This window comes from Leptosomus discolor, unplaced genomic scaffold (assembly GCF_034619465.1).
Source record: "Leptosomus discolor isolate bLepDis1 unplaced genomic scaffold, bLepDis1.hap2 HAP2_SCAFFOLD_40, whole genome shotgun sequence".
Taxonomy (NCBI): Eukaryota; Metazoa; Chordata; class Aves; order Leptosomiformes; family Leptosomidae; genus Leptosomus; species Leptosomus discolor.
Window position 1 is genome coordinate 1,563,394 of NW_028237745.1, and position 69,335 is coordinate 1,632,728.

At 51.3% G+C, this 69,335-nt stretch overlaps 4 protein-coding genes and 1 non-coding gene across 8 annotated transcripts in view; 1 reads left to right on the plus strand and 4 right to left on the minus strand.

The window, feature by feature from the left end:
- Positions 1 to 5,532: 5,532 nt before the first annotated feature.
- On the plus strand, positions 5,533 to 7,327 carry LOC147413085 (uncharacterized). Its single transcript, XM_086480627.1, is given in 2 exon segments — positions 5,533 to 7,287; positions 7,289 to 7,327. Coding segments are annotated over 2 exon segments (1,794 nt in total).
- A 32,326-nt stretch (positions 7,328 to 39,653) lies between these two features.
- On the minus strand, positions 39,654 to 42,453 carry LOC147413086 (medium-chain specific acyl-CoA dehydrogenase, mitochondrial-like). The gene is made up of 4 exons (XM_086480628.1): positions 41,438 to 42,453; positions 41,268 to 41,363; positions 40,352 to 40,600; positions 39,654 to 39,722 (listed from the first exon to the last, which is right to left on the minus strand). Exons 1-4 carry the CDS (start codon positions 41,573 to 41,575, stop codon positions 39,654 to 39,656), a joined length of 552 nt encoding a protein of 183 aa, XP_086336754.1. The 5' UTR covers positions 41,576 to 42,453.
- Positions 42,454 to 44,120: 1,667 nt separating this feature from the next.
- Positions 44,121 to 57,831, minus strand: LOC147413087 (maestro heat-like repeat-containing protein family member 7). Of its 4 annotated transcripts, none has more exons than XM_086480676.1 (13): positions 57,804 to 57,831; positions 55,982 to 57,326; positions 53,447 to 53,562; positions 52,823 to 52,958; positions 51,747 to 51,835; positions 48,268 to 48,350; positions 47,893 to 47,990; positions 47,126 to 47,302; positions 46,676 to 46,837; positions 45,452 to 45,553; positions 44,951 to 45,053; positions 44,625 to 44,684; positions 44,121 to 44,335 (listed from the first exon to the last, which is right to left on the minus strand). In XM_086480676.1, the coding sequence occupies exons 6-13, from the start codon at positions 48,347 to 48,349 to the stop codon at positions 44,199 to 44,201; spliced, it is 921 nt and encodes a 306-aa protein (XP_086336802.1). In that variant the 5' UTR covers position 48,350; positions 51,747 to 51,835; positions 52,823 to 52,958; positions 53,447 to 53,562; positions 55,982 to 57,326; positions 57,804 to 57,831; the 3' UTR covers positions 44,121 to 44,198. The 4 variants fall into 4 exon arrangements, with proteins under 4 accessions (XP_086336802.1, XP_086336804.1, XP_086336805.1 ...); XM_086480678.1 differs by lacking the exon at positions 57,804 to 57,831 and having other exon boundaries at positions 55,982 to 56,048; positions 57,184 to 57,370; XM_086480679.1 differs by lacking the exons at positions 53,447 to 53,562; positions 57,804 to 57,831 and having other exon boundaries at positions 55,982 to 57,370.
- Positions 54,581 to 54,665, minus strand: LOC147413088 (small nucleolar RNA SNORD45). The gene has a single exon (XR_015184113.1). It is a non-coding gene; the product is annotated as a small nucleolar RNA SNORD45 (small nucleolar RNA).
- A 10,228-nt stretch (positions 57,832 to 68,059) lies between the features above and the next one.
- Positions 68,060 to 69,335, minus strand: part of LOC147413089 (medium-chain specific acyl-CoA dehydrogenase, mitochondrial-like) — a 2,800-nt gene continuing 1,524 nt past the window's right edge. Inside the window, exons 4-5 of the mRNA XM_086480630.1 lie at positions 68,758 to 69,006; positions 68,060 to 68,128 (exon numbers count right to left, since the gene is read on the minus strand). Of these exons, the coding sequence (XP_086336756.1) occupies positions 68,060 to 68,128; positions 68,758 to 69,006 (318 nt within the window). The remainder of the gene's footprint in view (positions 68,129 to 68,757; positions 69,007 to 69,335) is intronic.

The following is a 69,335-nucleotide window of genomic DNA, read 5'->3' on the forward strand; positions in this document are numbered from 1 at the left end:
ATGGAGCTGCCGTTGGACATTTGCTGTGTCTTGGCATGGCACCACTGCTCAAAAAAAAAAAAAGGAAAGATTAAATCTAAGACAGACTCCTCTGAGCAAAGCCACTCCACCTTTTACAGAAACACCCCCAACTGAGACGTATTTCCTTCCTCAGCTTTGTGCTGGATAAGGGTGGGGTGAGGAGTCAGCTTTGCTCTGCTGCACTGGGGACATGGAGCTGGTTTGTGACAGCCCCGACGTTCGCAAGGGCTGTCAGATGTAATCCACCTGTCATGTAAAACTTCAGAACCTGCATTCATGCCTCTCAAGAGCCTGGGCTGCAGAGCAGAGGCTTAGCATGGCCTTATAACAATTGTGTCTGATTTTTATTTTCCACCGTCACAGCTGGGGAGTGTTCTTTTTCACGGTGGAAATCCTCATTTTTATGACTGATAATGTGAAGTCTTGAGATGGGAGAGGCAAAAGGGCTGAGATCTCTGTGCCTTAGTGCAGAGGCAGGAAAGCATCAGGGCCTGTCAGCCTCTTTCCCACCTGCCCCGCGCTTTTGCTTGTGCTGCCCTGAAGATGACTTCATGCACTAACTCCCCTTTAAAAAGCCCCACACGATTGCACTGGTACAGGATCAGGGGAGCCCTGTGGGAAAGGGCAGCTCTGTGAAATCTTGTGTGCCCCAGCCCAGAGGTAGTGTTGTGACGGGGAGAGAAGGACACGACCTCCCCCAGAGAGAAGCAAAGGACTGTGAGAGGGGAGCGCCGACTCCCATGGAAAGGCTTAGCACTGCCCAGGATCCTGTGGAAGAGCTGGGCATTTCTGGGGACAGCTCACAAGCCCAGCAGAACAGGCACAGCAGACAGTTGGGGCTCCCACAGAGGAGATGCTCCAAGGAGAGGGGCAGCTCCTTGCCCAGCAGGCAGCATCCTATCTCTGCTCTCTCTGGGCTCCCTCCACGTGTCCCTGGGGCTCCAGGGGAACCTGCTCTCAAACAGGCTGAAATCAGCACTGATGTTCCCTCCCTCAGCTCGGCAGAAATATTTTCTGTCAGTGTCATTGCCCTGCTGAGAGACAGACTTAGGTCTAAATATCAACTTTTCATTGAATCATAGAATCATTTAGGTAGGAAAAGACCCTTGACATCATCAAGTCCAATCGTTAACGTACAACTAGCAAGCCCACCAATAAACCATGCCTTTTAAGTACCTCCAGGGATAGTGATGCAAGCACTTCCTTGGGTACCTGTTTCCTGCCCCATCCTTAGGCAGGACACCCAGACAGCCACAGGGTATCCCTGCTGAGGGAAGGGATTCAGCTGAGTCGGTTGAGGCATCTCATCCCAGGAGCGCAGTCCTGGGGCTGGAAGGGGACTCAGCTCCCTCCCACGCACACCAGAAACCCGCAGGAGGTGGATTCCCCTGGCCTCTCTTCAGGTCTGCATGAAAGAGGCACCTGCATGGGAGCTCCTGGTCTCAGCTCCTATGGTAATTAATGCCGATGAGGCCAGGAAGGAGGTGTTCAGATGCAAATGTCTGGTGACACTTGAGGTGACAGAGGTGGTCAAAGGTATGGGCAGGTAATAGAGACAGATGGGAGATATGTGCAGGCTGATGCAGGGACAGGACGACATCTGGGGCATCTTCTTGCAGGCTCTTGGCACTTTCCTTTGGCCAACTGCAATGGCAGCTGATGCCCCAATTAAGGGCAACTGAACCTGCCCCTGCCATGATATTCAGGGTGGCCTGTAGAGGCGTTCGTCTGATGGGATGGAGTCATGTGCCACAGGGAGAGCTCAGTGTCTCTCTTCCTCCTCTCCATCTGTTGGATTTACTAGATCTTCACTGACTGCATTGGCAGTTGTCTCATGATCAGCCCTGCGTCGTGTTACACAATTCAGAGCAGCTACTCAAGTCAATGTTCCAGTCCAGGCCCACAGAGCTACCTGAGATGCCAGGGCTGGCACAGGAGTCACAGGTCCTACAGGAAAAGCAATTTTCATTCAGGGAAGGTGTGTGAGGGACACCCCTGATGGCACCTCAGAGAGTGGGATTTGGTGTTTTGTGCCATCAATGGTTGCCATCAGTCAGAGGCATCAATCAGCAGATGCCACCAAAGAGGCAAGTTCTGTCCCTTCTTCTGTCTAATAGCCGCCGACATTTGGTGAACACAAAGCACATCACAGCGGGGTCTTTACTCACCCTCTGACCATTCAACCAAGGAAGAGCCCAAGCATTTTAACAGTATGCCTGGAGACATCTTGCCTTCAAAGACAGCATCCCCCAGGCACAGCAATGGCCCATATCAAAACTCAATTGCAACCCAAAAGGGAATTCAAAGGCACCAAGGCGAGCTGTTGCTACATCAGGAACAGTTGAAAAAGAAACAGAGATCCTACACGACTACTCCTAAGGTAAGTAAGAATACGTATAGATAGATCTGGGATAGTCTATGTCCTCTTTGCCGCAGTTACCACCAGCAAGGTCTCCCAGGCCTTTGAGCTGTGAGGCAGGACTCTGGAGGAGAACAACCAGCGGCATCCAGGCTACGGGTCCTGAGCACGGCAGGCAGCTGCTGGCAGGGGTCACCTCAGAGCCGAGACAGGCACTTCGGGCCTGGCCCCTGCCAGCTGAGCAAAGGCCTTCCGGAAGGCAGCCCTTAGGCACCTTGGCTCCTGCTGCCACCTCCGTGCTGCACGTGGTGATGTTCCGTCCTTCCATCTGGTCCACCGGGCTGGATCCAGGGCTGGATCCAGGGCACACACCAGACTTGGAGGGACTCTCGGGGGTGAGGATGAGTGGGTAACAGCCTGCATTTGCTGCGCTAATCAGGCAGTGGACAGGAAATCCTCAGCAGCAAGGTGCTGACAGCTGTGGTTAAGGAAGACACAGTATCGGTGAGCCAAAGTCACAGGCAAGCATGCCAGCGTCACCCCAACAGTCCCACCAGACCTGTTAAGACTCCCCCAGACCCCAGCTCCTTTGGTGCCGCAGTCCATTTCTCTGCTTGGGCTGGGTCACACACCGCCTGTCCCAGGGACAGGGAGGGACAGGGACAGGACAGTTGCTGGGACAGAAATGGGGACGTGGCACATCACATACAGGGATGACACTTGGGCGAGGGATAGGGTCAGGGATGGGGACAGGACACCTGTGGGAACAGTGACAGGACACTGACCAGGACAGGGACAGGCAGGGGCTGACCTGTCACCTGCATGACCTCCATGGGGTCCAGCCGGTCCCCAGCTGCCCGTAGCAGCTCCTCCCTTGCACGTAGACTCGCCCCTGGTCATCCACCAGCCCCAGGTGGTTGTAGCCCACAGAGCAGGCACCACCCTGGGGACAGGGGGACAGCGAGGGACCTTGATGGGCAGCAGCAGAGGGATGGGCATGGGGTGGGCAGGGGCTCAAGAGTATCCCTGGGCTGCAAGGGTTGGGGTCGGTCCCTGCCTTGGGTGTAGAAATTTTCACAACAGACAAAAGGCTGAAGCAGCCTGGGCGCCAGGGGGGCCTGGGGGCTGCGTGATGGGAGCCACAATGCTGGCTGCGCCATGCTCCGTTCTGGCTGCTGGCTGCTAAAGTGACTCTCTGGGGTTGCCAGCTCTGACTGCTGCTGCTTGGGGGTCTCCCAGGAGGGAATGTGGGGGTCCTTGTGTCCCACCTCATTCCCAACGGCCTCCCCAGCTCCTCACGGGGAGGGAAAGGGTTAGCAACAGAAGAGCAGTCAGTGGTTCAATGCCCAATGTTGGAAACCAGCAAGGAGCGGTGTCCCTCATGGCTCCGGACAGGGACCAATACGGTTTAATAAGCTTAAGAGAAGGGATGCCATCCAGAGCGACTTGCCTGCTTTTCTCCAAAACACAGGCGTTTCACATCCTAGAGGGGGGAAAAGACACTTAAAAGGAAAAAAAAAAAAAAAATGGTTTTGTAAGAACGATCCAAAATGGAGCAGAAGGTACAGAGTAAAACAGACCTTTCCAGAGGAAGAATGTCAGGGACAGTCTTGTTCTCACAAAGCCCAAGAGACCCTGGGAAGAAAACTGCTCCTGACTACAGCCTCTAAAGTCCCTTTTTCCCCTCCTCTGCTCGTACTCGGGTTTGCGCCCAAGGCTTGACCGTCCAGGCTGTGCAGCAGCTGAACATCCTTGCACAGATCCAGCACAGCCTGAACTGCATCACTCCCCACCCAGGGCGCTCGTTGCCTGTGAGCAATTTAGCGAGTGTGGACTGAAACTCCCAGGCTCAGGCGGCCACTGGGGTAGGTGCCATCATTTAAGCAGACCGGAAAAACTGGAGGATCCCTGTAGTTTCACACGAGATACCAAACCTGGGAAACTCCTCTGGCATGGCAGTAACAAACAAACGCCAGTCTCCTTGGCTGTGAGAGCTACGGCATGATCCTAGTGCCACTCTGCCCTTCCACACTGGCATGACAGCTTCAAGTCTGTCCAGCATTGGTACAGACACGAGCAGTCTGTGCGGACAGTTTCTGAAATTAGATGAGTAATTTTGAACAAGGATAAGCCCTTTGCCTTGCATCTGGCAACCAACAGCAGCACAGACCAGTGCCATGCAGAAGCCACCACCTTACGCACAGAGAAAGCACAAGTCAGATGTGGTGCCCAATAATGCCAAAACCTGGCATTCTTCACATCGGTTCTCTGGATGATCAGGTCAGTTCTTTGAGCCAGCCACAGAAATGGGAAGTGATTTCTTTCTCTATTGCTGCAGTAGACTTCCAAGTAGATATTGCCAAATAATGCAAAAACAGCCAAAAAATGTTAAAGCAGGTACTTCCATCCTCACTAGGTGCATCTCATTCAAGTGTTTGTCCCATTCTCTTCTCTACGCTTGTAATGGGTCTGCCTGAAATGGAGCCCTCATCGTGCTGTGCAGTGGCAGCTGGAAAACACACCAGTGTTTTGACTACTGCTGAGCCGGGCTCACCCAGCACCAAGGCTGTTTCCCCAACATTTCCCCAGTAGGCTGGGGGGGGGGGTAAAAACTTGGGAGGGGCTATAGCCAGGACAGCTGACCCAGACTGACCAAAGGGATATTCCATCCCACATGACGTCTGCTCAGCAATGTAAGCTGGGGAAAACAGGAAGAAGGGGGGGACATTGGTTTCACTTTTGTCATCTGGAGCAACCGCTATGCGTACCGGAGCCCTAATTCCCAGGAAGTGGCCGGACATGGCCTGCTGATGGGAAGTAAGAGAATAAGATCTTTTGTTTTGCTTTTGCTTCCGCGCACAGCTTTTGCTTCATTAAACTGTCTTTATCTGACCCACGTGCCTGTTTTTATATTTTCTCTCCCCTGTCCAGCTGAGGGGGTGAGAGTGATAGAGTGGCTTTGGTGGGTACCTGGCATCTGGCCAGGGCCAAACCACCACAGTCTTTTTGGCACCCAACGTGGGGCATGATAACGGCAGTTTTGCATTAAGTGTGCTGTAACTGTAGTAGCTATTAAGTGGCAAAACTCCTGTGCAGGTCACAGAGTTTGTTAATTGCAGCGCTTATCGCTTTATTTTGCTCTGCTTGGGCACATGCTAGTAGAAACAGCTGCTATGTACTTTGTCATCACATTGATAGCTTTAGTGTGCTGGGGAAGCTATTGTATGGGGAGGATGAAGGAGCTTGGGAGCATGCTAGCTCAAATAATAGCTATGTGCTCTTGCCTGGTAGTGATGGCCTTGTGCTTCAGGAGCTATGTTGTGGAGAAGATGAAAGAATCCATCTCCCTCTCCCTACCTGAAATTGATGCAGATGATTTTGTTATGCAGGCTCCCAAGGTTCTCATTCACCCTTATGTGAGTTGTTTAATATTACTCATTAATACTTCTGGCATGGTATGGGTTCTGTGGAATCTGGCATCATCCTGGTATAAGAGAAGACAGCTTTTGGGTCAGGCAATACTGAAAAGTGCCCTGAGGCGACCAGTCCCTGGGTGGCAGGGTGCGTGGAAAGATTTGAGCAGATTCTTAGGACGGTTATCACCTCCCATAACCTGGGACTTCACACCTGAACAGGCAAGCGATCCTAGCAAACTAACACACCACCTGATAGAAGGGTGCCTTACCTACCGCAATGAAACCCAGCAGCTTCTAGCCCTGCACTGGGGCCTGGCCTGTGCCTATCGAGCCACAGTTCAATACTCTCAGAGGACTGTGGCTGAAGCAGGGACCCAAACTACATCTGAGAACACCATGGCTGAGATGGGAACCCAAACAACAACGACTACAGTAATTGCCCCAGTAGTGAAGAAGAAACAGTGGATAAGAAAAGCAACAGGTCCATATCCTTGATTAACAAGGGAGGAAGAAGTATCCGATCAAGAAGCCAGTCCTTCAACAAGGAAATCAGAGGAAGAAGTAAGAGAAATCAAACAAGAAGCAGAAACTACTCGGTCCTTAACCTCATCAGAACTTAGAGACCCATGGAAAGATTACAGCCACCAGCCGGGTGAGCGGATTGCTGCCTGGATGCTCCGATGCTGGGATAACGGGGCTGACAGTCAACAGCTGGAAGGTAGGGAAGCCCAACAGCTGGGATCCCTTGCTAGAGGCCGGGGAATAGAGAGAGGAATTGGAAAAAAGACAGCAATTTGCAGTCTCTGGAGGCGGCTGCTTTTAAGTGTAAAGGCAAGATATCCATTCAAGGAAGATCTTGCAACCTCACCAGGAAAGTGGACTACTGCAGACGAAGGCATGCAGTACCTGAGAGAACTAGCGGTGCTGGAAATCATCTATAGTGATCTAGGCAACGATAGAGTTCCCAAAGATCCAGAAGATGTTCCGTGCACACGGGCCATGTGGAGGAAGGTGGTTCAAAGTGCCCCTGTGTCATATTCTAGCAGCCTGGCTTCAATGTATTACACAGATACGGATACAGTGACTGTGGAAAGAGTATCTGCTTGGCTCCGAAACTTTGAAGAAAATCTGTGTACCTCATTCTTACGGGACAGCACCTTAGCTGTCAGGGGTGCCCCAAGAAGACAGTCCTCTCCTGCGCTGGTCAGAGGGAAAGGAAGCCCTAAAGGTATGCCACGTGGTGCACTCTGGTTTTTCTTGCGTGACCAGGGGGAGGACATGAGGAAGTGGGATGGTGAACCCACCTCCAAGCTGGAAGCCTGTGTATGTGAACTGAGAGGGAAGACACCTGTTAAGAAGGGATCACCCAAGAAGGCTGTCAGCGTGGTCTCTGCAAAGACCCAAGAAGGCAATCAACGATCTCCCAGACATAAAAGAATTGAGATCACCTCCCTTGATCCTGGTGAGGGAACTGCTGGTCTGGCAATGCAAAGGCTCAGACAGTGAATATTCTGATGAGGAACAGGAATAGAGGGTCCCTGCCTTCGGCCAGGAGAAGGAAAGGGATGATCGGGTATACTGGACTATGTGGATCCGATGGCCTGGCACATCAGACCCACAGAAGTACAAAGCTTTAGTAGATACTGGTGCGCAATGTACGTTGGTGCCATCAGGGTATAGGGGCACAGAACCCATCTGGATCTCAGGAGTGACAGGGGGATGCCAAGAATTATCTGTATTGGAGGCTGAGGTGAGCCTAACAGGGGACAAATGGGAAAAACACCCCTTTGTGACTGGCCCAGAGGCCCCTTGTATCCCTGGCATAGACTACCTCAAGAGAGGGTAATTTAAGGACCCAAAGGGATATCGATGGGCTTTTGGTAAAGCCACTGTGAACACCAAGAAGATCAAAAAGCTATCTACCCTGCCTGGCCTCTCGGAGGATCCATTCGTTGTAGGACTGCTGCAAGTTGAAGAACAACAGGTGCCAATTGCTACCAGAACAGTGCACCGACAGCAATATCGCACCAACCGAGACTCCTTGGCTCCCATCCATGAGCTGATTCATCAACTGGAGAGCCAAGGAGTCATCAGCAAGACTCATTCGCCTTTTAATAGCCCCATATGGCCAGTGCAAAAGTCTGATGGAGGGTGGAGGTTAACAGTAGACTATCGTGGCCTGAACGAAGTGATGCCACCATTGAGTGCTGCTGTACCAGATATGCTAGAGCTCCAATATGAACTGGAGTCGAAGGCAGCAAAGCGGTATGCTACGATTGATATTGCCAATGCGTTTTTCTCAATTCCTTTGGCAGCAGAGTGCAGGCCACAGTTTACTTTCACATGGAGGGGTATCCAATATACCTGGAATCAATTGCCCCAGGGGTGGAAGCACAGCCCTACCATTTGTCATGGACTAATACAAACCGCACTGGAAAAAGGCAATGCCCCTGAACATCTACAGTATATTGATGACATCATTGTGTGGGGTGATAAAGCAGAAGAAGTGTTTGAGAAAGGAAAAAAAGTAACTCAAATTCTTCTGAAGGCTGGCTTCGCCATAAAGAAAAACAAAGTTAAGGGACCTGCACAGGAGATTCAGTTCTTAAGAATAAAGTGGCAGGATGGATGCCGTCATGTGCCTATGGAGGTGGTCAATAAGATAGCAACTATTTCTCCACCAGCTAACAAAAAGGAAACACAAGCTTTCCTAGGCCTTGTGGGGTTCTGGAGAACGCATATTCCAGGTTATAGTCAGCTTGTGAGTCCTCTCTATCGAGTAACGCGAAAGAAGAACTGTTTTGAGTGGGGCTCTGAGCAACAACAAGCCTTTGAGCAGATCAAACAGGACATGCTCTTGGGCCTCTCCGGACAGGACCAACTGTGCAGAATGTCCTCTATACTGCAGCTGGGGAGCATGGTCTCACCTGGAGCCTCTGGCAGAAGACATCAGGAGAAACCCGAAGTCGACCATTAGGGTTTTGGAGCCGAGGATATCGAGGATCAGAAGTCCACTACACCCCGACTGAAAAAGAGATATTAGCAGCATATGAGGGGGTTCGAGCTGCTTCAGAAGTTGTTGGTACAGAAGCATCTCTCCTCTTGGCACCACGATTGCCTGTGTTACACTGGATGTTCAAAGGAGACATGCCTTCTACGCATCATGCAACCAGCACTACATGGAGTAAGTGGGTAGCATTGATCACCCAACGAGCTCGACTGGGAAAACCCAACCGTCCAGGAATCCTGGAAGAAATCATGGACTGGCCAGAAGGCAGAGATTTTGGAGCACTGCCTGAGGAGACGGCTCGTGCCCAAGAGGCACCACCGTATAATGAGTTATCAAAAGATGAAAGGTGTTATGCTTTGTTTACGGATGGATCCTGTCATGTGGTAGGAAACTGTTGGAAGTGGAAAGCTGCTGTGTGGAATCCCACACGACAAGTCATTGAGGCTGCTGAAGGAGAAGGCGAGTCAAGTCAGTTTGCAGAAGTAAAAGCTATCCAACTAGCCCTGGAGATTGCGGAGAGAGAAAAGTGGTCAGTACTCTGTCTCTATACTGATTCCTGGATGGTGGCTAATGCCCTATGGGGTTGGTTACAGCAGTGGAAGAAGACTAATTGGCAGTGCAGAGGTAAACCCATCTGGGCTGCTGCACTGTGGCAGGACATTGCTGCACAGGTAGAAAACATGACTCTAAAGGTACGTCATGTAGATGCTCACATGCCCAAAAGCCGTGCCACAGAAGAACATCAAAACAATGAACAGGTAGACAAGGCTGCCAAAATCGAAGTAGCTCAGGTGGACCTGGACTGGGAGCGTAAGGGTGAGCTATTTGTAGCTCGATGGGCCCATGAAACATCCTGACATTTAGGAAGAGATGCAACATACAGATGGGCTCGTGATTGAGGGGTGGACCTGACCATGGAGGCCATTACACAGGTCACTCATGAATGTGAAACATGTGCTGCAATCAAGTGAGCCACACGAGTAAAATCTCCCTGGAACAGAGGGCGGTGGCTGGGTTTTCGATATAGTGAGGCCTGGCAAATTGACTATATTGGACCACTGCCACGAACACGTCAAGGCAAGCGCTACATACTCACCATGGTGGAAGGAACTACCAGTTGGCTAGAAACATACTCTGTAAACCATGCCACTGCCCGAAACACCATCTTAGGCCTCAAAAGACAAATTTTGTGGCGACATGGCACCCCAGAAAGAATTGAATCAGACAATGGAACACATTTCCGAAATAACCTAATAAACACCTGGGCAAAGAAACATGGCATTGAGTGGGTGTATCACATCCCCTACCACCCACAAGCTTCTGGAAAGATTGAACGATATAATGGACTGTTAAAGACGATGTTGAAAGCATTGGGCCGTGGGGCATGGAAGCACTGGGACGTAAATTTAGCAGAAGCCACTTGGCTAGTTAATACCAGAGGATCTGCTAACCATCCTGGTTCTGTCAAAACAAAACCCTTGCATACTGTGGGAGGAGATAAAGTCCCCGTAGTGCATACAAGAAAGTGGTTGGGAAAGGCAGTGTGGGTTGCTCCTCCCATGGGAAAAGGCTAACCCATTTGTGGGATTGTCTTTGCTCAGGGCCCTGGGTGTACTTGGTGGGTAATGTGGAACGATGGGGAGACCCGATGTGTGCCCCAAGGAGACTTAACCTTTGCCAAGAAGTAATTTGTATGTTGCAGGAAATTAATGTAGCAGGAGTGACCTGGAGTGACAAAGAGAGAGTTTTGCAAGAAACCAGAAGAGTGCAGCGATGACCAAAACCAAGCCGGCGCTGGTGCCCAACAATCGAACATAGTGCTTCTCCTGTCCTGAACACTCATCCTGACAGATGGAACACAAGTTGTAGACCTGGGAAAAAGACTATCTGTCTGATAAAGGACAAGGGATGGTAGTTAATGAGAATGTTAAATCTCTATGTTGGGGATAAAGATGGTTTAAGTATGTAGCGTCAATTGTAAGTTGTAAGAAGGATGTACATTAAATTATGTGGTACCTGAGCATGACACAAGTGGTATGGAATAAGGGGTGGATAGTGTAATGGATCTGCCTGAGATGCAGCCCTCACCGTGCTGTGCAGTGGTAGCTAGATAACACACCAGTGTTTTGACTACTGCTGAGCCGGGCTCACCCAGTATCAAGGCTGTTTCCCCAACATTTCCCCAGTAGGCTGGGGTTGGGTAAAAACTTGGGAGGGGATATAGCCAGGACAGCTGACCCAGACTGTCCAAAGGGATATTCCATACCACATGAAGTCTACTCAGCAATGTAAGCTGGGGAAAACAGGAAGAAGGGGGGGACATTCGTTTTGCATTTGTCATCCAGAGCAACCGCTATGCGTACCAGAGCCCTGCTTCCCAGAAAGGAGCTGGACATCGCCTGCTGATGGGAAGTAGAGAATAAGATCTTTTGTTTTGCTTTTGCTTCCGCGCGCGGCTTTTGCTTCATTAAACTGTCTATCTGACCCACATGCCTGTTGTTATATTTTCTCTCCCATGTCCAGCTGAGGGGGTGAGAGTGATAGAGTGGCTTTGGTGGGTACCTGGCATCTGGCCAGGGCCAAACCACCACAGGCCAGTGTCATTGAACCATACCAAGTGTCAAACCAGAGATAGATTACTTCACCTGTGCTCTCAATATTCTGCGGGATAAGTTGAATTTCACAGGCAAAGATAGTAAAAATGGTTGACAGCTTTTTTCTTCTTTTTCCATTTTAATCTTTGTATTTTTTTAATCTTTAAAAAAGAAAAAAAAAATATTAGCTAGTTTTCTGTCCTCGCAGCCACTAGAAGCAGATACCAAGCACAGGTGAACTTCATGTCCAAAATAAAAAATTTTAAAAAACATGTCAAAAACCCACCTTGAGCCATCAAGATCGAGATATATACGACACGTTATTAAAACAACCCAGTCAAAACTCTCACAGTCTAACTATAAAAAAGAGAGTTTTGTCCACGGTTTTAAAAGCATGATTGTCAATTCACTGTTTGGTGTTATTTGCTACTTGCCTTTATAGCCTTATGGGCACAGCATCACTTCTTTTTATTGGCTGTGTTTATTCACAAAAGAGAACAGCAAGAAACAAACAAAATGAAAATGCAGCTACAGAGTCTGACCCATAATTAACCCCCTACAGTCAAAGCATCCAATGAAATCTACCTTATCAAGATGCTCCTCTCCTTCTTTATCCTCCCCCTCTTCAGAGAAGTTATGGAGTTTCTTGGCAGGCAGGGGATGCCATTGAAGACACTTTCTTTTTGGTTGCTTCCCAGCTCCTCCTCCTTCTCTCAGATCATTCTTATTCCTACTACTGCCTTTCATTGCTGTGACCTGTCAGGCAAAACCAGCTGTAAGTTCACCACAAAATCTTAGGCATAAAGGACCACCATAGAGATACTTAAACAAACCAGTGACAAATATAGGGGGCACTAATGTAAGACTCAGTTGGTTTTGGCAAGATATTAGATAGAGATTTATTCCAGTTATCAGCACCAGCATGGATGTGTCTTTTCTACTCTTAACATTTCCACCTAATGCCCCGATTAACTGGCAACATGCAGTCCAAGAGCATGAAGCAAGGACACAAGCCAGTCCAGCTCTCGATTGTGCTCCTATCTGGAGGACAGCAGAAAAGCCCTCACACTTCACTAGCCAAGTTAAGTGAGAGACCCCACAGCTCTCCCACTGTAGTTTTTCATATTTTGCCACTGAAAATGTCAGGATATCCCTCTTTTTAGCTGTGGAACATATCGCCAGCCACTCCTCTGTTAATCAGGCACTTACATATAGCAGTGTTTATGCAGAACTCCATGACACTATGAGCTAGGACTGCTGGGTGCAATAGGGAAATCTGACTCCCTGCCCAAGAGAAGTGAATTTTCATACACAAATTTGAAGCAAACGACCAGAAGTCATTACCCTGACACTTCCAAAGTACTCATCAACAAAAGCCACTGCGCAGCAAACAAAACAAACGATCCACCGAACCGAGTGCATGCAGAAGGTAAATCATATTTACTCACACACCTACCTTGTGTGTGCATCCTTACCTAAAAAATACCTCAAAACCGCCTCTCAGTAAAAATACATACTTAACACTTGCTAACTGCCAACTCAAGGGATGGCTTAAGAGATCTACTACCTAAGTAAGGGGCAAAGAAATATATAAATAAATAAAACCAGCACTTCACCTCTAGGACCGAAGGCTGCACAAGGAAGTGCTGCCCGCACACAGTCTGGCCCCTCACAGCCGTCTGTTTACGCTGTGCAATGTCAATGATAACCCTGACGGAGCATGGCTGGCTTGCCAAGAAAATAACACAAACATCAACACAAACTGAGCCTGGAGACTGGTTACCCAGCTAGATCTTTATAAAGCCAAAAAAAAAAAAAATGGATGAAGTCTCACAGGTGCTTCTTGCCAGCAAGATAAAGAAGCTGGGCTAAGTGCTGGTCCCACAGGCAAAGCCAGAAGCAGCTCTGTGGTTGATTCTCAGGAGAAGGGCATGAAAAGAGGTCTAGCCTTGTCACCGCAAGGCTGCCTCGCAGCTTTGGATGCTGCTTTCTGGAAGATGCCGACTAGAGCACTAATGTTTCAGCCCGCAGCAGCAGAAGGGAAAGCTGTGGCCCCTGTACTTACACCAGCTGCCTGAGCCCTGGAGCCACTGTGGGGCCAGTGCCTCCCCAGAACCATCTCACACAGCGGCTCCAGCCCGTACGGCTCCAGCCATGCCCATACGTATCCCACCCATTTCAGTGATCACTAATTCTGGTTTTGGCTGATCTCTTCTCTGTGTGTTTCTTGCTGGTTAACTCAGTGGCCTTTTGGCAACACCTCCTTGTTTACAGCAGAAATGTGTGTGAGCAGCTGCTGCCCCTGCAGACTCCAGCAGCACAACCAAGCGGAAAGACCTTCAGAGCCCGCTGCTGGAGGGGACAACTGAACCGAAGTGGGTTCAGAGATGGGAACCTACGTCATCAAACGGCATCTGCCAGGGGTGGGTGAGTCCCTGCCCCCTCGCCAGCAGCAGCTGCCCCCAGCAGTGAAGGACGGCCTGCCACCTCGTCCCAGCCTGACGTCACGTGTCGGCCGGCGGGGATGGCGGCAGCGCGGAGGGAAGCTCGTCCAAGCGCCGGGCCGGGGCGGACAGACGGACCAGGTGCCCCTCGAGCCCGGGAAGCCCGAGGAGGAGCCCTGGGATCCGGCAGGTTCCACCAGTGCGGCTGCGCGGCTTGGCTGTTGCCAGGAGCGACCGCGGGAGATTTAACGGCCCCGGGGAGCAGCGGCGACCAGGACGTGAACCGTCAGAGGGGCGGGGCGGGGCGGGGCGGGCCGCGGGCTCCAAGCAGCCCGGCGGTCCCGGCCGGGGACAGCGGTCCGGGCGGCTGCCAGGCTGGCGAGCGCTCCCTCCGCGGCAGAAGGAGCGTTCCCGCAGGGCCCGCCCCGGAGCCGCCCGCCGCGTCCCCCCAGGCAGAGCCGGCGCGGACGGAGAGCTCTGGTCGGAGGCAGGTCATGGCGCGCGCCCGGAGCCTCCCCTGGCGGCCAGGTCAACCCCTGCCCAGGGTGTAGTGGGCTGCGCGACAGCCCGAGGCTGCGGAGCTGAGGGGAGACAGGGCAGTGGGTTCACGGCTACGCTCCTGTGGCGGACACCCCTGAGAACAAGGAGGCACCTCGGACGCTGGTGACCTATAAAAGCAGAGCTCCAGTACAGTCTCTGCCCTCCGGCATCACAGCACAAAACCAAATAGGAAGCTTTAACAGATCCAGACCCCCATGAGCAAGGGCTGCACAGAGAGCCTGCCCCAGCAGCGCCCAGTGGGCACCGAAAGGAGAAACCATCCCAGCAGCGCCCCGTGGGTACTAGAGGAAAAAACACTGAGTGGTTGCAGTGGGTGACTCTGTCAAAAGGCACTGAAGGGCCCATCTGCCGACCCGACAGAGAGTCACGGGAGGTTTGCTGCCTTCTGGGAGCTGAGATCCGAGATGGAGCTGAGGAGGTACCACAGCTTGTCAAGAGCATGGACTGCTACCCACTGTTACTCTTTCATGTGGGCATGAATGACCTAACAAGTCATAAGCTGTGTAGAATCAAAGACTACAAAGTCCTAGGGTCAACAGTGCAAAATTCAGGTGCCCCAGTAACCTTTTCCTGCATTTTACCAGTTAGGGGGAAAGAGGCAGCCACAAATCAACAGATAATGCACGTCAACTCTTGGTTGTGTGGCTGGCGCCATCGTGAGGGGTTTGGGGTTTATGACAATGGGGCATCCTTTGACATTAACCTATTGGGGAGGGATGGAGTTCATCTGTCCGGCAGAGGCAAGGGTATCTTTGGTAAAAGGCTGGCCAGCTTGGTAAGGAGGGCTTCAAACTGAATGTGTCCGGGCGTGGGGTCCAGGGTGGCAATGCCCCTGCCATTACATTCAACTGGGGAATAGACCAGGCCAAGCAGAGCAGCAACAAATGTCCCACAGCTGCCTCTCCAGAAGAAAACCGGAAGGCCAGCTGCCTCCAGGGCATGTCTAGCTAGGGTAGATCCTCCTCAGTCCCTCCATGGAAACCTGTATGCTCAGTTACCTCCCCAAAATGCCTGTACACCAACACATGCAGCATGAGGAGCAAACAGGAGGAGTTAGAGGTCTGTGTGCAGCTGCAGGGCCATGATCTCATAGCACTAACGGAGACATGGTGGGACAGCTCAATGACGGGAATACTGCCATGGATGGCTACGGACTCTTCAGGAAAGACAGGCCAGCCAGGCGAGGCGGGGGAGTTGCCCTCTATGAAAAAGGATCTGAAATGTATCGAGCTTTGCCTAGGGGAGGAACAAGTTGAGAGCTTATGGGTGAGACTTAAGGGACAGGTTAATGTGGGTCAACTATTATAATAGTGTCAACTATTGTGGGTGTTTACTACAGGCCACCTGACCAGGAGGAGGAAGTTGATGAGGCCTTCTACAGCCAGCTGAAAGTGACCTCACAGTCACAGGCTCTGGGTCTCATGGGAGACTTCAACTACCCTGACATTTGCTGGAAAAGCCACACAGCCAAGCAGCCACAGTCCAAGAGGTTCCTACAGAGCACTGATGACACTTTCTGACACAGGTGGTGGAGGAACCAATGAGGAGAGGGTCGCTGCTTGACCTCATACTGACAAACAAAGAAGGACTGGTTGGAGATGTGAAGGTTGGGGGCACCCTTGGCTGTAGTGACCACGAGATGGTGGAGTTCAGGGTCCTGCGTGGAAGAAGCAGGGCAATAAGTAGGATTGCGACCCTGGACTTGAAGAGAGCCAACTTCAGCCTCCTCAAAAACCTACTTGGAGGAATCCCATGGGCTCGGGCTCTAGAAAGCTGAGAGGCCCAAGAGATCTGGTTGCTATTCAAGCAGCACTTCCTCCAAGCTCAAGATTGGTGCATTCCTATGAGGAAGAAGTGGAGTAAAGGAGGCAGGAGGCCTGCTTGGATGGGCAAGGAGCTTCTGGTAGAACTCAAAGGGAAGAAAGAAATTTACAGCAGGTGGAAGAAGGGGCTAGTCACTTGGGAGGGATATAGAAACACTGCCAGAGAACGCAGGGATGCAACCAGGAAAGCTGAGGCCCACTTGGAATTAAAGCTAGCCAAAGATATCAAAAACAACAACAAGGGCAGTAAAAGAAAGACGAGGGAAACTGTGGGCCCACTGCTGAATGAGGCGGGTGCCCTGGTGACCGAGGATATGGAGAAGGTGGAGTTGTTGAATAGTGCCTTTGCCTCAGTCCTTACTACTAAAGCTGGCCCTCGGGAGTCCCTGACCCTGGCACTAGGGGAAGAAGTCAGAAGAAAGGAAGACTACCCCTTGGTCGAGGAGGATTGGGTTAGGGATCTTTTAGGTAAACTGGACACCCACAAATCCATGGGCCCTGATGGGATGCACCCACAAGTGTTGAGGGAGCTGGTGGATGCCATTGCAAAGCCGCTCTCTCCCCTAAAATAAATGAATCAAAGCTTACTGCACATGAGTGCTGAAATGAAAATGTATGCTCAGCTCCAGGCATTCAAGTGGCGTTCAGTAGGTTGTTTTCTTAAATTGTGAACCATTTAACCCAAGTCATCACCTTGAAGCAGCAGTTCTACTATAAAGAGGCTTTTTAGCAAGATGGGTCCTCATCCTCTAGGCTGAACACACATTTAGGAGATCCAAGACACAGAGTAAGTCAGATCCTGGCTGTTATACAGGCACCACTTACTACAGGAAGACACACGGTCGCTCTTTGCTTCAACTTTGGAGTAAATCTCTGCAATGGTCAACAACAAAAATCCTCAGGATTTAGCCCCACTGATGGAAGGACTGAGGCCACAGACTGACTTCAAACTTCACTTTTGCAGCATGGCCTGGAGGCCCCCCGCCCCTTAAGTATGTTGAGCTACATAATCTATACTCTGTGCCCTCTCTTCTCTCCTATAAAATAGTGGGTTGTTCATAACATGAATAGGTGAAATATTTCAGCCCCTGTATTTTAATAAATCTGTGTTTCCAAATCTTTTTCTCCCATTTTTGCTTATTCAAGTTCTCCTAAGTTTTGACCTGCATTTCAGAGACTTTTTTGGGATTCACTTGTTGCTGATGCCTCTCAGTCAAATGTAGGATTGGCATAGTGAGAAATGTTCTACTTCTCTATTACATCGCATAGGACTTTTCCTCTTAAAAAAGGGATGCTGACACAGTGTGATGAGCTCGTTTTCCTTTGGATTGCTTCATCTACCATATTGCTACCACACTTCATAGGCATTTCTGTCATAATTGTTGATATATTCACATACTATTATATAATTATGAGAGAAGCTGTCCCATAAAAAAAATTAAATCCAATCAAATGCAAAACACAGCTAACTTGGACACTTTCATTCATTTTTTTTATATGGAAGATTTTGGCAAGACACAGCGTAACTACTTAGACAAGGCACTCCATGGTCACATGAATGCACATATGATTATATGACAGCACAAGTTTTACTGGCATTATTTACTTTTTCAATGGCAAAACATCAGTGGAATCCATTTAGAGGACTTTTCAGATTCTATTTATTTACCTGATTTTTTTTCCCCTCAACACATCATCAGTACCATGTTAGTTGCTTGTTTTGTACGGGAGATGGGAAGCTGGCAGACAGAAGCAAGCCAAAATACCGACTCCTGCTCTCCCTCTCAGGGATCCCTGAGTGCTGGCAAGCATCCCTACCAGCAGGCTTTTGGAAAGAGAGCTGGACCTGGACTGTACAAGAACTGAAGCATGCGTTTAAGCTTGGCGGTTAAATAGTTCCCTAGAAAGTCACAGTCTTTGCAGGATTTGGGGCTTAAAAGTATAGAAGCTTGTTCCGGTTTGGCTGGGACAGATTCACAGCCCAGCCACGCTAGGCAGTTCCAGGGCAGCCAGGGCAGCTGACCTGAGTTAGCTCCAGGGGTAGCCCACACCATGATGGCATGGTCATTCTAAAGGGGGAAGGTTTGCTGAGGAGAGGGAGCTCCTGTGGGGTTCCTCTGGCTTCTCCTCAGGACTGCCCTCTGGCCAATGGGGACAGCTGCATATTCCCTTGGCTAAGCACGTCTCTGGTGGTATTGGTGGTGTTTTCACTAGATCTGCTGCACTTCTACCCCAGGTCTGCTCTCCTTTTTCCCAATTCCCCTCCCTGGCTGGTGAGGGTTCACCAGGTGACAGAGTGACTGTTACAGCTTAGCCCTGGGTGCAGGCTCCATGTAGACAAGGATACACGACACCCACAGTGCAAAGTCTGCAATAAATGCAATTTATGAACCAGATCACAAAAAAAGTCTTTTCTTCTACAGTACAAGTAAAAATACCATGTATCTTTTAAGGCAGACGCAATGGCTTTTAAAAGTTAGCAGGAGGGTAGACAATTAAAACCAGCTAACAAGATTGTACAAGACATTTCTCAGCATAAGGATGACAAGTGAGAGATGCTATGGAAAAAGTAGGAGTATTCCAACAAGACAAGACAAAAGTACGGACAGCTTTGCTTACAGCAAGCCATAGATGCTTTATAACATCACCAGAGGATACTTGTCAAGGCTGACATTCATGATCCACTGACAGCAAGAGATACCTTCAGGGTGATGTTCTACACCTCCCTTTGGTGCAGATATAGATTGAATAGAAGAGAGATATTACACCAGTAAAAAAAATATAACAATTTAATTTCTTTTGTGTGTGTGTGTGCTGGCTGTATTATTTCCTTTCTAGTCCTGGAAACATTAACCAAAGAATGACAGTTTTATTGGATGACTCAAATACATATACCTAACAGGGCTTCAGAGACAAAAAAAATAAGATTCCTTAAGAAAAGAGCTGGATGGTAGGGTGGAGCAGGGGAGAAGAAGAATTGTTTCATTTTTTACAGCATACATTTCTATTTCAATGAGACAACTGTATGCAAGTCTTCATTTTTTTTGAGTGTTCATTAAGAACAAGTGTTTGATTACCTTCATGAACATTAAGTTTTGTTTTCCTCCTATCATCCTCTGTTATTTACAAAACCTGATACAGACAGAAGACTGACTTCTGCGGTCCTCACTTTGGGACTACTTCACCCCACAGATGACCTGTCACCAAGAATGCTGCTAGTGGTTGTGCTGAACCAGCTGCACTCACCAGGCATTGCCCAACTATGTCTACACACACAGAAATCCTTACAAAGCTCTTCAAAAGCAACCAGGCGCTGTAAGGCACACAGTGACACAGGCTAGAAAGAAATCCAAGACCTGCAGAAGCAGAAGCCTGGAGATGTGAATTTTGACTAAGGTGGTTTTGACTTCCCTGTGGGAAGGTTCTCTGTGGAAGAATGTCTGAACTCCAGCAACGCTCATCTCATCTCCATGAGGACAGTGGAAATGAATTTCTAGTTTCCTGTTACCTTAAAACCACATTTCCTGGAGTCCAGCTGGGCCCTCAGCTGACTCCATGCAGATAACCGGTACAAAGGAACAAAGGGAAAGTTTCAAGTGGATTTTCCACATTTTCTGCTCTGTTTTACATGATCTAATCCTCTACTACCTTATAAAAACAAATACCAAAGAGAGAAAAGGGGACGAAACTATGGCACTAATGGCTTGGTGTACTGGGGGTGACTGAGTCAGTGACCTGAGCTGTTCCAACAAAGAAGCAGGAGACTGGGACATGAGTTCATGTTCTCACAGGTCTAGTGGGCTGAAGAGGTACTTGAATTTTCAAATAAATGCAAAAGGAGATTGCTGGCAGTAAAATACACCTACATCATGCAACAAATTTTTTAAAAATAAATTTCTTTTCACTCTGGAATAACTGAACCAGAATATTTCTATAATGAAGAACAAGAACTGGTTGACACTAATTACTGACTAGTCAGTGAATATATTCTTTATTGTTGCACAGCCGAAAGCCATTAATGAGCTTTCTAATTTTCAGCGATGTGATGGTTTAATGGAGGACGTGCTGAGACTCAATGGAGCCCTGTTTGCTAGCAGAGGTTTGGGACAGACTGTCACGATATGAAATCCTTGGCAACACAGCAACAGGTCTCACTTAATTTTTAATGACACTCTCTTCCATCTTCAGAAATTATTTTAAACTGACTTAAAACTCAGATCCGAGTTGCTTGCTTTCTTTGTTCTCTAACACGTAAAATTAAGCCCCAAGATCAAGAGAATGTCAACTTTTAAAATTATTTTTTTTTAAGTGAATCTTTCGTACCTAATAATCTAAAGGGCATTTCAAGTGCTGGCTCTCTCCAAATCTGCTTTTAAAATGGAAACCACACAGACAGCAAGTGCACAGGATGGCACAAGAACCGAACAAGAACACCTCATCCATTCAATGCATAGAAAAAGCTTGCTTATTCTGTGCAAGGAATACTCTGCCCAGATGTGCTTGTGTCACCATTTCAGGCAACTGTACTAAATGAACATGAACCTTTCCATAAGACTTAACCATAATATAAAAAATAAAGCTTGAAAAGTCAGGAGAAGATAATGTAATCTACTGCAAAGTCTTTTAATGATAGCTGATTTTAAACAAAGATTTCTTTTTTGTTTTTCTTTCTAGTTCTCTTCTTTTATAGAAGACAACATGAAGAAATATAATAAAACAATATTTTACCTTGTAGGGATTTCTTCAGCCTTCAGGAATATCCTCATTGAAACAAGTAGAAGACAGGCAAATCCTGCCTGCTACAAAATTGCCCTCAAAAGACACATTTAGGAAGTGGATCCTATCGTTACAGTGCATGAGCACACCGATCAGGAAATTAAAAAGACAAAACTTAGCATAGATCTCGACTATCGGGTCTTCCTTACGCCCCTGCCAGAGAACAAACACAGAATTTGTTTTGACAAATTGACCTGAATTCCATATGTAACCCAAATTTGTGAGTGCCACATTAGGTATGGTACTGGAAAAGCAAGGTAAGAGTGCATCATCATCAGGCTGCCAGCAAGTGCTTGTTGTCAGTAGGGCAAACTACTTGGCAGCTGTAATGTAGAAAATACCCTAAAAAAAAAAAAAAAAAGAAAAAAGAAAGGAAAGAGAAACCAGTAAAAAGACAGGGAAAGATGAGGGAAGCAAAAAGAGTGAAAAAATGGCAAAGAAAAAAAAAAGAATGAAGAAATAGGGCAAAGAAAAATAAAGGAAAAGCTCTATGAAAGCTCATCATTTAGCTTGACAAAGACAAAATAACGGGCTTTGAATACAAAAAAAGACATCAGCAATTAGCCTATTTTCCATATCCATAACGCAAAGCACAAGTGGGTGGCTCTGCTGAGGGGAAGGCAACCGGAGGCCAAGCCCTTGGGAGCACTCACTCTCAGGCAGCGGCACAGGAGCAGCGGAAGGGAAGCGTCTGCCAGGGGTCACCCAGCGCTCCTGGACCCCCATGGCTGTGGCACGCAGGGCAACGTCACTGCTGGACAAACCGCCCAGGTCACCGTGGGTCATTGTCCCTACTCCATAGGCTAAACATAGAAAAAATTAATCTCATTATGAAAACTAAGTGGTGCATGACATTGCAAATATGTAACTAAAAAAGTATTTTTAAAAAGGACTCAAAATGTCCTGAACGCGAGTAGGACAGGAGTTCGGACAAGCTTTATAAATACAACCACCGCCCCAGTTCTCTGAAGTCTTTCATTATGTTGCTGTTTGCCGTCTTTTTCCCTCCATTTGAATGGTCGTTCCCCAGTCTGAATGCCAACAGCCACTTATTAGGTAAAACAAATCAGTACATTTATCTTAAACTTGTCAGTGCTGGAAGGTACCAGCTACCAGGCTTGTGGGAGTCAGCTCCTGGACCTACAAAAATAACCTTTATAAAGTGAGATATGGTTTAGGAAATGGTTAAGCCTTTATTTTCTACTATGCTTTATCCTAATAAACCTAATCCCTGAAAAAAGTCAGGACCTCAAACGCTAATTATTCATTTTGTATAAATAACAAAGTGACCAGCACTTTCCCAATGGAGTTGCTGAGGCTGGGCACAGCAGGTTTGGCTCTACTTTGAACCAAGCTTTAAGGAACCTCTCGCGGATGAAATGGCAAGCCACCCACCCTGCAGGAAACGCTCACTCTGCTCGGGCAATGCAGCTGCTGCTTGGCAGAAACACACCGCTTCCACATCAAAACAAAACACCGACGCCACTCCAACACAGTACACGTCCCCCAGCCCAGCAGCTCCGCAGTAGGTGAGCATTAAGTGCAGAAGGGAAGGAGGTGGCACGGGAAACAAGCCTGCCCAAATGGCACAGCAGTGTGGGAGCGATTGGCACACCGTGGGCAATGGGTCGGGGAAAATGAGGAGGAGGCAGCAGAAATGCAGCCGCTACCCAGTGCCAAAGGTGACCCGTGCCGGGGCTGCGACGCAATGGCCAGTAACCGCATCACGGCACTGGTGCCCACACTGGATACAGCGGGGCCGAAAGGGAGCAGCTGGGGTGCTGGCCCCAGGCAGGCGGGCAGGGAGGAGCAGGCAGGCAAGGGCTGCAGGGCAGCCCAGGGCAGGGCACCCCACCGGCTGGCTGCCCCCCAGGCTGGCAGTGCTCCCGGGCACAGCGAGGGGCACGGCTGGGCGCCAGCTGGTGCAGCTGCTGGGGTGCGGGGGGACAGGTCCCATCGGCCAGCCAGGCACCGCTCCTGCTGTCCCCAACCCTCGGGTGAGGGGCTGGGCACATTGGCTACTTTGGGGCTCCTGCACCCCTGTGTCACCTCTTCAGCCATATCGAGCCCCCACCCAGTGCTTTGGGAAGAGGGAAATGACAGGGAAGAGGAGAAGCCACGCTGGCGTTCAGCAACTCTGCTGAGCCATGCCCTCACAGGAGACCTTCGCAGGCCCAGAGGAAAGCCAACGAGGTGCTCGAGGCTTACTCGGAGCAGGCTCCCTGTGAGCTCGGGGTTGAAGGAGAGGGAGGATGCAGAACAGAGGCCAAGCCTGGGCAGCAGGGGAAGGGGTTGGAGGTGCTTACTTCTAAAGTGGCTTTGGAACCCAGCCCTGGGGGTTCCAGGTGCCAGCCCAGGGGGAGCAGGCAAGTGTGGGGTGGGCAGGGAGGCAAAGGGAAGCTTACACCAAAGGCTCACCCTTTTAAAACTAAACTTAAAACAAAACCCCAACCACAAGCAGCATGCACCGTGGAAATAGAACACCAGCCAACCTGCCCAAATGATTGCATGCAACTATCTACAGAGCGGCTCACTGGTGCAGCTGAGGGGAACACTGCTCACCACAGAAGGACACAATCTAAAGAGTCTGAAGTAGCCAGCCAGAACCCTTTTGCGTTGACTTTTTTTTCAGATTGTGTGGCTTTCTTCCAGAGTCACTTGAAAAAAAGCAGCTGGCTGAAGACTCATGTCTTAAGCAAAACAGGCCACCTGCTATTGCAGGGCTCATCGCAGCCTTCAGCCTTCAGCCGCTGCAGAGGCAGGAACAACAAGAAACCCAGCAGATCACAGGCCACAGCTACACTTACTGCACTGAAACGTTAATGAGACTCCAGTGACACACTCCTCCAGCCAAAATTCCGGATCATAAAGCACAGAAGACAGCCGCTTCTTAGAGTGAGCGCTGCCTTTCCAGACACCAGGCACTAACCACCCCAGGCGCCAACCAACGGCCACAGCAGGTCTGCCCGCAGCCACGCACATCCCCTGGGAAAATCCATGCAGATCAGCCCAGGGCTTTCCTTTGCCTGGAGCTCCTGGAGAGCAGGCAGGAGGTGCCCTCGCTGCGTGCTCTGTGCAGTGCCAACGCCAAGGAGATGGGCACCGGAGAGCAGCGCCAAGCCCCCCACACGAGGTCAGTCACCCTGGGGATGGATACACTGGGAGACCTGCGCTCCTAAACCTGGCCCTGCTCCTAGGTGAAGGAGGCAGGACCCACTCAGCCAGAAAGTCTTGTCATCCTTTTGCTCCAAAGCAGCGGTTCTTTTCGCTCCTACGTCTGCTGCCACAACAGGAGAGAGTGCCAAGAACCCCGGGAGGCTGAGCAGAACAAACGTCCGAAATCCCAAACGCAAAGGAGGAAGAGGCACTGCTTTGCAGGGCTTCCCCGCAGAGCCGTTTCTCAATAGCACACTTCTCCTCCAGAACACAGAGCAGGCTGCGAAATGCATCCACCTCTCAGACAGGAGATGAGTGCTTGTCTGCAGAGCAGTACAGAGCACAGCAGCAGCACAACCCAAAACCCACTGACTTTTAGCAGGTTGAAGTAGGGGAGAAATTTTGACAGACTGAATAGTTGCATGACAGCAATGAAAACAGGGGTCCAGAACTGAGGAAGCACTCACATACAGACCCTGAAACATTTTCCACATAGATCAGTAATATCTGTATTTCTCTTTTTTCTGAAGGCAGCATTTTAAGCACCAGGAATGAGCTTTTAATGCAGACTAGATTCCTTAGTGCAGTGGTTTAATTTGATCACAGAAGAAGGAGATACAGCTGAAGGAACTTTGACTCTGTTTTTGGAAACACCACCATCTCTCAGAACTATGCAGATCCACTTAAAATCCTTTTGGGTCTATCAAAATCTGTAATGATTTTGAAAACAGATGTACTGTCTCATTACACAGGTTTCAAGTGTCATCTAGTGGCTATCTTCACTTTTATTTCAATTTGGTATTTAAAAATAACTTTCCCCCTTTTTAAATTTTAAAAAGTTTGTTATTTCTATCACTTACTGTTATTTTATTATGCCACTCTGGCTCCTGCAATGGTAAGCAGATGCCCAAGTTTAAGCATTCAGATAGACTGAATCTGAGCCATAAGACAGCTGATTTCAGGACTAAAGAATTAAAAGAAAAAGAGAAAAAAAATCTTATCCATCTTGTCTATAGAAACAAAACAAGGCACAAATGTCAGTTCATGATTTAGAGCTTTTTCAGTACAACTTAATCACTTCTTACAATGAGAAAATTCTGACACGTTAAAGTCCGTAATAAAGCGTATTCTAAGCATTCCTCACACCAGATAAAGCCAAAAATCCACAGTGTCGTGTCAGGAGGTTTGTGTTTTACACTAACCCAACTGGTGATCTTACACAGGCCCAAAACTTTGATACCCAGCTCAGGTTGGTGATTTATCATATTACTCTCATAATGGGAACAATTAGTTCAGGTCTTCTGTCTCCCACCTCAAATATTCTCTTATTCGCCAAGAATAAGGAACAGAGCTGACCAGGCATCCAGAAAAACGGCTAAACCTGCACATGCAATGCAGCGTGCCCAAACAGGCATCAGACCTGCACTGCATGCCAGGCAGACATGGCGGGAAACATGCAAAGTACATCAAATCCGGAATTCCATGTGTCACAAAGACATGTAAGACCATTTGTGCTGCAGCCTGCTAGAGATCGGTGAAACGACACGCTGTATGTAAGCCCTACATCAAATTAGAAGCCAGTTACATCCCTCAGTGAGTGTTTGATATTTGACATTTTGCTTTCCCCAGATCACCTCTGTCACATAACTTTTCATAGGCTGTTATGGAAATTCAACTCTGCAGGCTTCTAAAATTTCCTGCTTGTTTAGGCCATGGAAGTTACATTACATATACAAGAACAAGCCCTTCTTTACACAGGAACTCACATTAGTAAATCCAAACCAACTCAGCTGCCTCCAATTCTTATTTCAGTCTAAGAGCTGTTGATTCTCAGTTAGCTTAGGCTGGTTCCTCAACACCACGAAGCTCAGAGGATGCCAGGGGAATAAAGCTGTACTGAATGTTGATACTGATTGACAGGCAGCTGAATATGAGTCAGCAGTGTGTCCAGGTGGCCAAAAAAGCCAACAGCATCCTGGCTTGTATTAGGAACAGTGTGGCCAGCAGGAGTAGGGAGGTGGTTGTCCCTGTCTACTTGGCACTGGTGAGGCCACACCTCGAGTACTGTGTCCAGTTCTGGGCACCTCAATACAAGAAGGTCATTGAGGTGCTGGAGAGAGTGCAGAGAAGGGCACAAAGATGGTGAAGGGCCTAGAGAACAAGTCTTACGGAGAGCGGCTGAGGGAACCGGGGCTGTTTAGTCTTAAGGAAAGGAGGCTGAGGGGAGACCTTACTGCTTTCTGCAACTGCCTGAGAGGACATTGTAGAGAGGCAGGTGCTGGTCTCTTCTCACAGGTAATTAATGACAGAACAAGAGGGAACGGGCTCAAGCTGCACCAGGGTAGGTTTAGGCTTGACATTAGGAAAAAATTTTTCACTGAAGGGGTTGTCAGGCATTGGAATAGGCTGCCCAGGGAGGTGGTGGAGTCACCATCCCTCGATGTGTTTAAAGGCCGTTTAGATGTGGTGCTTGGAGATATGGTTTAGGGGTGTCCTTGGTACAGTAGGGTTGATGGCTGGACTCGATGATCTCAAAGGTCTTTTCCAACCTGAATGATTCTATGATTCTAATGTTGGAATTTAAATCCATTGCATATGTGGCTGCCAGTGTGTCACAAAAACCAGACTGATTTCAGATGAAAGAAACCACGAAGCTGAAGCCTCACAAGGCAAATCATTCACTACTTCGATTTAGGTTAAACAGATTTATGAGCTTAGAAACGGGACTAAGTTACTGCAATTGGAGTAGCTGAGCTGTACAGCACTTCAGTCTACAGCAAAAGCCAGGTCAAGCACATTTTTGGCTTATGAAAGTTAAAGGATAGGAGATTTGAACGCAGAAGATTCAGTGGAGGAGTGTGGAATATACCTACTTTACCTCACCACTGGGACAAGAGTATTCCCTGCGGAAGCTGCAGATACTCAGTTATCAAAACTTTCTGCTGAAACATAACCTCAACCAGTGGTCTGCTGCAAGGTCCATCCCAACAGTGCCAGGCTGATGTTCACACCACAACACTCACCAGGTGTCCACATTCCAAAGACCGCCGTGACCACAGAGAGGCCTCCATGTGTGAAAACAATGTGCATGGTGTGTCCCACCACACACCTGGTCATGCACCCAGCATGTAACGGCCAGCTCTTCATGCATCTCTGACAACGCAAAGGGGGACACAGCAATAGCTGGCAAGTGGCTGCAGTGGGCTATCCCACTACAGCCCCCATTGGAGATACAGGCTTGCAGTGACATTACCCAACCTTAGTGTTCACAACTGAACACACCGTTAAAAGGCTCAGACACAGAATCAGATGCTGGCCAGACACGGGTTATCCAGCTCACTCTAACATAGAGTTATGTCAACCACCATAGACGTTGGGAGAGGGCAGGTTTAGACCAGATACAAGGAAGAAGTTCTTCACCCTAAGAGTGGTGAGACACTGGCACAGGTTGCCTAAGGAAGCTGTGGCTGCTCCATCCCTGGCAGTGTTCAAGGCCAGGTTGGATGGAGCCTTGAGCAGCCTGGTCTAGTGGGAGGTGTCCCTGCCATGGCAGGGGGTTGGAACTAGATGATCTTGAGGTCACTCCAACCCAAACCAGTCTATGATTCTAACCCAACAAAGCTGCTGCCCAGAGTCAAAAGCAAACAAGGATTGCCTGGAGCTCAACATGTACCCTGCACTCCTCAATTTCTGCAGGAAGGAAATAGAATACTGGATTCACGGAGGCTTAATCTAAGATGGGATTAAAGATATAAATATCAGATTGACTTGGAGGAAGATGAGGAAGCAGGCATCTTCCTGAACAGTGCGGTAGTACTAGATGCCACAGCTAACCAGCACACTCTTGAATCTTGTTACCTACTTTAAGTCACAGGTCACAACCTCAGCAAGGCCACTTTCTTCAGCTGACTACACAGATTCACAGTACGTAGATGATCTGCCCCATGTTATCAATAAACAACTTGCACCCTCGGAGCTCTATAAACTATTACCTCTGGCTTGACAGGAGTAAAATTTTCCCACCTTCTTCCTACCAGGACTCCTTGATAAATGGCAACTGCTGCTCAAACCAATGCTAACTAGAGATGAAATACTTCAAGATTTTGAAGTATTCACCTAACCTCTAGCAAAGAGATTATTCCTGGTGAAGATGCTATAGTCTGGAAGAGCTGCAGGCTGGAGGTGCCCGCCCAAGCCTGAGGACATGGGCTCAGGAACCCCCAGGACCCAGGAGGTCACCGTCTCCATGGGAAACAGAAGCGCCATGGAGACCCAAGTAAATGAAAACAGAATGGCCGCTCCCAGTGCTCGTCAAGATGCTGCTTCCCCGTTTGCTTAGCACCTGCCAACACTTTAAATGCTCTCTCCTTTTGAAGGGACCAAGTTTAAGAAGTGCTGTCAAGCAAGTGGGAACTGCGAGCAAACCTGCAGGCGTATCCCTACAGCTCACAGCAGCCAGCTTCGCTTTCATTTACCAGCTCACTCAGAGCCACTGATGAAACAAACTTCATCCCCTAGTAAAAAGCTTTTTCAGGAGCTGTACGATACCAAAGTATTCCAAACACTCGAGCAACATAACCCTTTGCCTAAGGACCTCACAGCTTAAAGAGTATCTGATACACAAAGCTACACAAAACAGTAACCAGCCTCCAAATTGGAAAAGGCTCCCAAAGGTGCTAGAGATCTGAGAACTATCCCAGCTAATCACATTAGATGTTATGATCCTGGCTATAGTTCAGAATTACACAAACAGAAAATGCAATCCCCCTCCAACTTGTCAGGGGCTTATTCACATGGACATTGTCTGAAAATCAGAGGGTGATACAAGTATGGAAAGTGCTTTTCACTATCACCTCCTGATGGATCCCAAGTCTTGCCTGCTAACTCCTAAGAGACTTTAATTCTAAGAGGCAGGGGGGCAGGGGTGGACAGAGGGGGAGAAAATAACATAGAGGCATCTCATCTGAACACCTGACATGCCCATGCATCCACCAGGATTAGGAGAGGTTTCTGCCACCTGCTCCATGCTAGATGAAGAGAGAGAGGGGGAGATAGGGCTGAGAAGAGAATGGGTTTATCCTGAGTTTCAAAAGAAATTTTCCTCCTTCTTTCTACACAGCTTTCCCTTTGGGTGGTACAGGGTGAGCGATGAAAGAGCTGATCTGGTGATATCCAACTGATAACGCATTTCAAAAGGAAAAACCTGACTTTCATAGGTTAATTCAGCTTATGCCCTCAAATAAAGTCATGCAACTGAATTTCTCATTACGACAAAGTTTGGCATAAGGCATAATGTTTCCTAACTTTATCCATATAAGCAGAAGTTGCTTTCATTTGGATGTTTACACAGCTTGCACAAATTTGCAAACATGGCTGTGAAAAGAGAGTTGAAAAAACAGCGGTTATCTCCTTCCTTAGGGGTGCTCCTGGGCCCTTTCAGCCCACTCTGAACTACTGGGGACCAGCCTCTTTGCCTTGCCAAGCTCTTCCAAGCCAGTGTATGGGACCTGCTCCCAGAAGTGAGGAACTGTTCTGCAGAGGAAAGAAGTGGTTGACAGTGCACATGCTTGCCTGTAGAGTGGGCACAGCAGAGTCACAGCATTGCTGTACGTGCTGCTACTGCTACGCAACAACTGCTGGGAGAGAACAGCAAGAGCTCCCAGTTACCCGTGTGGGAACACAGGAACCATGAAACAAGGACCTGCACAGTGGCCATGAACTTACTGAGACCAGGAAGATGCCTGTGCACACACACCTGAAGCTTGGGAAGACAGGTCCTGAAGGTGTGTACATCAAATTCCAACATACCAAATCTGTTCATTTTAATGACCTCCCCTGCCTAAAATAGCTCTGTAATCTTGCTGCAGTACCTGACATTTATTTAGTACCACATATACAATATATCACTGTTCAATGAAAAGCTTCTGGGAACTATAAAGAGATAACTGTCCACCAAAATAAGGCCAATTTTAATTCCACTTAGCCAATTCTCTTTAATTCTCCTAATGTTCTCAAAAAGGCCTCCATTGCAAGCAGCTGTAGACCATCAGCATAATCCATAGTCCAACACATTTTGCATGGAAAAAATGTTAACCAAGAGCACGAAATGTTCTAGGACAATGAACTGCTCCAACGTGGGTCTCCTCCATGGGGTGCAGTCCTTCAGGAACCGACTGCTCCAGCATGAGCCCCCCTCACAGGGTCACCGGCAGCAAACCTGCTCCAGCGTGGGCTTCCCTCTCTGCACGGGCCACAGGTCCTGCCAGGAGCCTGCTCCGGTGCAGGCTTCCCACGGGGTCACAGCTTCCTTCAAGTATCCACCTACTCCAGCGTGGGGTCCTCCACGGGGTGTAGGCAGTCATCTGCTCCACCGCCCACGGGCTGCAGGGGGACAGCCTGCCTCACCGTGGTCTTCACCACAGGCCACAGTGGAATCGCTGCTCCGGCGCCTGCAGCATCTCCTGCCCCTCCTTCTGCACCGACCTGGGTGTCTGCAGGATGTTTCTCTCCCATATTCTCACTCCTCTCACTCGCTGCAATTCCTGCTGCCCGACAACTTTTTCACTCTCTTAAATACGTTATCACAGAGGCGAAAAACGCTGTCGCTGATGGGCTCGGCCTTGGCCAGCGGCGGGTCCGTCTTAAAGCCAGCTGGCATTGGTTATATCTGACATAGGGGAGACTTCTAGCAACTTCATACAGAAGCCACCTCTGTAACACCCCCCACTACCAAAACCTTGCCACGCAGACCCATTACATTCCACCTCTAGCAATATAAGCTGGGGAAAACAGGAAGAAGGGGGGCACATTCATTTCGCATTTGTTGTCCGGAGTAACCACTACGCATACCGGAGTCCTGCTTCCCAGAAAGTGGCTGGACATCGCCTGCTGATGGGAAGGAGAGAATAAGATCTGTTGTTTTGCTTTTGCTTCCACGCACAGCTTTTCCTTCATTAAACTGTCTTTATCTGACCCACGTGTCTGTTGTTATTTTTTCTCTCCCCTGTCCAGCTCAGGGGGTTGGAGTGATAGAGTGGCTCTGGTGGGCACCTGGTATCTGGCCAGGACCAAACCACCACAGTCAGACCCATCTGTTACATCAGCTAAATCACCGCTGTTCACGCTGGTTTGTCTGCTCACGCGGCGGCGCTGTGTCAACTCGTACATGCACTGTGTGCTCCCTGCGCTGATAGTTGGGACCTCTGGGAGGGGGATCAGGACTAGCATCTTGCTGCACTGTCTAATGTCAACTTATGATCTGATTGCATCACTGGTCACGAGGTTAAGCTGGTATTTGTATGTGGCATTGCTGTCATGCCCATCCCCCAGGCACCTTCTCACGGCATTTGTTACTCATCGCACCCAGTCCACAGGAGGGACAAAGGAGGACACTTTCTCCCACTCTTCCACCTCTCCTTCCACATTCAGGCTCATTAGAGCAGCTTTTGAGAATTCCAAATATCTCTGGGATGCCCAAGCCACCATGTTCTTCTTGCTGTATCTCCTGAATGTGTCCCAGGGTATTGTTCACGGTTAAACAAACTTTTGCTAAGAACACCACCCAGAGATCTGCCCTGAGGCTGGATAATTATGAGTGGCAGGGTGTGTGGGAGAGTACGGGCAAGTGCCTGGGACAGTGGTTACCCCTAGTGTTTTGGAATTTCACACCTGAACAAATACAGAATCCTGAAAAACTAGTAAAATACTTGGAAAAGGTATGCTGTCACCCTGGCAATTCCAGAGAGACACAAATCACTGCAATATTCTGGGGCCTGGCCCATGCCTACCGAGCCCTTCTCGGCACTGCTCAGTGCCCTCAAGGGGAAGAGAAGGTCTCTGGACCTTCTAAGTAATTTTCACACTATACCCTAATGCCATTGAGTTACAGAGGGGCAGAACCCATTTGTCTTTCTGGAGTGACAGGGGCATCCCAACAGCTAACTGTACTGGAAGCTGACGTGAGTCTAAGTGGGAATGAGTGGCATAAACACCCCATTGTGACTGGCCCAGAGGCTCTGTGCATCTTTGGCACAGACTACCTCAGGAGGGGGTATTTCAAGGACCCAAGAGAGTACCCATGGGCCTTTGGTATAGCTGCCTTGGAGACGGAGGAAGCTGAATAGTTGTCCACCTTGCCGGGTCTCTTGGAGGACCCTTCTGTGGTGTGGTTGCTGAAGGTTGAAGAATAACGGGTGCCAATCGCTACCACTTCGGTACATCGGCGGCAATATCGCACCGACCAAGACTCTCCGATTCCCACCCATGAGCTGATTCGTCAACTGGAGAGTCAAGGGGTGATCGGCACAACTCGCTCACCCTTTAACAGCCCCACGTGGCCAGTGCGAAAATCTAATGGAGAGTGGAGACTAACAGTAGACTATCGTGGCCTGAATGAAGTCACGCCACCACTGAGTGCTGCCGTGCCAGCCACGCTAGAACTTCAATCCCAACTGTAGTCAAAGGCAGCCAAGGGGTACGCCACAACTGGTATCACTCGTGCGTTTTTCTCAATCCCTTTGGCAGCAGAGTGCAGGGCACCGTCTGCTTTCACTCGGAGGGGTGTCCAGTACCCCTGGCATCGACTGCCCCAGGGGTGGAAACACAGTCCCACCATTTCCCATGGACAGATTCAGACTACACTGGAACAGGTGAAGCTCCAGAACACCTGCAATACATCAATGACATCATCGTGGTGGCCAAACCATCTGGTTCCTGACATCTGGATACCAGCATCTGCACAAAGCACCTCTGACCAGTGCAACTGGCGCAGCAGCTGCCCCTGGGACTCAGCTGGAACCACAACTGGTAGCAGACGCTGTGCTGGGCCATCTCTGTGGCTCACCAGCCCACACAAGGCATGAAATTGAGCATCGCTGCAGCGAGGCTCTGACTGATCCCTTCCTGCTGTGCAGGCTACAGCACGTCCACGCATGGATCTGAACCTCAGCTTCCAAAGTCAGATGGTTACCAGAGGGAAATACACTGACTGGGTGCTGCTTTCTCCAAGGCTCTTGGGATTTTCTTTGGAACTTCGGTGGGTTTTGGGGAATAGCTCCCTATTCTAGCTTTCTACTTCCCTCTGACAACATTAACAGAAAGTATGAAGGTAAATGTCGCACGAATAAAATACTGAAAATGCATTCTTACTCTGTAAAGTCAGCAAAGCTGGACTACTCACCCCTGGGATGCCAGCTAGGAATCAGCCTGGGATCCAGCCGAGGAGTTCGAAAAGCCCTCCCGGTGGCCGCATCTGCAACCAAACACCCATGAGAAGTTACCGTCACGTGTTCTGACCCACGTGGCCATAACTGAACAGCAGAACATAGAAAGGGGCCATGTCATGACACGGCACAGGCGCGTGGGGCTGCGTTCTCACCCCCGCAGAGGCTCCTGGCTGACTTTGGGCTTTGAGCTGGCAGCTCCCGAAGGTTTAAGGACAAGACCATGACGCACCCGCGCGACCTCTCTGCAGCTCAGCCCTGGAACCCAGCCGGGAAGCTGGACAGACCTCACCTGCAACCGTGTCCGTGAATGACCACAACACAGAGCAGCTCCTGTGAAACTTTTCAATGTGCTGCTTCAGGTCTGAATGCCAGTGAACGCAGCTCAGACACAGCACTGCTCCAGAGCGCTCCTCTCGCCTTCTGCTCAGGTGCCTCTTGCAGATAGTTACCAGCTGCCTGCAGTAGCGTAGAGCTGTCAGCTCCCTGGAACTCCCAAGGCTCATAATTGGGCTCCAGCTGAGAAGTTCGATAAGCCAGGCCAAGGCCATCACCTGCAATCAAGCAGAGCTCAGAGAAGTTTACACACACACACACAGAGGAAGCCCACCCCTGGGAACTGGAGGAAAAAGCGACAACAGACTGTGACAGGCGGCAGCAGCGCTACCCCTGTGTGTTCCTGCAGGCTGGGGACCTGCGGTTCATCCGAGGGGAGCAGGACTGCAGGACTAGAGCAGAAATGCTCCTGTTTTCCCGAGCAGACCTCTCCTGAGCGTGCCCCTCTGGGGTGGCCCCGAGGCTGACAGCCGGGATCCAGCCAGGGAGTGGCAGAGCCACGGCCCTGGGCACGGCTGCAGCGAGCCCAGGGAGAAATGTTGCCGTGGGCTGTTGTCTGGCTCCCACGGTGCCATGCGCTCACCTGCCCTGGCACACAGTGGGGGCAGGCTGCCCTGGGGCAGGGCAGTGTGGCATGAGGCCGAGTGTCCCCACAGGGACTTTAGTGCTGGGTTTCTTACCCTGCACGGCCGCTCCCACCAGAAAATCCCCCCAAAGCAGCCACGGCCCCTCTACAGCTCCCCGCAGGGTGTCTGCCCCTCTGCCGGCACCGCGGTGCCTGCCTGGCTTGCCCGGCCCGGCCCAGCTGCTCTCCCAGACCCAGTCTTAGCCTTGGCCCCACGCCGCCCCACTGAGGCGCATTGGATGCCACACCGCACTCCTCGGGGCTGGGTGCTGGCCCTCTGCCTGCCTACCTGCTCCCTGTGCTCGTCTTGGAGCAGCCTGCGGGCTTGCAGGACCACCAGGAGGAGGAGGCGGGTAAGGACCCGGGCCCCACACACTTGCACCATGCTGCTACCGGCTGCTGCTGCTGCTGCCACCGCTGCCGGAGTGTTGCCCACAGCTGGCGTGGCACAGCACAGCAGAGCGAGGCTCTGTCACCTCAGAGACCTGTCAGGCCACATGCCCCCTCAGGCCCCCCCAGCGTACCCCCGGTGCCATTGAGTTACCGAGTCTGCACACTCTTGTGTTTCCTCGTTCTCCGTGCGTGGGGAAGAAGCCGAAGCGGAGAAGGGTGGATGGACCTGTTTTGGCAGGTGTCGTGTCTCTAGTACCTCACCTGTCGTGCCTCTAGGATAGAACTCTTGCATGAATATATTTCAAAACACCTTTCTCTGTCTTTGAGATGAGAGGGAGAGTTATATACCCTGTTTGCTTTCTGGGTTAAGAAATGAAGGAAAACAAGGCCTGTCTTCTCAAGTGTGGCTTCAGGAACCCACTGGTGAAAGAGCCTGAAAGGCTGGAGCGGATGGTGAGCCTCCGAGGACAGCGACCTGTCTAACTGCAGTGCACTTCAAAGTTAATGGCTGAAATCTTTTGTGCCTTTCCTTGGGAGCCAAATGCAGTATGTCTGACCTCACAGGCACGCTGGTTCTCCAGATGCCCGCGGGCTATACCCAGGCGGGTCCGGAAGAGCAGTCCAGGGTCACTTCTGCTGTCCCCTCCACGTGGGCACCAGATACGTCAGTGTGCTCAGAGGTGCAGGTCCCGCCCTGCCCAGCGACCGGTAGTTGTTATCACCTGATACAAAACAGTACGTAAGCGCGTGGACTGAGCACCGGTTTGGTATCAGGAAGGGCTGTTGAGGCCTCTTCCATTCGGTACCAAAGCCCGTCACCGGCCTGCAAGTACAGACCAGGCTGTATGAGGGGGCTCCATCTGACGCCTTCGAGTTCAGCTGATGACAAAACCATGACACAGCGCAGCTCTTTCACCTGCAGCTGCTTTGCGTTTTACCTGCAGAAGGTCCTTGGCAGACCCTCGCCTGCCCAGGTCCACCTCCAGGCAGCAGCTCCAAAAGGCCCGAAACTCAGCGGACAGTTGCTCGCGGTTCTGCAGCTCTGGTGTCCCGTTGGTCGCTATCAGATACGTCACCTAGAGAGAACAGAAACACGAGACTCCACCTGTTTCTTTCTGACCCAGAACTGCTCACAGAGAGCCCATTTTTTTAAGGTCCAATCTCCGGTGCCAGTTTCTTCCCTGGCAGAGGGTTAGAGATGATTTTTCTACAAAAAAAAAACCCTGATGCAGCCACAGCTACTCCAACATCGTGATCTTGCCTTGACAGCTGATTGCAGTGGCTGACCTAGTTAGTAGGAACTCCATCTGCAAAAGCACATTTTGCTTCTCCATGCATCAACACCAGCTTTACTGGCTATTTTAAAGAGTGAATTTGGTCCAGCTGTATTATTCCAAAGGATGATTACATAAAATGCATCCCTGCAGTGCTCACTGCTCCCTAAAGTACAGCTTCCTTAAAACAAACCTAGTCCAGACTTTCGCTCTGTTCTAGATACAAATGGTAACCAGGTGAAAAAAAATGTAGATCCATCAGCTTATTCCTTGGATAAACAGAAACATTCGGAATCTCATTTTCTACACAGACGTGTAAGCTGCGTACACAGATTCACTATGAAGAAAAAGCATAACTGGGCAGACAGGAGCCACTTCAACTCTGTCTTTCAGCAGTCTCCAAATTCCAGATCGGCAAGTCTTCCTGACAGACCTCAGGCCAAGGAATTAGAACAGAATTTTGCAAAACATCGGGTGAGCATTATCCAGGGCAGTTCACTTGGAACCAAGGTCTCACATGCTGAGAAGCTGGACAGATGAGTTCATTCTGCTTTTGCAAGATGTTCTTCAGAAGCACAGGACAAACATTTTCAACTGTGTGCAGCTAAACTTGCAGAATATGTCTCTAATATACAGCAATAACAATAGAAATAGGTCTAGGAGTCTTCCATGAAAACGTTTGCCATGACAAGAAGAGCTCCGCACTACTGGCATTTAAAGAGATGGTGGCCAAAGGCACTTTGCTCTTATCCTCTTAAACACAGAGGAAAATTTTCAGGCCTAAAAAGGCAAATGAACCATCCTAGAGTAAAAACAATAAAAGGAAGTTTCTCTACTTTTCCCTGGTGCTGCCCCAGGGACGTCCCTTCTCCTGCGGTAAAGGAACACAGCACCCATGTCAGCCTTGGGAATTTTATTCCGGCTCCATTCACCTGGCTGTGAAACAGGAGTGCCAGGACAAAGGGAGCTCTTTCAGTTGCTCCTTTCTTCACAGAACACCAATCAGCAGAGTCATCTGTAGCTGGGTACTGCACCTTTTAAGTAGTTCTACAACCACAGAAAAAGGTCTAGGGGAAGCCAAAGCACCTTCTTGCCGTGTCTCTTTTGCTTTCCTGTGATCCAGCTGGTAGAGAAAAACAAGTACAGTACAACGGAAATAAGTGTTTGCAGTAGCTGGAAAGGGGCAACAAGCTCATGGATTTCTTTAATGTACCCAGAAACAAGAAGGGATTTGGCATACAGCTGAAGTCTGTGAAAATGAGATCCTAAAGTTATCCAGGGCACCCAGATACATGACAGAACAACATACGGATGATTTAGAAGCCTGAAACTGTAGAAGATCCGCAGCATTTGGAAAGTTGCTACAGTTTTGAGGAACACTGATGCACTGCAGTTATTAAAATGCAAAAGCAAACAGAAATGCCTAGGATTTGGTTTGTTGGGTTTTCTGAAAACTGAAACTGGGGAGGTCCGACCGGCATTTCAAAGGACTTTTATCACACCAATATTTGTCCCTCAGGCCCCAGGCATATGCCTGCTGGAAGGAAATCACAGTGAGAAAAAACAAACACTGTCACAGAAATATCCAGGACGTGTCGGGGATAGCCTGACTGAGGAAGATGAAATTGGCCTCGACAGCGTCCCAGCATACCCGTGAGAAGATGAAAGAAGTGGATGAAGAATGTTGTAAACAGGTTTGAGGAGGTGATAAGAGACTGAGCAAGGAGAGACTGAACAAATGAATACCACAGAGCAGAAATTTGTCAAGAGAATAGTAGATGAAGTAGGAAGTACAGTAGGAGCTCCAGCCAACCAGTACGTGAATAGAGGTGAATGGACAGAGCTATTGAGCGAATCATTTTAGCAGCATTAGTGCGTGAACTGGTGGACAGATAAGAAAGGTTACAAAAGGGTATGTTTTTTCTGCTGTGCCATCTCGGCCACCTTGGCCTTTTGTAACTTAATAAAGGCTGCCTTCTTACATATATTTTTGTCGGTGTCGGTCCCTACTGCGAAAAGGACACTTTTGGCTGGGAAGTGATTCATTCCTGGGAGTTCTGCATCAGCTGGGAAGAACCTGAGCACCAGGTTTTGGCAAGGCTGAACAAACCCTTCGGAGGGGGCAGTGATATTTATCCTCAGCGAGAGGAAAACACAGGGCCGGTAACATTCCAGGATTCATTTGTCACTTGAGCCCAACTATTCTCTTTCAGCTATCCCATCAGATATCGAGGGGGCTGTTAAAACCTTTAGAACACACGGCAGATTATACTAAAACCACCCACAGACAACCTGCCAGGAAGGCTCTTCAATTCTGCTACACAGCTCTCACAGAAGCCTCTCACAAAACAGCCTGCCTAAACCAGCGGAATCACCGGAGCAGAAGCAACTGGCCCCTGTGGCACTGAGCTCATTGCCCACAGAGGCGGTGCCAGAGCTTTTAGCTGTGCAGCATTTAAGGTAACTAGAACCAGAAGCGATGAATTGTTATACAATCAACTTCAATCACAGTTACTCTGTCATTATTTAAGTAAGAGCGTATTTAATAGATCAACGCTGATTTACTTGCTTATAAAATATACACACAGATCAACACAAGGTATTTTTAGCCTAAAAACTCGGTATTTGACAACATCCCAAGACGCATTTAAAGTGTCTTTTTCCCTGAACCTTCTCCAAATGCTAGAGCCTTCCACAAACTGCACGTTTTACACACACATGTAACACGTAAAAATGGACTCATCACACTTGCAACACTGCAGAACACAAACATTACTTTTTACATCTTCTCAACACTATTTCCTAGTAACAATACTGTCAGAACTTAAAAACATTAGGGCCACTGGAGTAATCTCAGAATTCAAACACCACAGAGCTTTCAGTTTTCTTCTGTTAAGTTCTTCATCACCGTCAGCCACCCAGGAGAACGATAGGGAAGAAAAGCACAGGAGGACAACAAAGTTTCTGTACTTGAAACAAATGCCCAAAAGCAGTTTTTGGGAATTGGGCAGTAATATAGGAAAGCGTAATCAAGAGGCATGGATGAAATAACTGCAAAGACAAAAGCCCTTCCTGTATTCGTTTGGGGATGAAGGGGAGCAGAAAAAACACCAAAGAACTAATACTAAATCTGATAAATTTGAACAATTGGGGGAAAAAAAAAAAAAAAGAAAGTCTACCTAGCCATGCATTGGTAATGGATCAGTGTAACGGAAAGTCTAAATAACTGTTTATTTGTCAAACAACCTTGCAACCCTCCCACCGTCTTTCTCTAGAAAAGCGTGGAACCTGACAGGAAAGCCAGCCCAACCATAACAAAGTTCAATTACTCATTGCTTTCCTCACTCGCAAGACTGCAATTAGGAGTAAGAGCCTTTCCATTCCAAACCAGTAGTTTTCTGTCTGTAGACAGAGAAAAATCCTCAGCTACAGAGAATAGTTTTGATTTTAGAGTCATCTGTAAGAGAAATTTGAACTGCCTGGATTCTTAAGAAGCTGTTACAACGATTACGGATCATGGTCCGCATGCATTTCTTGATGTCATCTATTTCGATATGTTTTATGTAGTCATTATTAATGTCAGAAAGAGGCGGAAAGATAAAGATGACTGGTTTTGCTGAACATAATGAAATTACTCTTGCTGGTTAAAGAACCGTAGCATCGTATACGCAAAGAGAAGGGTTACAACGTGGAACACTTTCCTGGTAATAATACTGCAGAAAAATCTCGGGGGATTATGAGTGGCTGTGGGCTAAACACGCGAATGAGCCTGGTTTTTCCTCTTTGAAGAAAAACCCAAGCAGCTAATCCTGGCAGGTTGCGCTGCGCTTCTGTTAATGCAACATACATGAGGTAACTAATCCGTGGTGCTCCGTGCTGGTGAGGTCCCACCTGTAGTAATCTGCCCAGGTGATGGTACCAAAGTTTCAGACAGAAGGTTTAGAGCATAGCAAGGCGAGGACAGCGCTTATAACCATCGCTACTTACAGAATACCAAATCGAGCATTTTCATCACTGTATTCTATGGTGCTTTTTTCTAAGAGTTCAAAAGCTTCAAAATGGAGAGTCCAAGAATTTGAAAGAGTTACCACATCAGGAAAAAAAACCTCACACCGCTAAATTTATTTCTCTCGTGTAGGTTAAGTTGTCGATCTTAATGCAAGGAGTTTTGTAGGCAAGAATTTGCCTGATTTGAGTGCCCTTTCTTTAAATGGCAGGATTATCGCTCTCATCCTTCAAACTTCTTTCATATGCGTACATCATGACTTCAAGTAAGTAGCCATTAGTCTATTTTAGATAAAACACACGCATTTCTATAAAGATCACTTTGTTTTTTCCTTACCTGGTAGATTTTAGGATCTCTCATTAGTTTTTCTACAGGATACTCGGTGTTAAAGCCATTTCCTCCAAAAATCTGCGCTGCACCTGCGGCCACTTGGTTTGCAACATGACCCGCGAATGCCTTTGCAAGGGAAGCGCAGCAGGTATTGCTGCGCCCAGCATCGACTTCCCACGCAGCTCTCTGGGAAGCCATCCCACCCAGTTCCACCTTCGCTGCCGTTTCAGCAAGCGTGAAAGACGCTGCCTGGTGCTACGAACGATGACATAAACTAAGTCAACATTGCCTGCTTAAAATTCTGTGGCGTCCAAGAAGTTCTTGATTTGCAGATTCAACACACTCAGGAAATTGTGCCTGAGGAGTGCTACAGAATTTGGATCGGGCTCTCAACTCTGTGTTGAATTAGACTTCCATGTTTTAATTCTAAAATCCACTTAGTCATAGGGCTTCAATATTGAATCACGAAGTTGTGCTTTAGTTTTCGTGAGATCTGTCTTTATTCTTATTTCTTAAAACCTGGTAAGCAGTGCGATTGTTTTCTATTAATATCAATAATAATAATATTAAAAGTCTGGTTTCATGTACCTCACAGAGGTTGTTCCCTTCCCTCAAAATCCCTGTTCATTAGTCGAAGAACTTAAGTATGTCCTGATGGTACATAAGTTTCAGGGTTTGGGTGGAGTTTTCTTTGTGGTTTTGCTATTATCATCAACAAGTTTTAGAAGAATCCCAGGATTTGCTGCACAGCTAGATTTGCTTGGGCAGTGCTGACCTGTATACTTGAAAACCCAAGCAACGGCAGAGATGGAATAAATCACACGTCCTAAATATCAAGGAACAACCTCGAAAATCCACTAGTGGTACATCTGGTAGGAAAAGACAGCTTTTGGATGTATTTATTTTTATGTATTTAACTTACTTCAACAATTGGTTTCCCAAAGGTTTTTCTCTCCAAAGCATATTTAGTAGCTTCATCAAGTGCTCGTTTTGCCAACCCAACAGCACCAGCTGCCGCCTGAATTCAACAGAGCACAGAATGAAAATCAGAAATTCCTATTATATCCTTAAAGTAACATTTCCGACACTTACGGGTGGTCTGGCCTTATCAAAAGCTCCCACTGCAATTTTAAAGCCAGCTCCCTCCACAATTAAGACACTTTCTTTCAGAACTCTTACATCTTCAAAGACAATACCTCTTGTATCGGAGCAGCGCTGACCCATATTCATTTCCCAAAACGGGAAGTTTACAGAGGCTTTTAAAATTCATTTTTTGGCACAAATAAGAGCTTTCTGCATCGGAGAGGCCGTCGTCACGCGTACGGGCTGGAGAGTGGTGTGGAATGCCCTCCTGGACGCTCCTCGTTCTGGCTGTAGGCTAAAAGCAACAGCATCGGTCTTGCCAATCGTCTGCAGCGCTGTGAAATACCCTTTTTTGAATATTATTCTTTCAGTGGATTAAAGCAGAGCTATTTCAGGCTTTGTTAAAATAACGCCTTCAAGAGACATAGCTCCTTTGATTTCTCTGCGACCAGCCTTCTTTGCTATGAAAATTTTAACCGACTTGCCGAAATGTAAAGCCCTTCTCTGAAAGCTGGATTTTGGATAGTGCTTTATTTGGCGTAACAGGTCTAAGTAAGGTGTGCCAAATATTTGTAGCACCGTTACTGCCTTGGGGTGTTTGTTTCTTGATTGCTTGGTTTGTTACTGACAGCTGTGAGAATCGATTTTGTACTTAAAGCAGCAGAAAGACTTCAGCAGGGGGCTACCCTTCTTAAGTTATTATTTGGCACACACATCAGATTAGAAAAATGCTGCTTGTAATCTTGCACAGGCTTTGTACTGATGTGACTCCAGGCGTTTATGTTATTTGAATATTTCATGAAGATTTTTGCATATTCTTCCTATTTTAAATCAAGTCTCAAGCACACGGGATGGGGTGGCTTTGGGACTTTTGAATATCAGCTCAAGCCTGTGTTCTGTGCACCGCTTTATATAGGGTTCTGCTCCGTAGGTCGTGTTTCTATGGTGTGGGAGTTTTAGTTCCTGAGCAGCCCACTTTCTGTTCGTGTGTTGCTGATCTCTTACTTGTGTGGTTTCTGCAGACCTCACCTCTCAGTAGTCCTCATATCATCACAACAGGCCTGTGATACAGAGAAGTATGTTAATCCCATTTTACTGAGAAATAGTTTGGTTTTTTTGGTGAGCAGCATGAATTTTACTCCGAGCACGCTAACTGGGATCACACGCACACAACTGTGCTGGGTTGACCCTGGCTGGATAACAGGAGCCCACCAAAGCCGCTCGTGTCACTCCCCTCCCCAGCTGGGCAGGGGAGGGAAAATATAACAAAAGGCTCGTGGGTTGAGATGAGGACAGGGAAAGATAATTCACCAGTTACTGTCACGGGCAAAACCGACTCGACTTGGTGAAAATTAGTTTAATTATTACCAGTCAAATCAGAGTAGAATAATGAGAAATACAACCAGATCTTAAAACCACCTTCCCCCCCCACCCCTCCCTTCTTGCCAGGCTCAACTTTATTCCCGATTTCTCTCCCTCCTCCTCCCGAGCGGCACAGGGGGAGGGGGAATGGGGGTTGGGGTCAGTTCACCACACATTGGCTCTGCCCCTCCTTCCTCCTCAGGGGCAGGGCTCCTCACACGCTTCCCCTGCTCCAGCCTGGGGTCACTCCACGGCAGACAGTCCTCCACGAACTTCTCCAACATGAGTCCTTCCCATGGGCTGCAGTTCTGCACGACCTGCTCCAGCGTGGGTCTCCTCTATGGGGTGCAGTCCTTCAGGAACAGGCTGCTCCAGCATGGGGGGTCACAAGTCCTGCCAGCAAACCCGCTCCAGCGTGGGCTCCTCTCTCCACAGGTCCTGCCAGGAGCCTGTTCCACTGCGAGCTCCCCACAGGGTCACAGCCCCCTTTGGGCATCCACCTGCTCCGCTGTGGGGTCCTCCACAGGCTGCAGGGGGCTATCTGCTCCACCGTGGACCTCCACGGGCTGCAGGGGGACAGCCTGCCTCACCATGGTCCTCACCACGGGCTCCGGGGGAATCTCTGCTCCAGCACCTGCAGCACCTCCTCCCCCTCTTCCCCACTGCCCTGGGCGCCTGCAGGGCTGTTCCTCTCCCCTGTTCTCACTCCTCTCTCCAGCTGCAATTGCTGCTGACCAGTAACTTTGTCCTCATCTTAAACACGCTCTCCCCGAGGCGCTGCCACCATCGCTGACGGGCTCGGCCTTGGCCAGCGGCAGGTCCGTCTTGGAGCTGCTGGCACTGGCTGTACCAGACACAGGGGAAGCTTCCAGCAGCTTCTCACAGAAGCCACCCCTGTAGCCCCTTCACTACCAAAACCTTGCCCCACAGACCCATCACAGCTCTGCTCAGCTGTAACTAAAGATCCCTGTATTATCCACACGCTTTCCAGCACAAAGCCAAAACACAGCCCCACCAGCCTCTAGTGGAGAAAATTAACTCTGTCCCAGCCAACACCAGCACAGCTCCCCAGGGCAGGAGAGGATTTTGTCACCAGGACAAATGACAACGGCCCAGCTTGGTGCCTTTTCCTGCCCTGAGGCGTCTCCAGAGGGACAGGCTGGGCAAAGCTTCTCTCCTCCCCTCTGTGGTCCCACGGGGCAGCTGGGGCTTTGTCGCAAGGACACCCTGGGCCTGGGGGTGCTCTTCCGCAGGCAGCAGCGGAGGCCAGGAGTGACGCTGTCTGCTCAGCGCACTCGGGGTGCTCCCTCTGGGAAGGACCCCACGGGACTGGGCTTGTTGCTCCAACTTTATTAAAAACCAGATTGATTCAAACACGGCCAGAGGTATAATTTCACCTCTCCAAGGCTCAGCTGAAGCAGCAGAAGAGCAACGGCAGGCTCCATCCTGATGCTTTCTGCTTCTTTAGAGGTGTCAGGACAAAGACAGTCTCACTTGCCAGGGACCTGACTGAGAGGCTGGCGTCTCTCCCCAAGGGCTGCAGGGCTGCAAGAGAAGGAAGCAGAGCCGCCATGAACCCCCGCTGCCTGCAGAGACGCCCAGGAGTCCCCTCCAGACCGTGCCAGCCCCACCCTTCTCCTCCCCTGGCCAGGAGGAGCAGCTGAGACCAACAGACCAGCTGGCAGCTGCTGCTCAGGCATGGCCCGTGTGCCCCTGGCAACTTCCTCTGCCCCTGGAGCGCTGTCCTGGAGCAGGACCAGGCACAGCAGCACCCTGCCCAGGCTCTGCCTCCTGCCCCACCAGCCCCGGCACACCCAGCGCTGCCCCTACTCACCATTGCAGACGTCCAACAGCGTCTCCCTGCTCAGCCTCCTCCGGTGCCGTGCAGCAAGCCCTAGGCACAGAGCTCACGTCAGACCTCCCGCTCCCCAGCACGCTCCCAGCAGCACGGCCCCTGGCCCTGACGCACACCCTCCTCCCAGGGAAGGACAGTACCCGAGGCAGCGGCCCTGAGCCAGGCTCCCAGCAAGCCCACCCGTGTGGTGGGCCCTCCTCGGGGCAGCTGGGGCTCTGGCAGCCACAGGGCTGCCCCTTGCTGCCAGCGCGGTGGCAGCGATTGGGGCCGGGCTGCCACAGGAGGGTCCCGGGGCTGTGGCTCACCGATGAACCTGACGGCCGCCTCTCGCAAGGTGGCCTGAGCAGCTTCCAGGTACGTCAGGCTCTGCTGCACGTATTCTTCCACCTTGCTCTTGTTGTGCGCTAACTGGAGAGAGCACAAGGGCACGGGGCTCAGCAGACTCCTCCCCGACTCGGCCGGACCAGTCCCTCCTCCCAGCACCCCCTTCCCCCCTGGCAATTCCCGTCCCCAGACAGAGCCCTGTGGGACTGAGGTTCAAGAGACAGACGCAGGCAGAGGGGGCTGGGGTGCCAAGACTCCTCTGTCCCACTGCCAGCTGGGTCTCCTTCAGCACCCTGGGGACAGGGAGGGGTGAGGGGCCTGGAGAAGAGCCCGTGGGGGCTCCATGCTTGAAGGCAGGGGAGAACACGGCTCTGGGCTGCGGGCTGGAGCAGGGCAGGTGAGGCACAGCTGCACAGCCCACCCCATGGGTGTGTGGGGCAGCCCTCGGCCAGCCCAGCCCTGGGGTTTGGGGTCATCCTCACCAAGGACTCTTCGATCAGCTGTGTCCGATATGGCTCAGACATGTAGCTGGGCAGCCTCCACCCCAGGAACTCCACACAGGTGAGGAGGGTGCATCCAGAGGCCTGCAGAGAAGCAGAGGATGGGAGATGGCACCACAGCCCAGGGAAGGAGACCTGGCATCCTCCTCCTCTTGGCCAGGCTCCCAGCCACTCCCAGTCCCTTAGGGGAAGGGGCATGGGGGCCCCAGTCTGAACTGGCTTCAGCGCCCAGGGCAGGGACACGGGGCAGCCACCAGCTCAGGGACCTCATACTGCGGCCAGCAGAACAGAGACCCTCAAGAGCTGCTGAGCTGCTGCCAGGGGTGGGGGCAGAGCGAAGGGCAAAGGAGGGGTGGGCCCAGGGCTGTAGGCAGCAAGGCCTGGAGTGCCAGAGGCACCGGGGCAGGACGGAGCCAGCAGCACGGCCCATGGGCATCCCCCAGCAGGACGCTTGGCTCCCCAGCCAGGGCTGCCCCAGCTCCTTCAGCCCAGGCTCCGCATGGGCAGAGCTCTGATCCCGCGATGCAGGGCCAGTCTCCCCCAGGCTCCATCTCCCTTCCCACCACTCCCCCTGCCCCAGGCTGGGCAACAAGCTGGCTCTCCACCCCTTGGAAGTGCTGCAGCCCTCTGTGCAGACCAAGTTCACTGGCCCCACGGAGGGGCACCTGGGTGAGCAGGGCCTCGCTCCTGGGGCCGTCCTGCTCCCCGGGAGCTGGGACATGCCCTGGCCCCAACACCTGGTGCTCTCTTGGGCATAGCCCTGGGGGATGGGGATTGGGGCTCAACGCCCTGGCCTCCGACTCCTGCAGGGACAGCGCGGAAGCCTGTAGGGACTCGTGTGTCTGGTGGCCACGGGCTGCTGCTGAGCCCCACTGGAGCCGGCAGGGCAGCTCTGGGAAGTGCCGGTGCCGGGTTCTCCAGTCCTGCTCTTGCGGGGTCAGCAGGGACCCTTCCTCTGGGCTGGGCTGGAGGAGGGGCTTAACGGGGAGAGTGCGGCTGAGAGGGGACCCCACCTCCCCATCCACCTCTGCAGCAGGGGGGTAGGAGGAAGGAAGTGGGGGGACCAGTGCAGAGAAGGAGGGGAGCGGTGGGACCCTGAGGTGACGCACATTTCCAGACTCTGACGTCCAGCAGCCCTTGGCCCTCGTGCCCAGGCCACCCCGGTGGTGTCAGCATGCCCTGCCCACACCACCGGCCGCCGCTCACCTTGGCCACGCTCTCCACCTGGTCACTCATATGGAGGAGCAGCGGGAGCAGGACCAGGACCCTCTGCACCATCTTCTTCATCTTCTTCTTGCTTCTCCCCACCACAGCCTTGATCACATCTTCGAAGAGCCTGATGGCGAGCTCCCGCACCTGGCTGGACCCCTGGTAGGGAGGAGAACAGAGGGACTTCAAGAGCCGCTCCCTGCCCACGCTGAGCAGGCGTGTTGGCACGGCTGATGTACAGGGGGAGGCTCTGGGGTCGGATCCCGAGCGCAGGAGCTGTGGGCCAGATCTGCAGCTGCAGCTGAGCGGCCCCAGAGCCCTGAAAGGCCCAGCAGGAGGAGTAAGGAGGGGAGCCCTGCCCGAGCACTGCCCACAGGGCTGGGCTGAGGGGCAGCGGCCTCTGCAGGGCGCCCATCTGTAGGGCTGAGGCTCCCCCGGCAGCCTTACATCATCAAAGAGGGGCAGGAGCTTCTCTGCCAGCTGCACACCAACGAGGCTGGCCTCCTCCCTCCTCAGGTGACCCATCACACTCCACAAGAAGAGCAGGGCATTCATCTTGACATCAGCGTTGCCATCCTGCAGGGTCTCCATGATGTCCGGCAGCAGGACCAGCACTTCTTTTGCCTGTACGAAACACAGCGTTTCCTTACGGCGAGGCGCTGAAAGGCCACCTGGAAATGTGCTGGGCGCTGAGCACCGGCCTCCCGTCCGGCTCCCCAGCAGGTGGCACAGGAGTCACTGCAGCAGCCTCCTGGCAGGCAGTGGCCGCTGGCGGGGCTGTGGGGAGAGCACGAGGAAGGGAAGGGAGCGCAGGAGAGCAGCGTCCCCTGCTCAGCCGCTCCCTGTTCTGACCGCCCCCAAGGGGCAGATGGGTTGGGAACCCCCTGGGCCTGGAGGGCTCCCCAGGCACCCGCCAGCCCCCTCCAGAGCGGGGAGGGTGATCGGAGCCATCACTCCGCATTGTGACGCCCAGGCAAGGCCAAGCCACCGCACTACTCCCTGCCCCAGGCCCCAGCTGCCAACACGGCTCCACTTGACTACAGCCCGCTCACCAGCCCAGGTATCTCGGAAAGCTGCTGGGACACTGGAGGGCTGCCCTTGGATAGGCCCTGATCGGGGACAGCAGGAACCCTCGCCCCAGGGTCAGCGATTCTGGGTCCCTTTGCCCTGCCCATACCACAGACAAGACTCCCAGTGAGGGGTGGGCTCATTACCATGAGCGTGTCGAGGATGTCGAGCAAAGAAAGCTCCCAGGTGCTCTCAGAATCCCATTCACGCTGGAACTCCACGTTCTCCTCTGACAGCGTCTTGCCTACACAGAGGGGAAACCCAGAAGAGTCAGTCGGACACAGCCCCTTTGCCAACGAGCTTCCCAAAGGGCAAAAAGACCTTTGAACTCCGCACAGCTGAAGAGAGAGGCTGTGCTGGGGCTGGCTCCCAGCCCCAAGCAGCCCTGACATTCAAGCACCACCGTGCTCCCCGCCCATGGGATCCCTGCTGCCAGCCTGACCAGGAAAGGGAATCCTGGCGTCGAGCTGGTCACACTGGCTGGCCCCAAACCTGCCCAGCCCTGGAGGCCCCTCACTCACCAGTCTGCAGCACCTGGACCCTGGGTATCTCGTAGGGCTCTGGCAGAGAGCTGCTGGGGTAGCTGGGGGGTCTCTCCACCATCCTGTCAAACGGAGGAAAGTGTTTGTGCGGGGGCGCGCAGCTTAGGGAAACGCCTTGGCACCACGGGGCTGCCAGGGGTGGCAGGGACAGAGGTGGGCTGTGCTGGGGTCTCCTCGCCAGCTCCACACTCCTGACTGTCCCCTTGCTGTCCCGTTAGACACTGCAGGCCACAGTCACACTGGTTACTAAGACACTGGGCGGGGGTCAGGGCCCCACTGTGACACGCCACCCGGGCTGGGAGGGGCAGGGCACCCACTGCGGGGGTGGGGGCAGGAGCCAGCTCGCCGTTGGCCCATGGGTCCTCGCAGGGTGCCCCCAAGCCCCCGTCCGCCCTTATGTCCCCTCAGGACCTTCCTGTACCCACCTGCTTGTCCCAGAGCCTTGCGCTCACGCGCCCTGGCATGGCCCCAGCACCTCTCTGGGACACCCCCGCTTCCCCCTCCGTGTGGTGCTCTCTGCACATCTCTACACTTTGTGGCATCTCGCGGTTACGTCTCTTCCCCCACTCTGAAAGTCTCGCTCAGCACCAGGAATCAAAAGGTGTTCACGCCTGCTCCTCTACTCCAGTCCCTGCTCGGGGATACAGCTGTCGATGGGACTCTTACTGGGCCTATCGCTCACCAGGCCCTGTCAGAAGACGAAACCCAAAAGAAGTCCTCTCTTTCTTTTTACACTGCCTTAATGTCTTGAATCAATGCCCTCACCTACAGCCTAAGAGACAGAGAACTGGATGACTCATCCAGAAAAGCCTTCTCTAAGCACACGGGTCTCACTGGGACCCAAACCACACCCAACTGCTCTGGACAGCTTCGAAGCTGCTCCTTTCTTGTGCCTTCAGAGATTTCTCGAGGTTTCTAAGGTGGGCAGTGGAGAGGACAGACATTGTTGGATGGCAGCTACGGTCTCATGGCTGACAGAAGCTCTCCTTCGCTTCTGCCTTCATCACCCCTGGCCAACCGCTTTATAAAGTGAGAAGCTGTGGGAGATGGCAGGCCATGAAAGGAGAAAACTGGCCTGGGGTCAAACTGGTGGGACCATAACACCTGCTAGACAGAAGACCAGTAAGGAGAGGGTCAGGAGAAAAGGGGGGAAGAGGGACCTGAAGGTGCAGCTGAAAATGAGCCGAGGACGCCTGGGGGTCCCAGTCCAGCAGCCCTGTACCTGCTCGTGCAGCCTGCAGCAGGGCAAGAAACCTGTTGTCCTGACCGGACCGCCTGTGTTTGACTGGCTGCTGTAGTCAGGCGGGCCTGGAGCGCCCCCCACAGCCAGCCAACGGGCACCCCAGAGAGGGCAGAGGAGGGATCAAACCTCGCCAACCAAGGGCTTTGTTCTGCGGGACCTCCGATTCTTCGACGACCCACACATTCATTTTGAGGCCGAACAGGGCGGCCCCACTGACTGGTGCTTTTGCTTATCTTGTGGCCACTAAAAATGTCCAAGGGACTGCTAAATCTGTTCATTAGATGAAACAGGTCACGTGACTAGTGCCATGTTTCACACCCCCACTTCCAAAACCGCTTCAGACCACACTGACATTGCAAAGGCAAGGTCTGGGCCCGTCCTGTTGGTGCAGACTGGCTCAGGCTGCCCCTGTGCCCAGAGCAGATGGGAATGGGCTGCGTTATTAAACAGCTAACTGGACAAAAAGTCGGTGCCTGCTGTGTGGACGGGCCCATGAGCACCCCATGAAATCCACTGTGAGGCCTTAAAAGGCACAGGGAAACAGCAGAAGGGTGTCCCTCCCCGGAGGAAGCCAGCTCGAGCTGAGAGAAACCGGCTCTGGGGCAGAACCGGGGGTCCCAACTCTTCTTCGCATCAGGGGCTAAGGCTGGATTCCTTCTCTGAGAGGGAGATTAGAAAGCAAAGGGGGTCCAGTCTGAACCGCATCAGTCAGCAGCAGGAGCTCCGCAGATCAACAGCTTGGTGTCCGAGGGGAGAGCAGTGACAAGCCGTGTTCCTCAGGGATTGGTGCTGGGACCGGTGCTAGGGAACAGCTTTGTCGGCAACACGTACGGTGGCATCGAGTGCACCCCCAGCAGATTTGCCGACGACTCCAAGCTGTGTGGTGAGGTCAACATGCTGGAGGCAAGCGAGGCCATCCAGAGGGACCCTGACAGGCTGGAGGGGTGGGCCCAGGCCAACCTCATGGAGTTCAGCAAGGCCAAGTGCAAGGTCCTGCACCTGGGTCGGGGCAACTCGAAGCACAGACACAGGCTGGGCAAGGAGCGGATGGAGAGCAGCCCTGGGGAGAAGGACTTGGGCGGGCTGGTGGGTGGTAAGATGAACAAGAGCCAACCCAACAAGCCAACCGTATCCTGGCCTGCATCCAGAGCACTGTGGCCAGCAGGTGGAGGGAGGGGATTCTGCCCCTCTGCTCTGCCCTTGTGAGACCCCAGCTGGAATACCGCCTCCAGCTCTGGAGCCCCCAACATAACACAGACATGCAGCCGCCGGAGCGACTCCAGAGGAGGGCTCTCAAGATGGTCAGAGGGTTGGAACACTTTTCCTATGAGGACAGGCTCAGAGAGTTGGGCTTCTTCAGCCTGGAAAAGAGAAGGCTCTGGGGAGACCTTACAGCAGCCTCCCAGAACCTGAAGGGGGCCTACAAGAAGGCTGGGGAGGGGCTATTTACAAGGGCCTGCAGTGACAGGACAAGGGGCGATAGTTGAAAGCTGGGAGAGGGCAGGATTAGACTAGATACAAGGAAGAAGTTCTTCACTCTGAGGGTGGTGAGACACTGGACCAGGGTGCCTGAGGAAGCTGTGGATGCTCCATCCCTGGCGGTGTTAAAGCCCAGGTTGGATGAAGCCTTGGGCAACCTGGTCTAGTGGGAGGTGTCCCTGCCATGGCAGGGGGGTTGGAACTGGATGATCTTTAAGGGCCTTTCCAACCCAAACCATTCTATGATGATTCTATGAATTACAGGCCCCGAGAGCAGCTTCTACCCACTGTCCCCCCACTACACAACAGCCCTGGCTTCTCCCATGCCCATCTCCACGCTCGGGAGGAGCCGTTCACCCACCCTGCCAGCCGGCCTTGCTGCCTGAAAAACCCGTGCCGTGCTGCTCCAGGCCACCACAACTGTCACACCGCGGCTGTCCCCACACCGCTCTTCCTCATTCTCAGCGACACGGCCCATTTCCCTGCGTTCCCACCTGCCCACAGCCAGCTGTTGCCTTCTCTCATCAGCATTGTGGAAAATCACACATTTTTTTCCTCAACTCCTGTTCTGAGCTCACTGCAGGACAGGCCCAGAGTCCATGACTACGGCTGGTAAAGTCCATAGCAATACAGAATTGTTAAGATGAAAAATACCCAATGGCTCAGCTCGTTTCAATCGTTTAAGGCAAGGCTTTTAGCTAGAACACACTTGAGAACATTTAAAACCAGCACCAACCTGCACGCCCTCCTTGATTGGCCCCTCTGGCTTTATCAGTTCTGCGCATTTTGTTCTGTCCTTGGCAGCACATATCAACATCTTCTTGTCTAAAAGAAACAAGAAAAAGCAGTCATAAATCTGCAGAAAACCAGACAACCACACACACGGTGCCCACAAGGTAACATTGCTCTACTGTTTTCCTACGCCCAAAGCAAGCAAGGACCAACTGAACACAACCATCTGTTGTGAAAACACCCTGTTGTCGCCAGAGGCACGTGCTGCTTCAGCGTCGATCTTTCAGGCTGTGACCGATGAGAAAACGGAAGCGTGGTTTATTCTCAGAGGAAAACCTGAACTGGAAATTAGTTCAGGGCCTCATTTGCCTCTTTAGGCACCCACACGCTGAATAGCCCAGGAAACGGCGCAGAAGTGAGCAGCAAAGCAAACCCAGGGCACCCCAAGAGACCCCCTGACTACACGAGTCCCTCTCTCCCTTTCACCCCGAGGTCCCAAAGCACCAGGGCAGGAGCAGGCAGGGCAGGCGTGTGCTCGGGTCACACCAGGGAGGAGAGGGCAGGAACAGCCCCGGGCACGCAGGATTAGTAAAGGGAATTCCCGCTCTCAGCTGGGGTCAGTCCGTGCCCAAGGCCAGCACTGATCCAGACACGAAACTGAGGGGGTCAGTGAACCCCAGGGGCCACACCCGCTGCACCTTCTTCCCTCACCTCGTCCACGAGTTGTTTTCCAGGCTCCTCCACCTCACCCTGGCTCAGGCCCCTGCAGGCTGGCTCAGGGCTGGTGGGGGGGGTGGCGACCCTGGGGGCAGCAGCAGGAGCCGCTCTGACCCTGGGTGTGGGGCTGTCCCTGGGGCTGAGCACTCGGGCCCAGGGCTGGTGAACTGGCCCGTGGGCCCTGCAGTCTCCAGGGCCCTTCCCCAGGCCTTGCTATGCTGGGAATTCCCTGCTCCAGCAGCACCCCTGCTCCTGTCCCTGCCAGCTCCTACGTTCTACTGGAGTATCACTGAGGTCTCATAACACTTTTAATTTGATCTGACCAGCACCCTTGAAAGACATGATCTCAGTTTGCTACTTTACCTGGACAACCTTCTTTATTTCCACTTGAAATGGGACAGAACAGACCAGCTAAGCCATAATGGGCTCTCAACCACAGGGAAAATCCATACCACAAGCCTCTTCATCACGTTACCCCAAAATCTCCTTCCTCCTTCATCTAGAGAAATGACAACGAGAGGATTTATTCAGTGGGTGCGCACAACAGGCATGGGGGTGTAGGCGTTCTTAACAGTCATTTCTGATTTGTTTAGATCAGGCAAAAGCACCAAGAGTTGGAGACTAATCAACCAACAGTGGTCTTGAGAAGCTTGCAAGTTTATTTTTTTACAATAGTATTTTTACAGAGATCTTCTACGTTGTCTTGTGAGAAACGATCCGTGTGGTACGTGTTTTGGGAACCAGAATTACGCAAGGAGCGGCACGTGACCTCAGCGTGGGATGTCGCAGTGCACGTGCGATGTGAAGTATCCCGTGCTCCCCAGTGAGCCTCGCAAAGCAACTCCACCCTGTTCTTTCCCTCTAATCAAACTGCAGCTCTGCAAAACGCTTACAGCTGGGTGGTGAGGTACACTTTGACGTGAAAAAAACACTTTTTCAGTTTAAGGCTTCCGTTCATTACCCTTTATCTAGTTCAGCATTATTTACCATGTCTCCTGGTCTGTCAGCAAGTCCTCCAGCCTCCCCAGCCAGGCAAGGCACAGCACAGCAGCAGAGCTTCTCTCCATCAGTCCAGCGCCCCCTGCCAAGCACCTGCAGGGGCGCTAGCACCCACCACCAGCATCACACACCAGGACACCAGCAAACAAGAGAAGCAAAACGTTATTTCTTTTCTTTCAAATGTGGCATTGCAAATGGTGTGGGTGATCCTGCAAACTACTACTGGTGCAGAGAAACCACACTGCAGAGTTTCTTCAGGGGAAAAGAGAAGAAAGCTCCTGGATGCAGTCTCTTTTTAGTCTCTTCCCTTCCACAAATAAAAACGCAAGGATGTGATTTTCAAACAGCCATCACCTTCTACGGGAGGGGCTAAAAATCCACAGCACCTTTTCCATGAGTAAAGGCAAAAAGCTTCAGACCAATCACTTCTGATTTCTGGGCGGGGGGGGGGGGGGGAAGAATCTGTTGGTTGATTATCCATTTGTCAGTGGAGTTTATGCCAGGTTATAGCATTTCCCACTGCGATGTGAAACACTATTCTACCTGGGACTAACATCCAGGCAAAAGGGATAATTTGCACGACAAAAAACATTTCAGAGCCTGATTTAACAGGGTACAGGTCCAAGTGATCAGCAAGATGCACAGCACATATCCTTTCCTAAGGTAAGGCCTCAACCTGAGAGCAGTTAAAGACTGCGTGAGAGTGTTAGTGACAAAATGAAGCACCAAAACAACGGCTGAAATACTCTGAGCAGTTCACAAAGTATTCCATAAGAGAAACGACATTATTTTCCCCGGATTCTTCAACTTAAAAAAATAACCTCCATTGAGCTTTGATCAAATCAAAGGCAACAACTAATACCTTCCCTGGTCACCCACCGAGTCCTCCAGACATTGGCTCACACCGCCCAGCTTCGGGCGCCGGAGCTGCCGCCAGTTCCCGTGACGGCCTCTGCCAGCGACAGCCGCTGCCAAGCCAAGAACCAGACCTCCCCGACGCCCGCCTGGAAGCAAACTCCCACGGTGGCCGCTTCTCCTCACGCCGGGCCGGGCTGGGACAGGACCTTGGCTCCACGCTTTGGAAGAGCTCCAAGGGCGCAGCCCAAGGAAACCGGAGTCTCGTGGGTCTCAGAGTAATTCTAGAGCTAAAGCGGTGACAGTCATCAACTCCAGGTCAGGTCATACATGCCAGCGCTCATCACGGACCCACGGAGGCGACCTCCTTCCAGCCCGCCCAAGGCTTTCGAACCCAACACGCCTTCTTCCTAAAGCAGGACCCTGCCTTATTGTAACACCAGTGGGGTTTTCCTTCAGGCGGGACACAAACACGTGACACAAGCCACCAGCTGCTGTCGGGAAGCACCAGAGCCTTTTGGTTATCGTTTTCCACCGCGTTTGCACCAGAAGGATAACAAAAGTCACAACAGACGGTGAGAAACTTCACCTACAGGGGAGATGGCTGTGGTGAACCAGTAAGACACAGACCAAGGCCTTTTCCTCAGGGGAAAAGCGCACACCAAGAAAGTTAACTGCTCAGCAGACCGGTACCGTTCTCAAGTCAGACAGGAAAAAAAAGGTGGGTTTGAGGAACACCACAGAAGAACCGACCACCACAATGTTCTTTTGGACAGCCCCAAGCGTAAACACACCACGTGCATATAAAAACTCTATGTCCTATCGTTCACATCACCAAGCATCCTTATTTAAACAGATTTTAATGAGTAATTATCTGCACAATCCCAGTAAAACCTGTAGCTAAGAAATAATTTGACAAGACTGCCACAAAAGCTATCGAGAACGCAGACAAAACCGTCACCCAAGGAACATTAAAAGTACAACATTCCCAACCTGACCATGGTTTTTAAGGGCGTGAACCCTCCAGTTCTCCAGTCACGGTATCACCTTGTCAACGAGGTGCCAAAACCGTTTTTGCCACAGCACCCGCCTCCCGAGTCTCCAGTCACCAAAGCTCACTCAATGAAGGGGCTTGTGTCGACCCCTCCCCCGTGACAGTCCCCTGGATGTGCCGAGGGGCGGCAGAAGACGAGGACCGTGGCCTGGGCTGGCACTTGCTGCCCCACCTCGTGCCGACGGGATTCGATGAACGCCACAATTTCAGCCGCCTTCGTCCGGAGCAGCCGGCCCACGGGACGCCACGCTGCCCACCGCCAGGGAACACCGCTCGTCCCCAAACACCCCGACAGACCGCGCCCCCAGCGGGGCGTTATTGCAGCCCTTCTGCAGGAGAGCCCAGCGCCAAAACACAGCAACGACAAGGCCTTCGTTAACACGGACTAAGGCTGCAGCCCGGGGAATGTTTTCCCTCCCAGGAACGACTCCGGAGGGACGAACCGCCCGTCGAGACGCCCTGCGTCACGCCCGCGTGCGGACACTCCCGCGAAGACCACGCACGTGGGAAGGGACCCATTCGCTTCAGACCCTCAGTTCTTACCTCAGCGTCCAAACCAACCCTCAGACCACCACGACTCAGAAATAACCCGTCTGACATTTAATAAAACTCACCGTCAAGTGCCAAAGCTGTCACAATCGGGAGCTGCACTGGGAAAGCAGCTCACACACGCACATCTACCTGCAGAAAAAGAGAGACATAGATATGTGTACATACATATATACATATATACACACACATCTCCTATACACCTCCTTCTGCTTCCCTGCGCTGCCTCAATGCAGCACCTCCAGCCCTGGGCGTTCAGCACAGCCACAACCACCACAACCCAGGGTGCCTCCAGCTCCCGGCGGGGCATGCGGACACAGGCAATTCTTGGCATTTCCCACCTCCTGGGACTGGAATCCAATCCTTGGGGCGACACCTGCCAGGCAGCCCACACCTCTCACACCCATGGCGTTGCTCAGCCCCAGCAAGCTCAGGGCAGGGCCGCGCCCAGACGCCGCCAGCCTCCTGCCGCGGGAGCCGCACGCAAACGCAGCCGCAGCCTCCTCGCACGCAGAGGAGCGACGAGGAGCTCGCATCCCGGGTCTCAGAGCAGCTCCAGAGCTGAACTGACCATCCTCAGCGTTCTGCTCAGGTAATACATGCCAAAACCCATCACAGACCGCGGGAAACGAGCCAAGCGGCTCCTGTGGGCACGTCACGGGCGATGGCGGGGCAAGAGCAGGGCTGGGGAGCGCCCCCAGCCCAAATCTCCCGGGGAAGGCGAGGGCTGGCGCTCCTCAGAGCAGCGCGGCCGCGCTGGAACAGGACAGGACTCGCGTGGCCACCTCTCCCCGTCCCACAGGAGCCGCACGGGCCGCGTGACTCCCCACGAGTCACACGCTCGGGGCACCAGGTTTCCCGTCAGGCTCTCGCGCAGCGTCCCCCGCTGCGGTGCCGAGGGAGAACCTGACGAGCACAGGGAGTTCTCTGTGTTCTCACACCGCACAGCGCGATGCCTTTCACAGCCCACCCCAGTAAAGACCGCAATTGGCTGCCAGGAGGTTGCCAGCACAGAACGTTACTCGGGGGCTACTGTCACTGGCACATCCAGCTGCTGGCAGTGAAAAGTGCCCAAAGGCTGCCTTCTTCGCAAGCAGAACCATTTCTTTTTCAGGCAAGAAAAGACCCGAAGCTCAGAACCTTGCAGAAAGGAACAAGACACAACTCCGCCCTTCACAAAACCTCCTCTTTCATCACAGCAAACAAACACACCTTCACCTACAGACGCAAAGGCGCCACCCAAGGAACCCCAAGGTCATAGACTTACCCATGTCAACACAGCCACTACCTCTTAAAGATCTAAAAACTACCCCGTGAGCCTCCAGCGAGCAATCCAGCTTCTTCCTGCCAGCTCTCTACACCCTCAACGCCTTCGTTTGCATCAGCAACACAGAGACATCACAGAGGAAACTGGGGAAAAAAAGCCACGGGAAAGATCACAGAGGGGCACAAGGTTTAACATTCATATCTCTCTAAACCCGGGATTTTTCCCCCGGCTAACTCGGGCAATTCGGCAGCGGGACGTGCCCGCTCGGACACCGACCTGGCTCCGCCCGCCCGCCCTCCCCGCGGGGCACGTCCCCCCCTGGCTTCCCGGCTCGGCCGAACCCTCCCCAGGCACCGCGGAAACCCCCCGCGACGCGGCCGAGCCGAACCGCCAGCGGCTGCCGACCGCCCCGACCGGCGGAGGCCGAGGGCCCGCCGGGGCCTCCCCGCAGCCCCGCGGACCCGGGACCCACGCCGCCAGGCCCGGCCGGGCGGGCTCAGCCTCCCCGCCGGGTCCGCGGCAGCTCCGCAAGGAGCGATCGCTGCCGGAGCCCCCCGGAGCCCCCCGAGCCCCCGGGCCGGGCCCTCTCCGCCCCACGCGGCAGCAGCAGCAGCACCCACCGCCGCCGCCGCCCGCGCCGGAAAGGGCGCCACGCCGCGGGGCGGGGCAAGACGTCGCTGGCGGAACGAGCCCGCTATAGGTGGCCCTGCCGTTCGCCTGATCCGAGCATCGCGGGCTGAGGCGGCGCCGCGGGCGGGACGGGCCGGCAGTGCTGAAGGTGCCCCGCGACAGGCAGGCAGGCAGGCAGGCAGGCAGGCAGGCAGGCAGGCAGGCAGGGAGGAAGGACCCCGGGCGGAAGCGGGGCCTTTCACCAGCGGTCGCTCGCCGCGGCTGAGTGGAGCGGGTGGGGTTTGTGCAGGCGGCGGCGGCGGCTGCTGTGTTCCGTCAGGAGTTGCCCCCTTTTCCATCAGAAATTGACCCTTTCCTTCAGGAATTGCCCCCTTTCCGCCTGTGGTGGGTTGACCCTGACCAAAATGCCAGGTGCCCACCAAAGCCGCTCTATCACTCCCCTCCTGAAGTGGACAGGGAAGAGAAAAAAAAAAAAAAATACCAAGAGGCTTGTGGGGTTGAGATAAGGACAGGGGGATCCCTCAGCATTGACCGTCACGGGCAAAACAGACTCGATTAAAGGAAAATGTGATTTATTACCAATTAACTCAGAGAGGAGTAATGAGAAATAACACCAAATCTTAAAACACCTTCCCCCCACCCCTCCCTCCTTTCCCGGGCTGAACTTTGATCCTGATTTCTCTCCCTCCTTCCCCCCCGTCGGCACGGAGGAACAGGGAATGGGGGTTGGGGTCAGTTGTTGTTTTCTGCTGCTCCTTCCTCCTCAGGGGGAGGACTCCTCACACGTTTCCCCTGCCCCAATGTGGGGTCCCCCTCACGGGAGAAAGTCCTCCATGACTTCTCCAGCATGAGTCTTCCCACGGGTTCAGTCCTTCATGAACTGCTCCAACGTGGGTCTCCTCCATGGGGTACTGTCCTTCAGGAACCGACTGCTCCAGCATGAGCCCCCCTCACAGGGTCACCGGCAGCAAACCTGCTCCAGCGTGGGCTTCCCTCTCTGCACGGGCCACAGGTCCTGCCAGGAGCCTGCTCCGGTGCAGGCTTCCCACGGGGTCACAGCTTCCTTCAAGTATCCACCTACTCCAGCGTGGGGTCCTCCCCGGGGTGTAGGCAGTCATCTGCTCCACCGCCCACGGGCTGCAGGGGGACAGCCTGCCTCACCGTGGTCTTCGCCACAGGCCACAGTGGAATCGCTGCTCCGGCGCCTGCAGCATCTCCTGCCCCTCCTTCTGCACCGACCTGGGTGTCTGCAGGATGTTTCTCTCCCATATTCTCACTCCTCTCACTCGCTGCAATTCCTGCTGCCCGACAACTTTTTCACTCTCTTAAATACGTTATCACAGAGGCGAAAAACGCTGTCGCTGATGGGCTCGGCCTTGGCCAGCGGCGGGTCCGTCTTAAAGCCAGCTGGCATTGGTTATATCTGACATAGGGGAGACTTCTAGCAACTTCATACAGAAGCCACCTCTGTAACACCCCCCACTACCAAAACCTTGCCACGCAGACCCATTACATTCCACCTCTAGCAATATAAGCTGGGGAAAACAGGAAGAAGGGGGGCACATTCATTTCGCATTTGTTGTCCGGAGTAACCACTACGCATACCGGAGTCCTGCTTCCCAGAAAGTGGCTGGACATCGCCTGCTGATGGGAAGGAGAGAATAAGATCTGTTGTTTTGCTTTTGCTTCCACGCACAGCTTTTCCTTCATTAAACTGTCTTTATCTGACCCACGTGTCTGTTGTTATTTTTTCTCTCCCCTGTCCAGCTCAGGGGGTTGGAGTGATAGAGTGGCTCTGGTGGGCACCTGGTATCTGGCCAGGACCAAACCACCACAGTCAGACCCATCTGTTACATCAGCTAAATCACCGCTGTTCACGCTGGTTTGTCTGCTCACGCGGCGGCGCTGTGTCAACTCGTACATGCACTGTGTGCTCCCTGCGCTGATAGTTGGGACCTCTGGGAGGGGGATCAGGACTAGCATCTTGCTGCACTGTCTAATGTCAACTTATGATCTGATTGCATCACTGGTCACGAGGTTAAGCTGGTATTTGTATGTGGCATTGCTGTCATGCCCATCCCCCAGGCACCTTCTCACGGCATTTGTTACTCATCGCACCCAGTCCACAGGAGGGACAAAGGAGGACACTTTCTCCCACTCTTCCACCTCTCCTTCCACATTCAGGCTCATTAGAGCAGCTTTTGAGAATTCCAAATATCTCTGGGATGCCCAAGCCACCATGTTCTTCTTGCTGTATCTCCTGAATGTGTCCCAGGGTATTGTTCACGGTTAAACAAACTTTTGCTAAGAACACCACCCAGAGATCTGCCCTGAGGCTGGATAATTATGAGTGGCAGGGTGTGTGGGAGAGTACGGGCAAGTGCCTGGGACAGTGGTTACCCCTAGTGTTTTGGAATTTCACACCTGAACAAATACAGAATCCTGAAAAACTAGTAAAATACTTGGAAAAGGTATGCTGTCACCCTGGCAATTCCAGAGAGACACAAATCACTGCAATATTCTGGGGCCTGGCCCATGCCTACCGAGCCCTTCTCGGCACTGCTCAGTGCCCTCAAGGGGAAGAGAAGGTCTCTGGACCTTCTAAGTAATTTTCACACTATACCCTAATGCCATTGAGTTACAGAGGGGCAGAACCCATTTGTCTTTCTGGAGTGACAGGGGCATCCCAACAGCTAACTGTACTGGAAGCTGACGTGAGTCTAAGTGGGAATGAGTGGCATAAACACCCCATTGTGACTGGCCCAGAGGCTCCGTGCATCTTTGGCACAGACTACCTCAGGAGGGGGTATTTCAAGGACCCAAGAGAGTACCCATGGGCCTTTGGTATAGCTGCCTTGGAGACGGAGGAAGTTGAATAGTTGTCCACCTTGCCGGGTCTCTTGGAGGACCCTTCTGTGGTGTGGTTGCTGAAGGTTGAAGAATAACGGGTGCCAATCGCTACCACTTCGGTACATCGGCGGCAATATCGCACCGACCGAGACTCTCCGATTCCCACCCATGAGCTGATTCGTCAACTGGAGAGTCAAGGGGTGATCGGCACAACTCGCTCACCCTTTAACAGCCCCACGTGGCCAGTGCGAAAATCTAATGGAGAGTGGAGACTAACAGTAGACTATTGTGGCCTGAATGAAGTCACGCCACCACTGAGTGCTGCCGTGCCAGCCACGCTAGAACTTCAATCCCAACTGTAGTCAAAGGCAGCCAAGGGGTACGCCACAACTGGTATCACTCGTGCGTTTTTCTCAATCCCTTTGGCAGAAGAGTGCAGGGCACCGTCTGCTTTCACTCGGAGGGGTGTCCAGTACCCCTGGAATCGACTGCCCCAGGGGTGGAAACACAGTCCCACCATTTCCCATGGACAGATTCAGACTACACTGGAACAGGTGAAGCTCCAGAACACCTGCAATACATCAATGACATCATCGTGGTGGCCAAACCATCTGGTTCCTGACATCTGGATACCAGCATCTGCACAAAGCACCTCTGACCAGTGCAACTGGCGCAGCAGCTGCCCCTGGGACTCAGCTGGAACCACAACTGGTAGCAGACGCTGTGCTGGGCCATCTCTGTGGCTCACCAGCCCACACAAGGCATGAAATTGAGCATCGCTGCAGCGAGGCTCTGACTGATCCCTTCCTGCTGTGCAGGCTACAGCACGTCCACGCATGGATCTGAACCTCAGCTTCCAAAGTCAGATGGTTACCAGAGGGAAATACACTGACTGGGTGCTGCTTTCTCCAAGGCTCTTGGGATTTTCTTTGGAACTTCGGTGGGTTTTGGGGAATAGCTCCCTATTCTAGCTTTCTACTTCCCTCTGACAACATTAACAGAAAGTATGAAGGTAAATGTCGCACGAATAAAATACTGAAAATGCATTCTTACTCTGTAAAGTCAGCAAAGCTGGACTACTCACCCCTGGGATGCCAGCTAGGAATCAGCCTGGGATCCAGCCGAGGAGTTCGAAAAGCCCTCCCGGTGGCCGCATCTGCAACCAAACACCCATGAGAAGTTACCGTCACGTGTTCTGACCCACGTGGCCATAACTGAACAGCAGAACATAGAAAGGGGCCATGTCATGACACGGCACAGGCGCGTGGGGCTGCGTTCTCACCCCCGCAGAGGCTCCTGGCTGACTTTGGGCTTTGAGCTGGCAGCTCCCGAAGGTTTAAGGACAAGACCATGACGCACCCGCGCGACCTCTCTGCAGCTCAGCCCTGGAACCCAGCCGGGAAGCTGGACAGACCTCACCTGCAACCGTGTCCGTGAATGACCACAACACAGAGCAGCTCCTGTGAAATGTTTCAATGTGCTGCTTCAGGTCTGAATGCCAGCGAACGCAGCTCAGACACAGCACTGCTCCAGAGCGCTCCTCTCGCCTTCTGCTCAGGTGCCTCTTGCAGATAGTTACCGGCTGCCTGCAGTAGCGTAGAGCTGTCAGCTCCCTGGAACTCCCAAGGCTCATAATTGGGCTCCAGCTGAGAAGTTCGATAAGCCAGGCCAAGGCCATCACCTGCAATCAAGCAGAGCTCAGAGAAGTTTACACACACACACACAGAGGAAGCCCACCCCTGGGAACTGGAGGAAAAAGCGACAACAGACTGTGACAGGCGGCAGCAGCGCTACCCCTGTGTGTTCCTGCAGGCTGGGGACCTGCGGTTCATCCGAGGGGAGCAGGACTGCAGGACTGGAGCAGAAATGCTCCTGTTTTCCCGAGCAGACCTCTCCTGAGCGTGCCCCTCTGGGGTGGCCACAAGGCTGACAACCGGGATCCAGCCAGGGAGTGGCAGAGCCACGGCCCTGGGCACGGCTGCAGCGAGCCCAGGGAGAAATGTTGCCGTGGGCTGTTGTCTGGCTCCCACGGTGCCATGCGCTCACCTGCCCTGGCACACAGTGGGGGCAGGCTGCCCTGGGGCAGGGCAGTGTGGCATGAGGCCGAGTGTCCCCACAGGGACTTTAGTGCTGGGTTTCTTACCCTGCACGGCCGCTCCCACCAGAAAATCCCCCCAAAGCAGCCACGGCCCCTCTACAGCTCCCCGCAGGGTGTCTGCCCCTCTGCCGGCACCGCGGTGCCTGCCTGGCTTGCCCGGCCCGGCCCAGCTGCTCTCCCAGACCCAGTCTTAGCCTTGGCCCCACGCCGCCCCACTGAGGCGCATTGGATGCCACACCGCACTCCTCGGGGCTGGGTGCTGGCCCTCTGCCTGCCTACCTGCTCCCTGTGCTCGTCTTGGAGCAGCCTGCGGGCTTGCAGGACCACCAGGAGGAGGAGGCGGGTAAGGACCCGGGCCCCACACACTTGCACCATGCTGCTACCGGCTGCTGCTGCTGCCACCGCTGCCGGAGTGTTGCCCACAGCTGGCGTGGCACAGCACAGCAGAGCGAGGCTCTGTCACCTCAGAGACCTGTCAGGCCACATGCCCCCCCAGGCCCCCCCAGCGTACCCCCGGTGCCATTGAGTTACCGAGTCTGCACACTCTTGTGTTTCCTCGTTCTCCGTGCGTGGGGAAGAAGCCGAAGCGGAGAAGGGTGGATGGACCTGTTTTGGCAGGTGTCGTGTCTCTAGTACCTCACCTGTCGTGCCTCTAGGATAGAACTCTTGCATGAATATATTTCAAAACACCTTTCTCTGTCTTTGAGATGAGAGGGAGAGTTATATACCCTGTTTGCTTTCTGGGTTAAGAAATGAAGGAAAACAAGGCCTGTCTTCTCAAGTGTGGCTTCAGGAACCCACTGGTGAAAGAGCCTGAAAGGCTGGAGCGGATGGTGAGCCTCCGAGGACAGCGACCTGTCTAACTGCAGTGCACTTCAAAGTTAATGGCTGAAATCTTTTGTGCCTTTCCTTGGGAGCCAAATGCAGTATGTCTGACCTCACAGGCACGCTGGTTCTCCAGATGCCCGCGGGCTATACCCAGGCGGGTCCGGAAGAGCAGTCCAGGGTCACTTCTGCTGTCCCCTCCACGTGGGCACCAGATACGTCAGTGTGCTCAGAGGTGCAGGTCCCGCCCTGCCCAGCGACCGGTAGTTGTTATCACCTGATACAAAACAGTACGTAAGCGCGTGGACTGAGCACCGGTTTGGTATCAGGAAGGGCTGTTGAGGCCTCTTCCATTCGGTACCAAAGCCCGTCACCGGCCTGCAAGTACAGACCAGGCTGTATGAGGGGGCTCCATCTGACGCCTTCGAGTTCAGCTGATGACAAAACCATGACACAGCGCAGCTCTTTCACCTGCAGCTGCTTTGCGTTTTACCTGCAGAAGGTCCTTGGCAGACCCTCGCCTGCCCAGGTCCACCTCCAGGCAGCAGCTCCAAAAGGCCCGAAACTCAGCGGACAGTTGCTCGCGGTTCTGCAGCTCTGGTGTCCCGTTGGTCGCTATCAGATACGTCACCTAGAGAGAACAGAAACACGAGACTCCACCTGTTTCTTTCTGACCCAGAACTGCTCACAGAGAGCCCATTTTTTTAAGGTCCAATCTCCGGTGCCAGTTTCTTCCCTGGCAGAGGGTTAGAGATGATTTTTCTACAAAAAAAAAACCCTGATGCAGCCACAGCTACTCCAACATCGTGATCTTGCCTTGACAGCTGATTGCAGTGGCTGACCTAGTTAGTAGGAACTCCATCTGCAAAAGCACATTTTGCTTCTCCATGCATCAACACCAGCTTTACTGGCTATTTTAAAGAGTGAATTTGGTCCAGCTGTATTATTCCAAAGGATGATTACATAAAATGCATCCCTGCAGTGCTCACTGCTCCCTAAAGTACAGCTTCCTTAAAACAAACCTAGTCCAGACTTTCGCTCTGTTCTAGATACAAATGGTAACCAGGTGAAAAAAAATGTAGATCCATCAGCTTATTCCTTGGATAAACAGAAACATTCGGAATCTCATTTTCTACACAGACGTGTAAGCTGCGTACACAGATTCACTATGAAGAAAAAGCATAACTGGGCAGACAGGAGCCACTTCAACTCTGTCTTTCAGCAGTCTCCAAATTCCAGATCGGCAAGTCTTCCTGACAGACCTCAGGCCAAGGAATTAGAACAGAATTTTGCAAAACATCGGGTGAGCATTATCCAGGGCAGTTCACTTGGAACCAAGGTCTCACATGCTGAGAAGCTGGACAGATGAGTTCATTCTGCTTTTGCAAGATGTTCTTCAGAAGCACAGGACAAACATTTTCAACTGTGTGCAGCTAAACTTGCAGAATATGTCTCAAATATACAGCAATAACAATAGAAATAGGTCTAGGAGTCTTCCATGAAAACGTTTGCCATGACAAGAAGAGCTCCGCACTACTGGCATTTAAAGAGATGGTGGCCAAAGGCACTTTGCTCTTATCCTCTTAAACACAGAGGAAAATTTTCAGGCCTAAAAAGGCAAATGAACCATCCTAGAGTAAAAACAATAAAAGGAAGTTTCTCTACTTTTCCCTGGTGCTGCCCCAGGGACGTCCCTTCTCCTGCGGTAAAGGAACACAGCACCCATGTCAGCCTTGGGAATTTTATTCCGGCTCCATTCACCTGGCTGTGAAACAGGAGTGCCAGGACAAAGGGAGCTCTTTCAGTTGCTCCTTTCTTCACAGAACACCAATCAGCAGAGTCATCTGTAGCTGGGTACTGCACCTTTTAAGTAGTTCTACAACCACAGAAAAAGGTCTAGGGGAAGCCAAAGCACCTTCTTGCCGTGTCTCTTTTGCTTTCCTGTGATCTAGCTGGTAGAGAAAAACAAGTACAGTACAACGGAAATAAGTGTTTGCAGTAGCTGGAAAGGGGCAACAAGCTCATGGATTTCTTTAATGTACCCAGAAACAAGAAGGGATTTGGCATACAGCTGAAGTCTGTGAAAATGAGATCCTAAAGTTATCCAGGGCACCCAGATACATGACAGAACAACATACGGATGATTTAGAAGCCTGAAACTGTAGAAGATCCGCAGCATTTGGAAAGTTGCTACAGTTTTGAGGAACACTGATGCACTGCAGTTATTAAAATGCAAAAGCAAACAGAAATGCCTAGGATTTGGTTTGTTGGGTTTTCTGAAAACTGAAACTGGGGAGGTCCGACCGGCATTTCAAAGGACTTTTATCACACCAATATTTGTCCCTCAGGCCCCAGGCATATGCCTGCTGGAAGGAAATCACAGTGAGAAAAAACAAACACTGTCACAGAAATATCCAGGACGTGTCGGGGATAGCCTGACTGAGGAAGATGAAATTGGCCTCGACAGCGTCCCAGCATACCCGTGAGAAGATGAAAGAAGTGGATGAAGAATGTTGTAAACAGGTTTGAGGAGGTGATAAGAGACTGAGCAAGGAGAGACTGAACAAATGAATACCACAGAGCAGAAATTTGTCAAGAGAATAGTAGATGAAGTAGGAAGTACAGTAGGAGCTCCAGCCAACCAGTACGTGAATGGAGGTGAATGGACAGAGCTATTGAGCGAATCATTTTAGCAGCATTAGTGCGTGAACTGGTGGACAGATAAGAAAGGTTACAAAAGGGTAAGCTTTTTCTGCTGCGCCATCTCGGCCACCTTGGCCTTTTGTAACTTAATAAAGGCTGCCTTCTTACATATATTTTTGTCGGTGTCGGTCCCTACTGCGAAAAGGACACTTTTGGCTGGGAAGTGATTCATTCCTGGGAGTTCTGCATCAGCTGGGAAGAACCTGAGCACCAGGTTTTGGCAAGGCTGAACAAACCCTTCGGAGGGGGCAGTGATATTTATCCTCAGCGAGAGGAAAACACAGGGCCGGTAACATTCCAGGATTCATTTGTCACTTGAGCCCAACTATTCTCTTTCAGCTATCCCATCAGATATCGAGGGGGCTGTTAAAACCTTTAGAACACACGGCAGATTATACTAAAACCACCCACAGACAACCTGCCAGGAAGGCTCTTCAATTCTGCTACACAGCTCTCACAGAAGCCTCTCACAAAACAGCCTGCCTAAACCAGCGGAATCACCGGAGCAGAAGCAACTGGCCCCTGTGGCACTGAGCTCATTGCCCACAGAGGCGGTGCCAGAGCTTTTAGCTGTGCAGCATTTAAGGTAACTAGAACCAGAAGCGATGAATTGTTATACAATCAACTTCAATCACAGTTACTCTGTCATTATTTAAGTAAGAGCGTATTTAATAGATCAACGCTGATTTACTTGCTTATAAAATATACACACAGATCAACACAAGGTATTTTTAGCCTAAAAACTCGGTATTTGACAACATCCCAAGACGCATTTAAAGTGTCTTTTTCCCTGAACCTTCTCCAAATGCTAGAGCCTTCCACAAACTGCACGTTTTACACACACATGTAACACGTAAAAATGGACTCATCACACTTGCAACACTGCAGAACACAAACATTACTTTTTACATCTTCTCAACACTATTTCCTAGTAACAATACTGTCAGAACTTAAAAACATTAGGGCCACTGGAGTAATCTCAGAATTCAAACACCACAGAGCTTTCAGTTTTCTTCTGTTAAGTTCTTCATCACCGTCAGCCACCCAGGAGAACGATAGGGAAGAAAAGCACAGGAGGACAACAAAGTTTCTGTACTTGAAACAAATGCCCAAAAGCAGTTTTTGGGAATTGGGCAGTAATATAGGAAAGCGTAATCAAGAGGCATGGATGAAATAACTGCAAAGACAAAAGCCCTTCCTGTATTCGTTTGGGGATGAAGGGGAGCAGAAAAAACACCAAAGAACTAATACTAAATCTGATAAATTTGAACAATTGGGGGAAAAAAAAAAAAAAAGAAAGTCTACCTAGCCATGCATTGGTAATGGATCAGTGTAACGGAAAGTCTAAATAACTGTTTATTTGTCAAACAACCTTGCAACCCTCCCACCGTCTTTCTCTAGAAAAGCGTGGAACCTGACAGGAAAGCCAGCCCAACCATAACAAAGTTCAATTACTCATTGCTTTCCTCACTCGCAAGACTGCGATTAGGAGTAAGAGCCTTTCCATTCCAAACCAGTAGTTTTCTGTCTGTAGACAGAGAAAAATCCTCAGCTACAGAGAATAGTTTTGATTTTAGAGTCAGCTGTAAGAGAAATTTGAACTGCCTGGATTCTTAAGAAGCTGTTACAACGATTACGGATCATGGTCCGCATGCATTTCTTGATGTCATCTATTTCGATATGTTTTATGTAGTCATTATTAATGTCAGAAAGAGGCGGAAAGATAAAGATGACTGGTTTTGCTGAACATAATGAAATTACTCTTGCTGGTTAAAGAACCGTAGCATCGTATACGCAAAGAGAAGGGTTACAACGTGGAACGCTTTCCTGGTAATAATACTGCAGAAAAATCTCGGGGGATTATGAGTGGCTGTGGGCTAAACACGCGAATGAGCCTGGTTTTTCCTCTTTGAAGAAAAACCCAAGCAGCTAATCCTGGCAGGTTGCGCTGCGCTTCTGTTAATGCAACATACATGAGGTAACTAATCCGTGGTGCTCCGTGCTGGTGAGGTCCCACCTGTAGTAATCTGCCCAGGTGATGGTACCAAAGTTTCAGACAGAAGGTTTAGAGCATAGCAAGGCGAGGACAGCGCTTATAACCATCGCTACTTACAGAATACCAAATCGAGCATTTTCATCACTGTATTCTATGGTGCTTTTTTCTAAGAGTTCAAAAGCTTCAAAATGGAGAGTCCAAGAATTTGAAAGAGTTACCACATCAGGAAAAAAAACCTCACACCGCTAAATTTATTTCTCTCGTGTAGGTTAAGTTGTCGATCTTAATGCAAGGAGTTTTGTAGGCAAGAATTTGCCTGATTTGAGTGCCCTTTCTTTAAATGGCAGGATTATCGCTCTCATCCTTCAAACTTCTTTCATATGCGTACATCATGACTTCAAATAAGTAGCCATTAGTCTATTTTAGATAAAACACACGCATTTCTATAAAGATCACTTTGTTTTTTCCTTACCTGGTAGATTTTAGGATCTCTCATTAGTTTTTCTACAGGATACTCGGTGTTAAAGCCATTTCCTCCAAAAATCTGCGCTGCACCTGCGGCCACTTGGTTTGCAACATGACCCGCGAATGCCTTTGCAAGGGAAGCGCAGCAGGTATTGCTGCGCCCAGCATCGACTTCCCACGCAGCTCTCTGGGAAGCCATCCCACCCAGTTCCACCTTCGCTGCCGTTTCAGCAAGCGTGAAAGACGCTGCCTGGTGCTACGAACGATGACATAAACTAAGTCAACATTGCCTGCTTAAAATTCTGTGGCGTCCAAGAAGTTCTTGATTTGCAGATTCAACACACTCAGGAAATTGTGCCTGAGGAGTGCTACAGAATTTGGATCGGGCTCTCAACTCTGTGTTGAATTAGACTTCCATGTTTTAATTCTAAAATCCACTTAGTCATAGGGCTTCAATATTGAATCACGAAGTTGTGCTTTAGTTTTCGTGAGATCTGTCTTTATTCTTATTTCTTAAAACCTGGTAAGCAGTGCGATTGTTTTCTATTAATATCAATAATAATAATATTAAAAGTCTGGTTTCAT

What these genes read in the sequence shown, in the direction of transcription:
- LOC147413086 (XM_086480628.1), bottom strand. Translation starts at nt 41,575, where the DNA reads ATGAATATGGGTCAGCGCTGCTCCGATACAAGAGGTATTGTCTTTGAA. An exon ending in TTGATAAGGCCAGACCACCC is followed by an intron (nt 41,364 to 41,437) that starts GTAAGTGTCGGA and finishes TGTTGAATTCAG; the next exon opens with GCGGCAGCTGGTGCTGTTGG. An exon ending in TTGGGAAACCAATTGTTGAA is followed by an intron (nt 40,601 to 41,267) that starts GTAAGTTAAATA and finishes CATCGTTCGTAG; the next exon opens with CACCAGGCAGCGTCTTTCAC.
- LOC147413087 (XM_086480676.1), bottom strand. Translation starts at nt 48,349, where the DNA reads ATGGTGGAGAGACCCCCCAGCTACCCCAGCAGCTCTCTGCCAGAGCCC. An exon ending in TCCTGCCCCTCTTTGATGAT is followed by an intron (nt 46,838 to 47,125) that starts GTAAGGCTGCCG and finishes CCTCCCTACCAG; the next exon opens with GGGTCCAGCCAGGTGCGGGA. An exon ending in AGCTGATCGAAGAGTCCTTG is followed by an intron (nt 45,054 to 45,451) that starts GTGAGGATGACC and finishes TGCTCTCTCCAG; the next exon opens with TTAGCGCACAACAAGAGCAA.